At 47.4% G+C, this 53,094-nt stretch overlaps 3 pseudogenes; 1 reads left to right on the forward strand and 2 right to left on the reverse strand.

Annotated features, from left to right (window-relative positions):
• Positions 1-23,924: 23,924 nt before the first annotated feature.
• Positions 23,925-24,044, reverse strand: LOC134952985 (5S ribosomal RNA; annotated as a pseudogene).
• A 162-nt stretch (positions 24,045-24,206) lies between these two features.
• On the reverse strand, positions 24,207-24,326 carry LOC134951030 (5S ribosomal RNA; annotated as a pseudogene).
• Positions 24,327-24,660: 334 nt separating this feature from the next.
• Positions 24,661-24,780, forward strand: LOC134953891 (5S ribosomal RNA; annotated as a pseudogene).
• The last annotated feature ends 28,314 nt before the right edge of the window (positions 24,781-53,094 follow it).

Below are 53,094 nucleotides of genomic sequence, written 5' to 3' on the forward strand. Positions count from 1 at the left end.
ACTATCTCTTTATCAACCAGTCTATATATTAGCAGCAGACACAGTACAGTGCGGTAGTTCACGGCTGTGGCTACCTCTGTGTCGGCACTCGGCAGGCAGTCCGTCCATAATTGTATACCACCTAACCGTGGTTTTTTTTTCTTTCTTCTTTATACATACATAGTTACATAGACATCTCTTTATCAACCAGTCTATATTAGCAGCAGACACAGTACAGTACGGTAGTTCACGGCTGTGGCTACCTCTGTGTCTGCACTCGGCAGGCAGTCCATAATTGTATACTAGTATCCATCTCCATTGTTTACCTGAGGTGCCTTTTAGTTGTGCCTATTAAAATATGGAGAACAAAAATGTTGAGGTTCCAAAATTAGGGAAAGATCAAGATCCACTTCCACCTCGTGCTGAAGCTGCTGCCACTAGTCATGGCCGAGACGATGAAATGCCAGCAACGTCGTCTGCCAAGGCCGATGCCCAATGTCATAGTACAGAGCATGTCAAATCCAAAACACCAAATATCAGAAAAAAAAGGACTCCAAAACCTAAAATAAAATTGTCGGAGGAGAAGCGTAAACTTGCCAATATGCCATTTACGACACGGAGTGGCAAGGAACGGCTGAGGCCCTGGCCTATGTTCATGGCTAGTGGTTCAGCTTCACATGAGGATGGAAGCACTCAGCCTCTCGCTAGAAAAATGAAAAGACTGAAGCTGGCAAAAGCAGCACAGCAAAGAACTGTGCATTCTTCGAAATCCCAAATCCACAAGGAGAGTCCAATTGTGTCGGTTGCGATGCCTGACCTTCCCAACACTGGACGTGAAGAGCATGCGCCTTCCACCATTTGCACGCCCCCTGCAAGTGCTGGAAGGAGCACCCGCAGTCCAGTTCCTGATAGTCAGATTGAAGATGTCAGTGTTGAAGTACACCAGGATGAGGAGGATATGGGTGTTGCTGGCGCTGGGGAGGAAATTGACCAGGAGGATTCTGATGGTGAGGTGGTTTGTTTAAGTCAGGCACCCGGGGAGACACCTGTTGTCCGTGGGAGGAATATGGCCGTTGACATGCCAGGTGAAAATACCAAAAAAATCAGCTCTTCGGTGTGGAGGTATTTCACCAGAAATGCGGACAACAGGTGTCAAGCCGTGTGTTCCCTTTGTCAAGCTGTAATAAGTAGGGGTAAGGACGTTAACCACCTCGGAACATCCTCCCTTATACGTCACCTGCAGCGCATTCATAATAAGTCAGTGACAAGTTCAAAAACTTTGGGTGACAGCGGAAGCAGTCCACTGACCAGTAAATCCCTTCCTCTTGTAACCAAGCTCACGCAAACCACCCCACCAACTCCCTCAGTGTCAATTTCCTCCTTCCCCAGGAATGCCAATAGTCCTGCAGGCCATGTCACTGGCAATTCTGACGAGTCCTCTCCTGCCTGGGATTCCTCCGATGCATCCTTGCGTGTAACGCCTACTGCTGCTGGCGCTGCTGTTGTTGCCGCTGGGAGTCGATGGTCATCCCAGAGGGGAAGTCGTAAGCCCACTTGTACTACTTCCAGTAAGCAATTGACTGTTCAACAGTCCTTTGCGAGGAAGATGAAATATCACAGCAGTCATCCTACTGCAAAGCGGATAACTGAGGCCTTGGCATCCTGGGTGGTGAGAAACGTGGTTCCGGTATCCATCATTACTGCAGAGCCAACTAGAGACTTGTTGGAGGTACTGTGTCCCCGGTACCAAATACCATCTAGGTTCCATTTCTCTAGGCAGGCGATACCGAAAATGTACACAGACCTCAGAAAAAGAGTCACCAGTGTCCTAAAAAATGCAGCTGTACCCAATGTCCACTTAACCACGGACATGTGGACAAGTGGAGCAGGGCAGGGTCAGGACTATATGACTGTGACAGCCCACTGGGTAGATGTATGGACTCCCGCCGCAAGAACAGCAGCGGCGGCACCAGTAGCAGCATCTCGCAAACGCCAACTCTTTCCTAGGCAGGCTACGCTTTGTATCACCGGTTTCCAGAATACGCACACAGCTGAAAACCTCTTACGGCAACTGAGGAAGATCATCGCGGAATGGCTTACCCCAATTGGACTCTCCTGTGGATTTGTGGCATCGGACAACGCCAGCAATATTGTGTGTGCATTAAATATGGGCAAATTCCAGCACGTCCCATGTTTTGCACATACCTTGAATTTGGTGGTGCAGAATTTTTTAAAAAACGACAGGGGCGTGCAAGAGATGCTGTCGGTGGCCAGAAGAATTGCGGGACACTTTCGGCGTACAGGCACCACGTACAGAAGACTGGAGCACCACCAAAAACTACTGAACCTGCCCTGCCATCATCTGAAGCAAGAAGTGGTAACGAGGTGGAATTCAACCCTCTATATGCTTCAGAGGTTGGAGGAGCAGCAAAAGGCCATTCAAGCCTATACAATTGAGCACGATATAGTAGGTGGAATGCACCTGTCTCAAGCGCAGTGGAGAATGATTTCAACGTTGTGCAAGGTTCTGATGCCCTTTGAACTTGCCACACGTGAAGTCAGTTCAGACACTGCCAGCCTGAGTCAGGTCATTCCCCTCATCAGGCTTTTGCAGAAGAAGCTGGAGACATTGAAGGAGGAGCTAACACGGAGCGATTCCGCTAGGCATGTGGGACTTGTGGATGGAGCCCTTAATTCGCTTAACAAGGATTCACGGGTGGTCAATCTGTTGAAATCAGAGCACTACATTTTGGCCACCGTGCTCGATCCTAGATTTAAAGCCTACCTTGGATCTCTCTTTCCGGCAGACACAAGTCTGCTGGGGTTGAAAGACCTGCTGGTGACAAAATTGTCAAGTCAAGCGGAACGCGACCTGTCAACATCTCCTCCTTCACATTCTCCCGCAACTGGGGGTGCGAGGAAAAGGCTCAGAATTCCGAGCCCACCCGCTGGCGGTGATGCAGGGCAGTCTGGAGCGACTGCTGATGCTGACATCTGGTCCGGACTGAAGGACCTGACAACGATTACGGACATGTCGTCTACTGTCACTGCATATGATTCTCTCAACATTGATAGAATGGTGGAGGATTATATGAGTGACCGCATCCAAGTAGGCACGTCACACAGTCCGTACTTATACTGGCAGGAAAAAGAGGCAATTTGGAGGCCCTTGCACAAACTGGCTTTATTCTACCTAAGTTGCCCTCCCACAAGTGTGTACTCCGAAAGAGTGTTTAGTGCCGCCGCTCACCTTGTCAGCAATCGGCGTACGAGGTTACATCCAGAAAATGTGGAGAAGATGATGTTCATTAAAATGAATTATAATCAATTCCTCCGCGGAGACATTGACCAGCAGCAATTGCCTCCACAAAGTACACAGGGAGCTGAGATGGTGGATTCCAGTGGGGACGAATTGATAATCTGTGAGGAGGGGGATGTACACGGTGATATATCGGAGGGTGATGATGAGGTGGACATCTTGCCTCTGTAGAGCCAGTTTGTGCAAGGAGAGATTAATTGCTTCTTTTTTGGGGGGGGTCCAAACCAACCCGTCATATCAGTCACAGTCGTGTGGCAGACCCTGTCACTGAAATGATGGGTTGGTTAAAGTGTGCATGTCCTGTTTTGTTTATACAACATAAGGGTGGGTGGGAGGGCCCAAGGACAATTCCATCTTGCACCTCTTTTTTCTTTTCTTTTTCTTTGCATCATGTGCTGATTGGGGAGGGTTTTTTGGAAGGGACATCCTGCGTGACACTGCAGTGCCACTCCTAAATGGGCCCGGTGTTTGTGTCGGCCACTAGGGTCGCTAATCTTACTCACACAGTCAGCTACCTCATTGCGCCTCTTTTTTTCTTTGCGTCATGTGCTGTTTGGGGAGGGTTTTTTGGAAGGGACATCCTGCGTGACACTGCAGTGCCACTCCTAGATGGGCCCGGTGTTTGTGTCGGCCACTAGGGTCGCTAATCTTACTCACACAGCTACCTCATTGCGCCTCTTTTTTTCTTTGCGTCATGTGCTGTTTGGGGAGGGTTTTTTGGAAGGGACATCCTGCGTGACACTGCAGTGCCACTCCTAGATGGGCCCGGTGTTTGTGTCGGCCACTAGGGTCGCTAATCTTACTCACACAGCTACCTCATTGCGCCTCTTTTTTTCTTTGCGTCATGTGCTGTTTGGGGAGGGTTTTTTGGAAGGGCCATCCTGCGTGACACTGCAGTGACACTCCTAGATGGGCCCGGTGTTTGTGTCGGCCACTAGGGTCGCTAATCTTACTCACACAGCTACCTCATTGCGCCTCTTTTTTTCTTTGCGTCATGTGCTGTTTGGGGAGGGTTTTTTGGAAGGGCCATCCTGCGTGACACTGCAGTGCCACTCCTAGATGGGCCCGGTGTTTGTGTCGGCCACTAGGGTCGCTTATCTTACTCACACAGCGACCTCGGTGCAAATTTTAGGACTAAAAATAATATTGTGAGGTGTGAGGTATTCAGAATAGACTGAAAATGAGTGTAAATTATGGTTTTTGAGGTTAATAATACTTTGGGATCAAAATGACCCCCAAATTCTATGATTTAAGCTGTTTTTTAGTGTTTTTTGAAAAAAACACCCGAATCCAAAACACACCCGAATCCGACAAAAAAAATTCGGTGAGGTTTTGCCAAAACGCGTTCGAACCCAAAACACGGCCGCGGAACCGAACCCAAAACCAAAACACAAAACCCGAAAAATTTCAGGCGCTCATCTCTAGTATCAGAGCCAGATTTACACACGCATATATGAGCCCAATAGAGGAGTACTGTACCCTAACCCTAAACCCTCTTCTGACGGCTAAACCTAACCCCCCTTTTCCCCCTCCCACGTGATCGCATCCCACTGAAAGAAGGATCAGGATTACGGGCATCGGTATTTAGATGCCGGGATCCCAAGTCCTGTCTGGATGCATTGTCAACGCCGGTGTTCTAGCTGCGGATGGGATTCCGGCGTCAGTATTTCCAGCGCCGGGATCCCATCTGTCGGTATCCTCATTGCATCCCTTTTACCAAGCATGTTGTGTATGTATTACAGTCAATGTAACATTTTGGAGAGTTTGTCTGTCACTTAACTTGCAAGCTGGTGCCGCTGTATGGTCTGAACCGAAACCTCAGGATGATTTACAGAATTAAAAAGTCTTGGTAGCAATAAATATGTAAACTCTGTCCTGCCTGTGAAGTTTACTATAAATCATTACTGTATTTATCAGGTTACCAGTCTGACACACGTACAACTTTTTCACATAAAACAACTGCAGCATACCTAAATGAACACACAAAACTAGATGTGACCTTTTTGCAGGCTTTGTAAGAGAAGAGTATAGAGGAACCTGCGCTCACTTTGGAATCTGGAGAAGTGATCATTAGACAGCAATATTAATAACCCCTGAAACACCCAGTGAGTGTACAGCCCAGCAGCAGCTGATCATCTCACAGCCAGCATGCAGTAATACCTACGCTAGTATAATACCCCTTTCAGACAGAAAATGAAATTTCCGGGTGAAGCAGTTCCACCCGGTAATTTCATGAAACACACGGGTCCTTTTTCTGTGTGACAGGGTCGACCCGGGTTGTAATTCTAGGGACTTCGACCCTGGAATCTACCAGGGTCAGAGACACTGGAATTTCAACACGGGTTGACCCTTTCACACAGACAAAATACCCGTGTTGATCTGCAAATTACCGGGTCGAAATTCTCCAACCGGTAATATGCACGTCTGTGTGAAGGGGGGGTTGGGGGGGGGGGGGGGTCCGGCAGGTCCCGGCAAAGCGACCCGGCATTGAAGAGAGAAGGAGGGAAGAAGGGAGCATACAAAGTAAAGTTACAGTACTTTTTATTCCAGTACTGCTGTGTAGATTAAAAAAAAGTACATGTTGGCAATTATGTGATAAAACCTCACACAAAACTAAAAATAATACCAAAAAATAAGATTTTAAACCTACCGGTAAATCTTTTTCTCCTAGTCCATAGAGGATGCTGGGGACTCCGTAAGGACCATGGGGTATAGACGGGCTCCGCAGGAGACATGGGCACCTAAAAGAACTTTCTAGTATGGTGTGCACTGGCTCCTCCCTCTATGCCCCTCCTCCAGACCTCAGTTAGAGAACTGTGCCCAGAGGAGATGGACAACACGAGGAAAGGATTTTGTTAATCTAAGGGCAAGATTCACACCAGCCAGACTAATCACACCGTATAACCTGGAATACACATAACCAGTTAACAGTATGAACAAACAACAGTACCGGTCCAAGACCGAGTCTAACTGTAACATAACCCTTATGTAAGCAACAACTATATACAAGTCTTGCAGATTTTCCGCACTGGGACGGGCGCCCAGCATCCTCTACGGACTAGGAGAAAAAGATTTACCGGTAGGTTTCAAATCTTATTTTCTCTTATGTCCTAGAGGATGCTGGGGACTTCGTAAGGACCATGGAGTTTATACCAAAGCTCCCAATCGGGTGGGAGAGTGCAGATGACTCTGCAGCACCGACTGAGCAAACGCTAGGTCCTCATCAGCCAGGATATCAAACTTGTAGAATTTAGCAAAAGTGTTTGACCCCGACCAAGTTGCTGCTCGGCAAAGCTGTAATGCCGAGACGCCCCGGGCAGCCGTCCAAGAAGAGCCTACCTTCCTAGTGGAATGGGCCTTTACTGAATGCGGTAACGGCAATCCAGCCGTAACATAAGCCTGCTGAATCGTGTTACAGATCCAGCGAGCCATAGTCTGCTTCGAAGCAGGCGCGCCAATCTTGTTGGCAGCATACAGGACAAACAATGCTTCTGTTTTCCTAATTCTAGCCGTCCTGGCTACATAAATTTTTAAGGCCCTGACTACATCCAGGGACATGGAATCCTCCAAGTCACTCGTAGCCACAGGCACCACAATAGGTTGGTTCATATGAAAAGAAGATACCACCTTGGGTAAAAATTGAGGACGAGTCCTCAATTCTGCTCTATCTACGTGAAAAATCAAGTAAGGGCTCTAGTAAGACAAGGCCGCCAATTCTGACACACGCCTCGCAGATGCCAAGGCTAACAACATGACCACCTTCCAGGTGAGAAATTTCAACTCCACCGTTTTAAGGCGTTCAAACCAGTGTGATTTAAGGAACTGTAACACCACTTTCAGGTCCCATGGTGCCACCGGGGGCACAAAAGGAGGCTGGATGTGTAGTACTCCTTTTACAAACGTCTGGACTTCTGGGAGAGAGGCCAATTCCTTCTGAAAGAATATTGACAAGGCCGAAATCTGTACTTTAACAGACCCTAACTTTAGGCCCATATCCACTCCTGTCTGTAGGAAGTGGAGAAAACGACCCAGATGGAAATCTTACGTAGGAGCATTCTTGGTTTCACACCAAGAGACATATTTCCGCCAGATACGGTGATAATGTTTTACCGTCACCTCCTTCCTAGCCTTTATTAGAGTAGGTATGACCTCCTCCGGAATACCCTTCTCCGCTAGGATCCGGCGTTCAACCGCTTGCCGTCAAACGTAACCGCGGTAAGTCTTGGAACATGCAGGGCCCCTGCTGTAACAGGTCTTCCCTTAAAGGAAGAGGCCAGGGATCTTCCGTGAGCATCTCTTGAAGATCTGAGTACCAGGCCCTTCGAGGCCAGTCTGGAACAATGAGTATTGTTTGTACTCTTTTTCGATTTATGATCCTCAACACTTTTGTGACGAGAGGAAGAGGAGGAAACACGTAGACCGACTGGAATACCCATGGTGTTACCAGAGCGTCTACTGCTATTGCCTGAGGGTCCCGGGACCTGGCACAATACCTCCGAAGCTTCTTGTTGAGGCGTGACGCCATCATGTCTGTTTGAGGAACTCCCCAGAGATCCGTTATCTCTGCAAAGACTTCTTGATGAAGTCCCCACTCTCCTGGATGGAGATCGTGTCTGCTGAGGAAGTCTGCTTCCCAGTTGTCCACTCCCGGAATGAAGACAGCTGACAGAGCGCTTACGTGATTTTCCGCCCAGCGAAGAATCCTGGTGGCTTCTGCCATCGCGACTCTGCTTCTTGTCCCGCCTTGGCGGTTCACATGAGCTACTGCTGTGACATTGTCTGATTGAATCAGAACCGGTAGGTTGCGAAGAAGAATATCTGCTTGTCGAAGGCCGTTGTATATGGCCCTTAGCTCCAACACGTTGATGTGTAGACAGGACTCCTGGTCTGACCATAGTCCCTGAAAATTTCTTCCTTGGGTGACTGCTCCCCATCCTCGGAGGCTCGCGTCCGTGGTTACCAGGATCCAGTCCTGAATGCCGAACCTGCGACCCTCTAGAAGGTGAGCACTTTGCAGCCACCATAGAAGAGACACCCTGGCCCTGGGGGACAGTGTTATTTTTTGATGTAATTGTAGATGGGACCCGGACCATTTGTCCAGAAGATCCCATTGAAACGTCCTTGCATGGAACCTGCCGAAGGGAATGGCCTCGTAAGTTGCCACCATTTTCCCCAGAACCCGAGTGCATTGATGAGCTGACACTCTTTTCGGCTTCAGTAGTTCTCGGACCATCTTCTGGAGGTCCTGGACTTTTTCAAACGGGAAGAAAACTTTCTTTTGTTCCGTGTCCAGTATCATGCCAAGGAAGGCTAGTCGAGTTGTCGGAACCAACTGTGACTTTGGTAGATTGAGAATCCACCCATGTTGCTGAAGCACTCTCTTCTCCAGTAATTGCTCTCTTGATCTCGCTTTTATCAGGAGATCGTCCAAGTATGGGATAATTGTGACTCCTCGCTTGCGCAGGATCACCATCATTTCCGCCATTATCTTGGTGAAAATCCTCGGGCCGTGGACAGCCCAAACGGCAACGTCTGAAACTGGTAATGACAATCCTGTACCGCGAATCTCAGGTACTCCTGATGAGAGGGCTATATGGGGACATGAAGGTAAGCATCCTTTATGTCCAGTCACACAAAAATATCCCCCACTTCCAGGCAGGCTATCACCGCTCGGAGCGATTCCATCTTGAATTTGAATCTTTTCAGGTACAGGTTCAGGGATTTTAGGTTTAAAATGGGCCTGACCGAACCATCCGGCTTCGGGACCACAAATAGGGTTGAATAATACCCATTTCCCTGCTGGCTCAGGGGAACCCTGATAATCACTCGCTGTTGACACAGCGTTTGAATTGCAGCTAGCACTACTTCCCGCTCTGGAGTAGAAGCTGGTAAGGCCGACTTGAAAAATCAGCGTGGGGGCACCTCTTCGAATTCCAGCTTGTAGCCCTGGGAGACTATTTCTATCACCCAAGGGTCCACGTCTGACTGAACCCAGACTTGGCTGAATAGTCAAAGGCATGCCCCCACCTAAGCGGACTCCCGCAGGGGAGCCCCAGCGTCATGCGGTGGACTTAGCGGAAGCCAGGGAGGACTTCTGCTCTTGGGAACCAGCCGCAGCAGGTGTCCTCTTGCCTCTACCCTTACCTCTGGCGAGGAAAGAGGAGCCCCGACCTCTTCTGGATCTATGCGACCGAAAGGACTGCATCTGATATTGTGGGGGTTTCTTTTGCTGTTGGGGAACAAAAGGTAAAAAGGTCGACTTACCCGCGGTAGCTGTAGAGATCAGGTCCGCGAGGCCGTCCCCAAACAATACATCACCTTTGTAAGGTAAAACCTCCATATGCCTTTTTGAGTCTGCATCCCCCGTCCATTGGCAGATCCACAAGGCTCTTCTTGCCGAAATAGCCATAGCATTGGCTCTTGAACCCAGTAAACCAATGTCTCTTTGAGCGTCCTCATATATAAGACTGCGTCCTTAATATGAGCTAATGTTAACAAAATTGTATCAAGGTCAGCTGACAGTATATCTGTCCAAGCTGCTACTGCACTACATACCCATGCCGACGCAATTGCCGGTCTAAGCAAAGTACCAGTATGAGTGTAGATAGACTTTAGTGTAGTCTCTTGCCTGCGGTCCGCAGGGTCCTTGAGGGCTGCTGTGTCAGGGGACGGTAGCGCCACCTTCTTGGAAAGGCGTGTTAAGGCTTTGTCCACTGTGGGAGAGGATTCCCAACGTACCCTGTCCTGTGTAGGGAAAGAGTACGCCATAAGAACCCTTTTGGGAATCTGCAGTTTCTTATCTGGAGTTTCCTAAGCTGTTTCACATAACTCATTAATTTCATGGGAAGGAGGAAAGTTTATAACCTGTTTCTTTCCCTTAAACATGTGTATCCTCGTGTCGGGCACCGAGGGCTCATCAGTGATATGTAACACATCTTTTATTGCAATAATCATGCACTGAATACTTTTTGTCACCCTGGGGTGCAACCTTACTTCATCATAGTCGACACTGGAATCAGAGTCCGTGTCGGTATCTGTGTCCCTTATTTGTGAGAAGGGACGTTTCTGAGACCCCGACGGGTCCTGTGAGTCGGCACAATCTGTAGATTGATTACCTGCCGACGCTCTGGACTCTGCTTTGTCCAGTCTTTCATGCAGTGAAACTACACTAGCATTTAACATATGCCACATATTCATCCAATCCTGAGTCGGCACCGCCGACTGAGACACACCACTCATCTGTTCCACCTCCTCTTTGGATAAGCCTTACGTTTCAGACATGCCGACACACGTACCGACACCCCACACACACAATGGGATGTAACTATAAGGGGACAATTTCCCAAAGAAGGCCCTTTGGAGAGACAGAGAGAGAGTATGCCAGCACACACCAGCGCCAACTGACCCAGGGGAAAAAAACCCAGATAGCGCTTTTACATATAAATGTATACAGAATTCCCCACTCACTGCGCTTTAAATATGGGCCCCCCTCTCTTATTTTCAGCCCTCTGATGTTCAGCAGGAGAGAGTCCGGGGAGCCAGCGTTCTCTGCAGCCTCTGTGGAGAAAATGGCGCTGGTTAGTGCTGAGGGATCAATCTCCGCCGACTCGCGCGGCGGGCTTCGGTCCCGCTCAAGATTTTGAAAAAAAATGGGGGGATTCACCGCGCAGCCTAACAACATGCTTCTTGCCTAAAAACGAGGTTAATTGCTGCCCAGGGCGCCCCCCCGCGCCCAGCACCCATCAGTGCCATGTGTGCGTGTAAATGTGGGAGCAATTGCGCAAAGCTACCTGCGGCGCGTTTACCTCATGAAGATCTGAAGTCTTCTGCCGCCTGACGTCCTCTTATGATCTGTCATACTCACCCGGCTTCTTTTTTCCGGCATCTGTGAGGAGGATGGCGACGCGGCTCCGGGACGAACCCCAGGGTGAGATCTGTGTTCCGACTCCCTCTGGAGCTAATGGTGTCCAGTAGCCTAAGAAGCAGAGCCCTTAACTCTTAAGAAGTGGGTCTGCTTCTCTCCCCCTCAGTCCCACGATGCAAGGAGTCTGTTGCCAGCAGAGCTCCCTGAAAATAAAAAACCTAACAAAATTATTTTTACAGAAAACTCAGGAGAGCTCCTGTAATGCACCCAGTCTCCTCTGGGCACAAGATTTAACTGAGGTCTGGAGGAGGGGCATAGAGGGAGGAGCCAGTGCACACCATACTAGAAAGTTCTTTTAGGTGCCCATGTCTCCTGAGGAGCCCGTCTATACCCCATGGTCCTTACGGAGTCCCCAGCATCCTCTAGGACGTAAGAGAAATTGCAGTTAATGTTATTCCAGTTTCAGAGGGCAACACTACAAAACAACACCTTAAAGTGTTCTATACACACATTAACTGCATTCTATATTAAATACACATACTGTAGCTAAAGGTCCCACCTGGGCAATTCAGATTGGTCACTGCCACTAATCATCACGTACAGTATAAATGTGCAGCGTATGCTACATGTAGTACTGTATATACCAGATTACAGTCAGGGCAGCTCCTGACGTGCAGATTTTTATCAAAATAACAAGATGGGTGAGTATGATATGTCTATGGGAAAGTTACACGATTGCAGATTAGCAGTGTGCAACATTAATAGCCCTAGAGCAGCATGAATGGTGCACTGTCCTGCAGAGCCAATGTCCTGTGGTTCCCCTGTGCAAAGCTCCCAGCCAGCAGCTTCACAGAGACTGCTGCATGCTGTGCACAGGGGTGGGCTGTCAGTACCGATGAGCCTTGACCGCTGCACCAGTTTAGAGCAGCAGGCAGACTCATGTCACAGAGGAGAGAATGATTGATCAGCTGTGTGCTAACAGTGCACAGCATACTCACTCACTTTGGGGAACTGTGAGTATACAGAGTTGAGGCACACAAAATGTGTTACAGGACCTTACCTAACCAGGGCACAGGAGGCTTAGCAGCACGATGTTAGCAGCGGGTGTGGTATGGTATGCCGTCGGTCGGGCTCCCGGTGACCAGCATACCGGCGCCGGGAGCCCGACCGCCGGCTTACCGACAGTGTGGCTATTTTATTCTCCCTCCAGGGGGGTCCTGGACCCCCACGAGGGAGAATAAGTATCGGTATGCCGGCTGTCGGGATTCCGCCGCCGGTACACTTTGCGCTGGGATCCCGACAGCCGGCATACTGAAGCCCACCCGTTGGCAGCAGTGCTCTGGCTCTGAAGTGCAAGTGAGCTGTCTGAACTTCCTGATTATGTCCTGGACAGGTCACCTGATCATCATTGAGGCAGATGTAGTAGCTGCCTCTAGTGGTCCGTTTTCTCTGCGGGATTATTGGCTGCTGCGGAGCCCCGCCCCCCCTGCACCAGGCAGTTCTTATTATCACAGGGAAGGCTCCGCTGGATGCTGCCTCGCGACTCTCGGTGTCTTCCTGGAGCAGTGCAACATTTGTGAGTTTACACTATAAAAATGATTTGAAGAATACAAAGATTATATATGATTATATTTATATGTTAGAAATAAATACTTTGTATTTTCCAGATTATTTTTATAATAAAAACTGTGTAGTATGACAGGTGAGGCTCTGCCTCCCCTGACTGCACATCCCTTGTTTATATAGCAAGGAACAGGTGGCACTCCATGGTCTTTACAAGCAGTGAAAGGGTTATTGCTGCATATCAACGTTTCAAGACTAAGCTGGTCTTTTCATCAGATGAGAGATACAATTCTTCTAAAATACTGATACAACTGATACTTAATTGTTAGTTCCCAGTGCTGCCCACCGCAGAGACTGACAGCGGTGGGAGGAGCAAGCCTAACTTAGAAAGATTCCTGAAGGAATTTAAGTTCAATTACACGATAATCCTTTACTCTGGAATTATCACTTACTGAGTTCTTTCTGGTGAGCCAAATGTACTGTAACTCCTTGAATTGTTGCGTTAAACAGGTCCTTTGTAAGTTACTTAGGGAACTAACAATTAAGTATCAGTTGAATCAGTATTTTATTATATGTATTTAATATACAGTTCACAATAGCAGCACTCAGTGATGACTTCTCCAAGAATTAACACACCATTACTCTGGGTTACTTCAACGTTTCGGATCATTTATTGAGACCCTTATGTCAGGATACAAAAATTACAAAATGACACCAACAATTCTTAAAAACCCTTCCTCATCCAAAAGTTAACGCCCCACATCCTGCCCTCAGGCAAGTGTGGAAAATTAATCACAAATGTGAGACAATCTAACACCACTTAATGAGCAGGTGTATAGGAGAAAACAACATCATATCCAGGGTTGGACTGGCCCACAGTCCTCTAGAGATAAGGTTCCAGACTATGTTCTTAAATTATACCATATACACACATACTGTATGTATATGGTATAATTTAAGAACATACCTAATACTGCACAGGACTATGGTTTATTGTCTACAGGCCCTCATTCCGAGTTGTTCGCTCGCAAGCTGCTTTTAGCAGCTTTGCACACGCTAAGCCGCCGCCTACTGGGAGTGAATCTTAGCATAGTAAAATTGCGAACGAAAGATTCTCAAAATTGCGATTACACACCTCTTAGCAGTTTCTGAGTAGCTTCAAACTTACTCGGCATCTGCGATCAGTTCAGTGCTTGTCGTTCCTGGTTTGACGTCACAAACACACCCAGCGTTCACCCAGACACTCCTCCGTTTCTTCAGCCACTCCCGCGTTTTTCCCAGAAACGGTAGCGTTTTTTCGCATACACCCATAAAACGGCCTGTTTCCGCCCAGAAACACCCACTTCCTGTCAATCACATTACGATCACCAGAACGAAGAAAAAAACGTGAGTAAAATTCCTAACTGCATAGCAAATTTACTTGGCGCAGTCGCACTGCGGACATTGCGCATGCGCATTCGCGACTAATCGCTCCGTTGCGAAAAAAAATAACGAGCGAACAACTCGGAATGACCCCCACAGTGCATTGCTGTTATTTATCTGCTACATTATCATGTATGCACTAACAGTATTAACTAAATATATTTATCAAAGGGCCCAGCCCATTCTTTGTCTAATGGTTAGGAAAATAAATATAGAGACTGGCCACACTCCTAAATATTGGCCCCTACCACTGTGTTCCCCCGGTGGGCCCTTCATGCCCCAGTCCGACACTGATCATATACATCATTTTTATTTAAAAATGAAACCACAAGAATGTTAATTGCAATACAATGCCACATATTCTAGGCAAACACCAAAAAAATGCTCAACCTATTAAAATGAATTAATTTTTATTTATTTTATTTTGACGTGTCCAAATATTGATGTGGTTCTAACTTGCACCCTAACATGGACACATTATAGTGACCATATCAAAAATAAGACATTATAATAAACATTATAGAGCCAGTATCTCCTATATAACAGCCCAGATCTGTCACTCTGTGACTGTGTGGCTAACGCTGGGCGTGGCTAGGAGCTCTCATTGGTTAAGCAGCAGGTCCATCACACCCAGTCCACAGCTGATTGGTCGAGAAACGCCCTCCCACACAGGTTACATCCAATGAGAGGCTCTGCCCTTTGGCTGCTGTGTGTTGTGTTCCCAGGGTAGGATTAACAATGGGGCTGATGGAGCTGCAGCTCCAAGTCGACACCCCAAAATAGTCCCACTGCATCTGCAGCAACATACCCTCCAACAATTTACACATAAAAATCACTGCGAAATTGAAAAGGGGGCGTGGTCACGGGTAAAGGGGCGTGGTCATGCCCATTTTCCTATACTTTCATTGGAAGTTTAGAGAGCCAAAAATCAGTACAGACCATAAAACATAAAAAAAAGTTCCTGTACCTGCCAAAAAGGTCCAGCTGGAGGGTATGCCACTGCATCTGCAGCAATTTTCTGTGCTGGAGATAGGGAAAACAAAAAATCCTTTTACTGCAGAATCCTATGTCCTGCTGCCAGTCCTCCTGCCCCCAACAGCATCAACAATCCCCACTCCCTAGCCGCGGCACAGGTGGAACAAAAGCTGCAGCGGCCACCGGCATAGATGTGTATGAAAGCGGCGCAGTGGAAAGCTTTCATAGCCCTCACTGTGCCGCATACTCTCTGAGCCCCGGAGCCTCCTCTGTGCGTGATGTCACAGAAGTGCCTCCCCGCCACAGCCGCGTCCAGATCCCCAGAGGCCCTGACTCCGCAACACAGCACCTGGCCTGCCGGCCTGGAAGCCCCGAGATGGCTAATGTAACGGATAGAGTGGGTGATATCGCGGAGGGTAATGTCTGGACGCTGAATCAATGGGGGTCATTCTGACCTGATCACACGCTGCCGTTCATCGCAGCGCAGCGATCAGGTCAGAAGTGCGTATGCACCGGCGCCGCAGTGCGTCTGCGCATGGCTGACAGCCGATGGCTGTCGTTGCCTACCGATCACCTCTGCCTCATTGACACGCAGAGGCATTCACTGGGCTGGAGGGGGTGGCACGCCGGCTTTTGACGGGCTGCAGCGGCTGTGTGACGTCAAACACAGCCGCTGCGAGCCGGGCAGCGACGAGTAGCTCCCGGCCAGCATGCAAAAGCTGTGCTGGCCAGGAGCTACTCCTGAAGTGCAAAAGCATCGCCGCTGTGCAACTAGCCCTGTGCTGGGTGTCCCCCCGCATGTCAGTGTGCCTGATCATAGCTCTGCAAAATTTTGTCAGGCAACGATCAGGTCTGAATTAGGCCCAATGTAAAAGGTGACAGTGCTATGCAGTGCAGTGGGTATGCAATGTCTCTGACATTGCACAGCACTCTCACCTTTTACATTGATTCAGCGAGTCAGACAGTTCTGCCAGCCAGTCACTATTGTTAGCGCCGGTGTCCCAACGCCCCGCATTAAAGGGAAGTAGACGCACTAAATAAACTACAGCTCCCAGCAGCTCATAGCACCAAAGCATTCTGGCCATTAGGGCTGCTGGGAGCTGTAGTTTATGGAGTGCATCTTCTTCCCGGCGCGTTGGGACACTGGCGCTCACAATAGTGACTGACTGCTTGGCTGCTGTGCAAGTCTCCGGGAGAGCCACTGCCAAAGGGAGGACAGTACGTGAAGCCTCTGCTAGGTGATATTGTATATATATATATTGTATATATATATTGTAACACTGTAAGGGAACAAGGTGCCGTTTCCTGGGGTAAATGGCAGCAAGCAGCAGCTGAGGAATCACACAAGTCCAGTTTGTGGTGCAACTGGCCACAACCAGTTTTACTAAACAGAAAATAAAACAAACATCAAAAGAAAATACCTTGCCTGTCCGACACTAACTAAACACAAGACGTTCCTAACTGTCTCTAAACAAAAACACAAAGTTTTCCAGTCAAGACTGTATGGCTCACTTGTATAAGGAAGCGTGTTTCTCTTTCAGAGATTCTCCAGTCTCAGGCAGTCTGCACACACTAATCAGGCCAGCAGCCCTATAACACTCTTACACAGCTGAAACCCTGATTAGCCTTCTGTGAGGCCAAAGATCCGAACTGGGCCCAACGTCTGGAACTTGCCCTGTCTCTCTTTCAGGGCCCTTATCCAGCTTTTCCAATAAACTGAAAAGGTTCTGACAAAACGACACATTTTCCTAGAAGTTTTCATTTTTCTAATACATGTAAGACAAGAACCTGGGACAAACATACCTGCCCTCAAACACTATTCCAGTGTTCTTGTCACATATCCCCCTCCCCTGTTTCAACCTAGGGGCTAGAACACTTGTAGCCCCCAAACAGAAGATGCGGGACAATGCATCTGCATTGGCCAATTGTGTACCCGGTCTATGTTCAACAGTAAACTTATACTCCTGCAATGCTAGAAACAATCTAGTTACCCGAGCATTCTGACCTCTATTTACATACATCCATTTTAAAGGGGCGTGATCTGTCACTAGTCTGAATTGTCTACCAAGAGGTAATATCTCTATCTAGTGCCCACTTAATGGCCAAAGCCTCCTTTTCCACAATGGCATACCTTTTTTCATGCTCATTGAGTTTCCTACTCAAATAAATGATAGGGTGTTCATCCCCATCTCTGGTTTGGGACAACACAGCCCCTATCCCTACCTCTGAGGCATCTGTCTGTACAACAAATTCTTTTGAAAAATCTGGTGTTATCAGTACAGGTTGTGAACACAAAGCCACTTTTAACGCTTAGAACGCTTTTTCTGCATCAGGGTTCCATTTCACCATATTTGACTGCTTCCCTTTGGTAAGGTCTGACAACGGCATTGCTGTGGTCGCAAAATTAGGAATAAACCGTCTATAGTACCCAGTTATTCCCAAAAAAGCCCTAACCTGTTTTTTATTCACTGGACGAGGCCAGTTTTGAATAGCATCAATTTTATTCAATTGGGGCCTAATCAGACCTCTGCCTATGGTAAAGCCCAAATATTTAACCTCCTCGATTGTGAGGCAGCACTTCTTTGGGTTAGCAGTTAACCCTGCTTCTCTGATTGAGTCCAGTACTGCTTGTACTTTAACCAAATGGGACCCCCAGTCCGTACTGTGAATTACCACATCATCCAAATAGGCAGCTGCATATTTTCTATGGGGCCTCAAAATTTTATCCATCGCCCGTTGAAAGGTTGCTGGAGCCCCATGCAACCCAAAGGGTAACATCTTATACTGGTATAGCCCCTCCGGAACCGAAAAGGCTGTTTTCTCTTTTGCGCTATCAGTTAAAGGTATTTGCCAGTAACCTTTGGTCAGGTCCAACTTGGTGAGAAACCTGGCTATTCCCAGCCTTTCTATTAGCTCATCCACACGGGGCATGGGGTATGCGTCAAATTTGGACACCTCATTTAACTTACGAAAGTAATTACAGAAGCGTATTCTACCGTCTGGCTTCGGGATGAGAACTATGGGACTGGACCACTCACTATTAGATTCCTCTATGACTCCAAGTTCTAACATGTTTTTAACTTCTTTAGAAACAGCTTCTCGCTGAGCTTCAGGAATCCTATATGGCTTTAAATGGACCCTGACCCCTGGTTCTGTGACAATGTCATGTTTTATTATGGTCGTTTGGCCAGGCAGCTCTGAAAATATCTCCCTATTTTGGATGAGAAATTCTTTAACCTGATTGTTCTGATCAGCTGATAATGTCTCTGACACCTTTACTGCGGGAAGCAACTGAGGTGAAGACACCGAAGGGCAAGGCTCCGCTAACAGAGACAACCTATCTTTCCAGGGTTTGATTAAGTTAACATGGTAGATTTGTTCGGGTTTTCTCTTTCCCAGTTGGTATACTTTGTAATTAACCTCATTCATTTTTTCCCTAATCTCAAATGGACCCTGCCATTTAGCTAGTAACTTGCTTTCCACAGTGGATACCAAAACAAGAACTCTATCTCCGGGAGCAAATTCCCTTATCTTGGCACTCCGGTTATATACCCTCTGTTGAGCACTTTGGGCCTGTTCCATGTGCTCTCTGACAATAGGTACCACGGCTGCAATCCTATCCTGCATTTGTGTTACATGTTCAATAACGCTTCTATAAGGAGTGGGCTGTCCTTCCCACATCTCTTTGGCAATGTCCAATAGCCCTCTGGGGTGTCTACCATACAACAAATCAAATGTAGAAAACCCCATAGAGGACTGAGGAACTTCTCTGATGGCCATTAACAAGTAAGACAACAAACAATCCCAGTTTTTCCCATCTCTATCAACAACCTTTTTAAACATACTTTTTAATGTTTTATTAAACCTTTCCACCAACCCATCAGTTTGGGGATGGTAGATGGACGTCCTGAGGTGAGTGACCTTAAATAATTTGCACAATTCTTTCACGAACCTTGACATAAATGGAGTACCTTGGTCAGTCAAAATTTCTTTTGGTATTCCCACTCTACTAAAAACCTGCACCAGCTCCCTAGCTATCGTCTTGGTTGTGATAGTGCGTAAAGGGACAGCCTCAGGATATCGAGTGGCATAGTCCATTATTACCAGGATATACTGATGGCCCCGAGCGGACTTTAACAAGGGCTCCACGAGATCCATGGGCTATTCTGTCAAACGGGACTTCTGTAATAGGCATGGGAACTAGTGGGCTCCTGAAATGGGGTCTAGGGGCATGATACTGGCATTCAGGACAGGAAGAACAATATTCAGACACTTCTTTATAAACCCCTGGCCAAAAGAACCTTTGTAAAACTCTTTCAGTGGTTTTTTCTGCCCCTAAATGTCCTGCTGTAACGTGACTGTGAGCTAAATCTAGTACCGTTCTCCGATAAGGCTGGGGAACTACCAGCTGTTCCACCACATCCTCACCCCTTTTGACAATGTGGTACAAGAGCTCATTACAGATGGCCATGTGGGGATACGTAACCCTGTCACCTGGTACCACAGGTTCCCCATTAACAATCTTAACATTCTCTCTAGCCTTTATTAAGGTAGGATCCTTTAACTGTTCAGACGCAAACAGATCCTTCTTTACCTCCAGGTCAGGCACGCTTTCAGTTCTAACTACTATGTCTCTGTTTCCAGCAAGAGGGCCCTCACTGGACTCCCCATCTGTCACTTCCCCAGCCAAACTAGCAAAAGGCAAAGGGTCAGAAAGTTCCGAAGACACATGTACATCCATAAAATCACCGTTATTATCAACTGGCTCTTTACTTCTCACATCTGTTGATAAACGTGATTCCCACAGTTTCCAAAAATGAGGAAAATCCCTCCCTATTATGGCCTCATGCACCAAGGTGGGGACCAGTCCTGCTTCAACAATTGCTGACCCACAAGTTTCTAGATTCACTTCAGCAGTGACATAATGTTGGGTATCCCCATGTATGCAAGTTACCCCAGTAGGTATTTGCTGGGCCTTTAAGGGGTTCACTAACCCAGCTTTCACAAGGGTAACTAAACTTCCTGAATCTAGCAAGGCCTCTACCCGGTTACCCTCTAAGAACACGTCACACATTTGTTTTTCCAGCTCAGGTGAAGGTACCACAGTACAGGCTAACCTAGCAAAGAAAGACATTCTGCGACATTCAAAGGCAGCATCACATTGCATGGGTTCTTGCATAACTCGGCAATTGGCAGCACGCAGCAGCTGAGGAATCACACAAGTCCAGTTTGTGGTGCAACTGGCCACAACCAGTTTTATTAAACAGAAAATAAAACAAACATCAAAAGAAAATACCTTGCCTGTCCGGCACTAACTAAACACAAGACGTTTCTAACGGTCTCTAAACAAAAACACAAAGTTTTCCAGTCAACACTGTATGGCTCACTTGTATAAGGAAGCGTGTTTCTCTCACAGAGATTCTGCAGTCTCAGGCAGTTTGCACACACTAATCAGGCCAGCAGCCCTATAACACTCTTACACAGCTGAAACCCTGATTAGCCTTCTGTGAGGCCAAAGACCCGAACTGGGCCCAACGTCTGGAACTTGCCCTGTCTCTCTTTCAGGGCCCTTATCCAGCTTTTCCAATAAACTGAAAAGGTTCTGACAAAACGAAACATTTTCCTAGAAGTTTTAATTTTTCTAATACATGTAAGACAAGAACCTGGGACAAACATACCTGCCCTCAAACACTATTCCAGTGTTCTTGTCACAATATACATATATATATATATATATATATATATACACATAGAGTGGTCGAAGTGGGGCGGTATACGGCGGTATGGTATACCGCCACTTCTTCCACTGACCCGGAAATGAGCCCAGAAAGTGCAGCAGGAGGCGAGGGAAGTGGCATCCTGCTGCACATGGTGCTCCCCGTGCCTGCGCGGCGGCCGGCGGCTGTGTAGAGCGCTGTAGCTCACAGCTCTCCCCGCCGCCAGCCACCCGCGCACACCGCTCACCAGCCGGCCGCCGGCCCCGCTCACCAGCCACCCGCCGCTTCCACTCACCAGCCGGCCGCCGGACCCGCTTCCACTCACCAGCCGCCCGGCGCCAGCTCACTGCTGCCAGCAACAACATCAGGTAATGTTTCCCTGCTGTCACCTCTCTACCTGCTGTTCCTGTCGCCACCCTCCCTGTCGTCACAGTTGTCACCCTCCCTGTCGTCACTCTCTCTGTCGTCACTGTCCCTCTGTCATTACTGTCCCTCTGTCGTCACTCTCTCCCTGTCGTCACTCTCGTCACTCTCTCCGTCGTCACTCTCTCCCTGTCGTCACTGTCGTCACTCTCTCCCTGTCGTCACTCTCTCCCTGTCGTCACTGTCGTCACTCTCTCCCTGTCGTCACTGTCGTCAGTCTCTCCCTGTCGTCACTCTCTCCCTGTCGTCACTGTCGTCACTCTCTCCCTGTTGTTACTCTCTCCCTGTCGTCACTCTCTCCGTCGTCACTCTCTCCCTGTCGTCACACTCTCTCCCTGTCGTCACACTCTCCCCGTCGCTCACTCTGTCGTCGCTCACTCTGTCGTCGCTCTCGTCACTCTCTCCCTGTCATCACTCTCTCCCTGTCATCACTCTCTCCCTGTCGTCAATCTCTCTCCCTGTCATCACACTCTCGTCACACTCTCTCACTGTCGTCACACTCTCTCCCTGTCGTCACTCTCTCCCTGTCGTCACTCTCTCCGTCGTCACTCTCTCCCTGTCGTCACTCTCTCCCTGTCGTCACTCTCTCCCTGTCGTCACTGTCGTCACTCTCTCCCTGTCTCTCTCGCTCCCCGTCGCTCTCTCTCCCCGTCGCTCTCTCTCCCCGTCGCGCTCTCTGTCGTCGCTCTCTCTGTCGTCGCTCTCTCTGTCGTCGCTCTCTCTGTCGTCGCTCTCTCTGTCGTCACTCTCTCTGTCGTCACTCTCGTCACTCTCTCTGTCGTCACTCTCGTCACTCTCATCACTCTCTCTATCGTCACTCTCGTCACTCTCTCTGTCGTCACTGTCCCTGTCGTCACTCTCTCCCCCTGTCGTCACTCTCCGTCGTCACTCTCTCTCCCTGTCTTCACTGTCTCTCTCCCTGTCTTCACTGTCTCTCTCCCTGTCGTCACTGTCTCTCTCCCTGTCGTCACTGTCTCTCTCCCTGTCGTCACTGTCTCTCTCCCTGCCATCACTGTCTCTCTCCCTGTCATCACTGTCTCTCTCCCTGTCGTCACTCTGGCTGTCCCTGCTGTCACAATTTCGGCTCATTCAGTGTGCTACAATGTGAATTTCGGCTCATTCAGTGTGCTACAAGGTGAATTTAGGCTCATTCAGTGTGCTACAAGGTGAATTTCGGCTCAGTCAGTGTGCTACAATGTGAGTTTCGGCTCAGTCAGTGTGCTAAAATGTGAATTTCGGCTCAGTCAGTGTGCTACAAGGGGAATTTCGGCTCATTCAGTGTGCTACAAGGGGAATTTCGGCTCATTCAGTGTGCTACAAGGTGAATTTCGGCTCATTCAGTGTGCTATAATGTGAATTTCGGCTCAGTCAGTGTGCTACAAGGGGAATTTCGGCTCATTCAGTGTGCTACAAGGGAATTTCGGCTCATTCAGTGTGCTACAAGGTGAATTTCGGCTCATTCAGTGTGCTACAGGGTGAATTTCGGCTCATTCAGTGTGCTACAGGGTGAATTTCGGCTCAGTCAGTGTGCTACAAGGTGAATTTCGGCTCATTCAGTGTGCTACAGGGTGAATTTCGGCTCATTCAGTGTTCTACAATGTGAAAGGGGCACCAGTACTAGATAGTATAAGGGGGTTCTACTACATGAGGCATGCCCCTTTTTGGGTGACCACGCCTCCTTTTTGGGTGACCACACCCCTTTTCTGGAGCGCGCGCGCCTTAGGCGCGCGCATAATTACATCCTTCACTTTTGCATACCCCCACTTCAAAATTTCTACTTCAACCACTGTATATATATATATATATATATATATATATATATATATATATACACTCACTTTTTCCACAGCTGAAAAAAGAATTAGACCAGCACTCACGTTTTAGTTGGTGAAAGAAAAAAGGGGTTTTATTCCTGATAAGCCATCTAGGATGCACCCCACTGTTACAGTTCGCCCGACAGCCGTTTCAACACTTAATGGTCTTCATCAGGGGCAGCTGTCACTCTGTCCGGAGTTGCCTTAAGTAGCAGAGAGGGCGCCAGAATGTCCGAACGGGACGGCCGGAAACAGCGCGTCATAGCTGCTATCCGATTGGCTCCTGCCCGCACGTGGGATGTGTTGCTATGGTACACAAACCCGGCTCCCTCCTTAGCAACCTGCTCCGGCAGCGCAACAATCGTGTAGCGTGGGATGATCTGTATTGTAAGTACAGCGGCATACAGGTAGAGTTGCTGCTGTCTGTGATCCCAGTCACAGGCACAAATGCAGAGTGCTTAGCCCCACAGTGCGCCGGCGACATGGAAACACTGACAGCTCAATTTCAAATAAAATACAAAAAGTGACATATAGGACAAGTGAACCAAACAGTGTCATCATGCACAGCAATGGTATCAAACCACTCAAAGGAATATTAATAACTAAATGTAACACGCCACCACATTAGCGTGATATAATCATAAACAGCAATGGTATCATGTCGCTAAGGGGTTATAAATATCCAAATTCTACACACCACCATATTGGTGTGATATAATCATGGCTAAATGCATCATGGATCAAGGGTGTCTAACAGGTGCAGAGTGCAACATGACAGTGTGGATGCCTTATAATATCAGGCAAATAACGGAGATACTGATAGATCACCTATGGGACATTCATGTCTCTTGGTACAGTACCCAGTATTCCCATGCCGTCTCCAAGTATGGTACTGACTGGGCCCAACGCTGCTTAATTGCCAAGATCGGACGGGATTTGATGATTTCCAGCGTGGTATGATTGTATCAGACAGACATGCCCATACATAAGTGTCTCCCGTAGTGTCAGTATCTTCACCCGTATCACAGCCAAGTCACATCATATCCTGTATAATGGTGTAAGCCTAACCACCATTAGTGATGCCAACAACCAAGCCATGGGGAGAACTGGAGAAACATCCACCGACTCTTTTGATACAACACCTAGTATTCCCACCTTGTCTCCAAACGTGGTACTAGCTAGGCCCATCACTGCTTAATTGCCAAGATCAGACGGGATCGGATGGGATCCAGTGTGGTATGGTAGTATCAATCTACACGGTGTGCAGGAATAATGAGTTGTAGAGTATGTCCAATATGCAATAGACAAGAGCCCGATGGGCCCTGTAGGTGAGAGACCAAACAGAAGAGCATTAGCAGGCAGTGATGGGCCTAGCTAGTACCACGTTTGGAGACAAGGTGGGAATACTAGGTGTTGTATCAAAAGAGTCGGTGGATGTTTCTCCAGTTCTCCCCATGGCTTGGTTGTTGGCATCACTAATGGTGGTTAGGCTTACACCATTATACAGGATATGATGTGACTTGGCTGTGATACGGGTGAAGATACTGACACTACGGGAGACACTTATGTATGGGCATGTCTGTCTGATACAATCATACAACGCTGGAAATCATCCAATCCCGTCCGATCTTGGCAATTAAGCAGCGTTGGGCCCAGTCAGTACCATACTTGGAGACGGCATGGGAATACTGGGTACTGTACCAAGAGACATGAATGTCCCATAGGTGATCTATCAGTATCTCCGTTATTTGCCTGATATTATAAGGCATCCACACTGTCATGTTGCACTCTGCACCTGTTAGACACCCTTGATCCATGATGCATTTAGCCATGATTATATCACACCAATATGGTGGTGTGTAGAATTTGGATATTTATAACCCCTTAGCGACATGATACCATTGCTGTTTATGATTATATCACGCTAATGTGGTGGCGTGTTACATTTAGTTATTAATATTCCTTTGAGTGGTTTGATACCATTGCTGTGCATGATGACACTGTTTGGTTCACTTGTCCTATATGTCACTTTTTGTATTTTATTTGAAATTGAGCTGTCAGTGTTTCCATGTCGCCGGCGCACTGTGGGGCTAAACACTCTGCATTTGTGCCTGTGACTGGGATCACAGACAGCAGCAACTCTACCTGTATGCCGCTGTACTTACAATACAGATCATCCCACGCTACACGATTGTTGCGCTGCCGGAGCAGGTTGCTAAGGAGGGAGCCGGGTTTGTGTACCATAGCAACACATCCCACGTGCGGGCAGGAGCCAATCGGATAGCAGCTATGACGCGCTGTTTCCGGCCGTCCCGTTCGGACATTCTGGCGCCCTCTCTGCTACTTAAGGCAACTCCGGACAGAGTGACAGCTGCCCCTGATGAAGACCATTAAGTGTTGAAACGGCTGTCGGGCGAACTGTAACAGTGGGGTGCATCCTAGATGGCTTATCAGGAATAAAACCCCTTTTTTCTTTCACCAACTAAAACGTGAGTGCTGGTCTAATTCTTTTTTCAGCTGTGGAAAAAGTGAGTGTATATACTAATTATCAGGACCTTGCACCAACAATTTATGATATAGGACATAGAGTGCTGTCATCTTGCTATATTTTATATATATATATATATATATATATATATATATATATATATATATATATATATATCTGTGTGTAAAATCAAAATGGTACCAAATTGCGCTCGGGAGTAATAGATAAGCAGCACCTCTAGATGAATCCTCTGTTAGCAAAGATTCAAAGAATATTGCATACAAAACAGATCTTAGGGCGCTAACAGAATTAAGAACTTTAAAATATTGCCAACAATTAATTGAACATAATTTAAAATTTATTCACAATACAATTCTTCTCCATTTCACAGTGTTTACAGATTTTTCACCATACAGATTTGATATTCAATCTGAATAGACGAACTCCAATATACACCAATTTTGGTTTGATCAGATGCAGAACCTAACGCGTTTCGTCCCTTAGGACTTCCTCAGGGGTATTGAGTCTGAACAATAAAGACATAGTAACTTAATCAATTCACAGTATATAGTACATAATTTCATATATCCATCCGGACCCATTGGTAAGATACAAAGTGTTTGAGGTAAATATCAGAAACATAAATTCTTAAATGGTGATTATGTGGGCTCTTAATTAATGATTAATAAGTGACTAAATTATATTATTATACTAATTGTGCCAGATTTTAGAGTGAAGATAAAGCAGGTGACATGAAAAGTAGTACATACCAATCAACGGAATCCCGGCGGTCGAAATACCAACGCCGGAATCCCGACCGGCACAATCCCGACATATTCTCCCTCCGTGGGTGTCCACGACACCCATAGAGGGAGAATATAATAGTGTGCCGAGCGTGGCGAGCGAAGCGAGCCCGCAAGGGGCTGCGTTCCGCTCGCGACCCCTGTCTGGATTATGTGGTCGAGATTCCGGCGTCGGTATTTCGACCACCGGGATCCTGTCCATGGGGATTTAGTACTGATCCCCAATCAATGGGGGTAATTCCAAGTTGATCGCAGCAGGAAATTTTTTAGCAGTTGGGCAAAACCATGTGCACTGCAGGGGAGGCAGATATAACATGTGCAGAGAGAGTTAGATTTGGGTGTGGTGTGTTCAATCTGCAAACTAAATTGCAGTGTAAAATTAAAGCAGCCAGTATTTACCCTGCACAGAAACAAAATAACCCACCCAAATCTAACTCTCTCTGCACATGTTATATCTGCCTCCCCTGCAGTGCACATGGTTTTGCCCAACTGCTAAAAAATTTCCTGCTGCGATCAACTTGGAATTACCCCCAATGTCTGAGACTGTTATCTCTAGATGGTAACTTTATTAAGGGTTAAAGGTTGAGATAAACTAGGTCTAAGTTTATCTCGACCTTTAACCCCTAATAAAGTTAAACATTGAAAACACCCTTTCTTAGTTATCAAAAACTGTTTCTGGGTTATATCAGTTTTTACAAGGAGATCCTTTAGATTCTTTCCCCTACTATAGCAATGCATAATAGATTTCTGATTAACGGTAGGTGGCTCTTTGGGGGTCATTCAGATCTGATCGCTGCTGTGCATTTTCGCACAGCGGGTGATCAGATCTGTGCATGCGTATGCACCGCAATGCGCAGGCGTGTCAGACAGCTACAATGGGCATCGGCGGTCAGTGACGGGATGGTGCGAAGGATCCATTCGCATGGGCATTCACAACGTGATTGACAGGAAGAGGCCATTTGTGGGTAGCAACTGACCGTTTTCAGGGAGGGTGTCTGATGTCAGCTCCGTCCCCAATCAGTAGGATTCAATCACACTGGAAGAGAAAGTTCTGGGCTGCGCAGAGACTACACAGGCAGCTCAGCTACACATGCGATCGCACACTTGCACAGCTAAAACACTCTATCCCATGGCGGCGACTATCTGATCGCAGGGCAGCAAAAAACGCAGCCCATTGATCAGATCTGAACTAGGCCCTTTGTCAGTAGAGATCAATTTACAATGATTCCTGGTTTGTTTTTGGATCATCCTGCTGTTGATATTGAAATGGTTTACCCAGGTGATTCTATCCTTCTTCGTCTCTTTAGTACTTGCTTGTAATAATTCTTGCCTAGATTTACTCAGAGCTCTTGCCTTCTGTTTTTGTAATGTGTCCTTATCATAGCCCCATAGCCCCTATGTATGAATTTTACTAGCACTGTCTCTAATTGATACTCCATTCCCTCTCTGGTGTTGTGTATACGACATATTCTCGACAACTGGGAATATGGTAAACTTGATTTTAAGCTATCTGGGTGGAAGCCTCGATTATGTAAAAGGCTATTACGATCAGTACTTATGGGATAAATGCTTGTCAGTAATCTGGACCCTTCTTTCACTATACACACATCCAGATAATTATTTGCCCTGTTACTTATTTCAAAGGTAAATCCCACCGGATGTAGTATTGCATTATGCTCAATAAAGATTTGTTTCAATGAATCATCTGATCCCTTCCACAAAATAATAAGATCATCTATAAAGCGACAGTACAATACCAAATTGTCCATTATAGAGGCGCTCGAGAAGAAAATATCTCGCTCAACCATGAACATGTAACTATTCGCAAGGGCAGGGGCCACGGCAGGTCCATGGCACACCCCGCCACTTGCAAATAGTACCGTCCATTAAAATAAAAATTGTTTCTAGTCAGCACGATTCTTAAGAGTTCAATAATCACATCCACATTTGATTCATAATGAGCACTATTTGTTAACAGCAGACGTACAGCTTGTAAATCAGCTTCATGCGGTATGCACATGTACAAGCTGTTCACGTCACTGTACACAACAGCCAATCTTCCCCTACTGGGGGCAATGTCTCAATCAAATTCAATAAAGCAGTTGTGTCTTTTAAGTATGAAAATTAATTTTGGACACACGGTTGTAAAACTTTGTCTAAATAAACCGCTATGGGCTGATAAAGTGAGCCCCTGGCTGAAATCACTGGTCTCCCTGGCGGGTTATTAAGAGACTTGTGCACTTTTGGTAATGTGTACATAACTGGAGTTACTGGGAACACAAGAGTTAACATATTCACCAAATCCTTTGAGATATCTCCTTCTAACACTTTCCTATTAAGAAACATATCTCATTATTTTTGAAAAGTTATTGTTGGGTCCCAAGTAAGATTTCTACATGGCCAATTGGCCATCAATTTCTCTAATATAATCCACTTTATTTTGTATGGTGATAGATCCTCCCTTATCTGATGGATGGATGACTATTGTATTATCAGATCTTAAAGAAGCAATAGCCATAGGTTCCTCCTGGGTTAAATTTGAAAATGTTTTTACTTTTTTTGTAGCTCATTAGACTGTACCAGCACAGTGTCTTTAAGTGACCTTGAAAAAGTTTTCAACGTTGCACTATTGTTAATGGGATCAAAAGTAGATCCAGGATGTAATTTTCTCAGTTTACTGTACTTATTAGACTTATCTGATTCCAAAGTATCACTTTTCAGCCAATTCTGATGTTGTTTGACATGTTACACGACCCCCTTTCCATTTGAAAAAACTGACTTAGATTCAAGATGACCGATTTCAAGATGGCGCCCATGTTCGGTACATACCCTAAAAGATAGCCCACCTCACCCATACCTTATGGAGTATTCAGATTTCCCATTTCCTGCACAGTTTTTGAAACAAAAGGGTGTACTGCAACTTTTTAATCACACTGTATAAGTGCACTACTGTGTGGTGGAATTTGAATAATTTTATTATTATTATCATTTATTTATATGGCGCCACATAGGATCCGCAGCACCCAATTACAGAGTAAACAAATAAGTAAAACGTGAAGACAGTGACTTACAGTTTAATATAAAATAGGACAAGTAGAGGGTATATAAACATACTGTAGCTGTATCAGTACACAGCACTTATCAGGGTGGCAGAAAACCAAAGGATTTAGTGCCATCAAAGGGAGTATTGAAAAGAAGATAGGTTAAGTAAGAGATGTAAAAGCACAGGAGGGAAGAGTGCCCTGCTTGTGAGAGCTTACATTCTAAAGGGGAGGGGCACACAAACAGGGGTGACACAGATGGGGCAGAAAGTGAGCGAGGGCCACAGAAGGTTTAGGATGAGAGACGGCTGGGTTTGATGAAGAAGTGTGTCTTGAGAGCCCGTTTGAAGTTTTGTAGAGAGGTGGAGAATCTGAGGGGGAGAGGTAGAGAATTCCAGAAAAAGGGAGCAGCACGTGCAAAATCTTGAAGGTAGGAGTGGGAGGAGGTAATCAGAAGGCAGGAGAGGCGGCGTGCGTTAGCAGAGTGAAGAGGACGGGCGGGAGTGTAAAGGGAGATAAAGTCAGAGACGTAACTGGGAGAGGAGTGGGTGAGGGCTTTGTAATTGAGTGTGAGAAGCTTGAAATGGATTCTGAAGGGGAAGGGGAGCCAGTGAAGGGCTAGTAAGAGAGTGGAGGTGGATGCAGTGCGTTTGGTGAGTAGGATGATCCGGGCAGCAGCACTGAGGACAGATTGGATTGGAGAGATGTATGTGTTAGGGATGCCAGTCGGGAGATTACAGTAGTCCAGTCTGGAGATGAACAGTGAGTGGATAAGGGTCTAAGAGGCATCCTGGGTGAGAAAGGGTCTGATCCCGGAAATATATTTGAGATGAAAATGACAGGTTTGTGATAGTTGCTGGATGTGTGGTTTGAAGGAGAGGGAGGAGTCAAGGATTACTCCAAGACAGCGCATTTGGGGGCTACAGGAGATAGTAGTGCCATCTATAGAAAACAAAATTGTGGGGGGTGAGGTTGTGCGAGAGGGTGGGAAGATGATCAGCTCAGTCTTAGACTAATGTTAAGTTTAAGAAAGCGCTGGGACATCCAAGAATGAATAGCAGAGAGACAGTTGGATACACGAGTGAGGAGGGCAGGAGAGAGGTCAGGGGAGGGAAGGTAGATTTGAGTATCATCAGCATAGAGATGATATTGTAAATCAAAAGAGCTAATGAGTTCTCGTCCAGAGGATGTATAGAGAGAGAAAAGGAGAGGACCAAGAACAGAGCCTTGGGGGATACCTTCAGTTAGTGGAAGTGCGGGGAGGTGGAGCCATGAGAGGAGACAGAGAAGGAACGGTCAGAGAGGTAGGAGGACAGCCAAGAGAGGGCAGTATCACGCAGATGAAGGGAGTGAAGGATTTGCAGAAGGAGAGGGTGGTCCACAGTGTAAAAAGTAGAAGAGAGGTCAAGGACAATAAGTAAAGGGTAGTGACCCTTGGATTTAGCAGATAGGAGGTCATGGCAGACTTTTGTGAGGGCAGTTTCAGTGGAGTGGAGAAGACGGAAGCCAGACTGGAATGAGTCAAGTAGGAGTGGGAGGAAAGAAAGGCAGTCAGGCGGTTAATAATGGAGACTTCTGTGCGGCGTAAAATGAATTGGTATTATTTTGTGACCATGAAGCCACACCCCTATATGTTTGCTGTGCGCCTTTGGCATGCACTGTCCCTATTTTAGTTATGGGGGGCACAAATTCTCTTTCTGGCACAGGGCACCAAAATGTCTAATTACAGCTCTGGTCACACCACACAACCCCTCTTGGTGCACCAGATCCCAAATTTCCTAGTACTGGGCTTGTTTTTCTCATCTCTTTAGCTGAAAAATCCATCTTAGTCGCAATGCGATCTAACTAGGGATGCACCAGGAGACTGATCTGATTAATTTGATCTGCAATACTTGTATATTTGTGTGTGATTGAATACGAATTGTACTGTATATGAACTGCTAAGATGCAGAGGCTGTGGCTTTTTTTTTCATGCCAAGTTCAATTGTGCTACGTGCAACGATTAAGCATCTACAATATGTTAGAAGGGTGGATCTCAGTAGACATCTCTTATATCTTCTGGGGTCCCTCGATTTCCATTTGCAAAAGAGAAATGGGAGATCATATGTGTTCACTTTACTTCTAATGGTGCTCATACTCTTGTGCGATGCCCCGCGACGTGACATCGCACCGGCAGTTCAGGTGCGATGAAATCGCACCTAAACTGCCAAAGTGATTACAATGCGACCATGCGATAGATCGCATGGTAATCACGTGATGGGCACGTCACCGCCGAGTGGGAACGACTTCAGGCCGCTCCCGGCGGGTGCCCATCACAGTGCGATATATTGCATGTGTTTAAAAAAAAACACATGCGATCACACTGCGATGCGTTAAATATTAAGGGCAGCACATACTATCATGAGACGCGATATTCGAGCGGCGTGCCTGTGCATCTTGTCGCATGGTACCTTAAATGTGCATACAATCCTTCGATTTCTCTCACAGATGCTGTCGAAATCGAAGGATTGTATGCCCTATCGCACAAGTGTATGGGCTACATTACTGTTTGCTAGGACGGGCTTTTATTAGAGTTCCTGACCTGACCACTGAGACATGATACATTGAGGTGAACAAAGATTCCTCTTTGACGCCAATCGCACTGTTCAAGAATCTTCATTTTCAGTCAACAATTATTAATAAATATTCCCCTATTAATGATGTAGTCACGAACAGCATGCCCGAAACCACAAAAATGTATATTGCTGCATCTGCAGCAGCTCGTACACAGATATCACTGTTACAGGGTAAGGGGAGCATTGTACAACAGGTGAGCACTATGCAGTGCAATCTATGAGTCAGTCTGGCACCTGCCCTCTGATTGGCTGCCAGTCTGCCTCTCACACACAGTCACTCGAAGGGAACTGTGGCATTAGCGTATCTTTTGTGAGATTAGGGGTTTTAGCCGTGTATGAATTGGATCCAAGGAAGAAGAATCCACTGCAGGCAGATAGAGAGAACCATGGCGCATAATCAGATAAGAGGGGATGGGTCAATATAGGGAAGAATGATATGGAGCAATATTTCAGGGCGGTGCGTGGCATGGGCAGTATCAATTCAGGGGGAGACATGACACTGGCCAATAGCAATACAGGCATGACATGGAGAAGTACACTTCAGGGAAGTACATGGCTTTGGGCTGTGACAATGCGGGGTTTGACATGATATGTGGCAGTAACAATACAAGGGTGACATGGCAAGGGGACTGTAGCAGTGATAATCATCAATGGGCCACCACTGTAACCAAAAAGTCTTCTGAGTAATGGAATCAGTGGGCATTCCCACCCGAATGATCGTGATCTAGGTTTTCTCATATAACTGTGGCACTGGCAAGCAGCAGTATCTGCAGTGTAATATCTGTGATGTCAGATGGGATACACTTCATTAATCAGTAATCTGCACAGTCCTTAATTATCTAAGCCATGAAAGCCTTTATTTTACACTCCTGTCTATTTATTATCTCAAGACACAGAGAGCTGCACAAAAATACCAAATGTATTCTGTATTCATAGAAGCTGATTATGGAACAATTATTTATAAATTCAGTTCCGCTACATTAAGGATCTCTCTGAATAAGCTGTAAGAATCTCAGTCTTAGTAACAAATTTGAAAACAATGGGACTGAGTGGTAATTAGATGCTAACATTCTTCATATTCAGCCCAAAAGTATTATATTTGTTGATGAGACATCTGGAACTATGGAGTTTATACACTAAGCACTGGGTTCTAAAACCCGGCACTTCCAATTATGTTTATGGCCAACATTTAACAGGGCAAAGCTTTTCCTAGTGATGTTTTGCTAGTAAAATCATTGTCCTTTAAATTTCAGTCACAAACACGAATAAAATCACTGGGTTTTAGAACCCAATGCTTAGTAAATTAGCCCCGTATTTACAGTAGAAATGTTGGTTTAAAAAATAAGCTTACTTGGCTGTTACATCTTACAGTATACTAGGTGATTCATCGTGCCCTACGGGCGCTCTTCACACCGTCACAAGGGGCTACGCCCCCTTAACCCTTTTACACCCTTCTGGCATGCAATATTTTTATTATATGGAGCATTACCTCCAATCATAATTTTGTGAGTGGTTAAATATTGCACGGACAAAGGGCGTGCAATGGTTAAGGGTCCGTAGCATCTTGCGACGGGGTGAACAGCACACGCAGGGCCCGATGAATCACACAGTAGGTGCTGTGGTTGCGGGGAGTGGCGGGTGCGGGAAAGATGCGGATAGGGGAGGGTGTCCAGGGGTGCCATGAGTGGGGGAGGGGCGGTTGCGGGGGTGCTGCAGGTGGGGGAGAGGCAGGTGTGTGGGTGCCGCAGATGAAGGAGGGGCGGGAGTGTGGGTGTCACGGGTGGGGAAGGAGCACGGGGGGGAGGGCAGGTGCGGTGGTGCAGCGGGTGGGGGAGGGGCAGGTGTGGGGGTACCATTGATGGGGGAGAAGGGCACGGAGGTACTGTGAGTGGGGGAGGGGCGGGTAATGCTTCTCCTCCTGGAAGCAGAGATAATACATAGGGAGGCGGCATTTAAACTGACTTTAATAAATTAATAATCCATACTGTGCTTACAGCAAATGTTTTCTAACATTTCTGAATTTTATTCCTTCTTCAGAAAACCTGAAGGAATAAAATTACGGAACGTTACAACACATTTAATGTAATCACAGTATGGATTAGCAATGTATTGAGGTCAGTTCTGCATATTACTATTAAATATATATAGCAGAGTGCCCATTTGACTACACACACACACACACACACACACACACACACACACACACATATTTATATGTATATATACTGTCCTACTTTTGGCAGTGGCTCTCCCGGAGACTTGCACAGCAGCCAAGCAGTCAGTCACTATTGTGAGCGCCAGTGTCCCAACGCGCCCAGGAGCGGATTAACAATGGGGCGGATGGAGCTGCAGCTCCAGGCCCCCTACTGAAAATAGGCCCACAGGATCCCCTGCAGTGCTGCCAGTGTTGACAGCGAAAAGTTTTTCCTGTCACCACCAGCAGCTCACTCCCTTCCCTCACCCCAGCCAGCCGACAAAAGTCCCACCTATCTCACAGTCAGACTCTGGGCCAGCCGAAACACCATCTCCGACCTGTAAGAAGCTCCGCCCCGTTATTACGAAACCTCCACCTCCCGTACCCATCAGAAACTCTGCCTCCCACACCAGACAGAAGCCCCGCCTCCCTCACCTGACAGAAACTCAGCCTCCAGCGGCTGTCAGAAGCCCCGCCTCCCTCACCTGACAGAAACTCCGTCACCCGCACCTGACAGAAGCTCCGCCTCCCGCAGTTGTCAGAAGCTCCGCCCCCGCTGCCTCCATAAGCTCCACCCCCACCAGAAGCTCCGCCCCATGCACCCAACAGAAGCTCCGCCTCCAGCAGCCGTCAGAAGCTCCACAGTCATCGGTAGCTCCGCCTCCTGCACCCATCAGAAACTCTCCATCACATAGCCCGCCTCCTGTACCAGCTGGAAGTTTAGAAGCTCTGCAGTCACGATGTCAGGGTAAGAACTTGAAGTTTAGAACTTTTGAAGCTAGATACACGTGATTAGAGCTGGGGGTCAGTGGGGATGACAGAGGGTGGTGGTGGTGAGTAATTGACCATTTAGGACAGAGGTCAACTACTTGGTTGCCAGGAATTTCACAATGTAGCAGTTATCACAGGGTTCACAGCTCTTCCTGTGGATATGCTCCGCCCCGTGACACCATTTTTGCTCCTACCCAGTTATCTGCTGCTCCTCCACCAGTATCTCTGTTCCCTCTCAACCTGTTCCTGCTCCCTCCCCACCTGTATCTCTGCTCCCTCTTCACCTGTATCTCTATCCTCTCCCCACCTGTATCTCTATCCCCTCCCCACCTGTCTCTCTATCCCCTCCCCACCTGTCTCTCTATCCCCTCCCCACCTGTCTCTCTATCCCCTCCCCACCTGTATCTCTATCCCCTCCCCACCTGTCTCTCTATCCCCTCCCCACCTGTCTCTCTATCCCCTCCCCACCTGTATCTCTATCCCCTCCCCACCTGTCTCTCTATCCCCTCCCCACCTGTCTCTCTATCCCCTCCCCACCTGCATCGTTGTTCTCTCTCCACCTGTATCTCTATCCCCTCCCCACCTGTATTGTTGCTCTCTCTCCACCTGTATCTCTGCTCCCTCTTCACCTGTATCTCTATCCTCTCCCCACCTGTATCTCTATCCCCTCCCCACCTGTCTCTCTATCCCCTCCCCACCTGTCTCTCTATCCCCTCCCCACCTGCATCGTTGTTCTCTCTCCACCTGTATCTCTATCCCCTCCCCACCTGTATTGTTGCTCTCTCTCCACCTGTATCTCTATCCCTTCTCCACCTGTATCTCTATCCCTTCTCCACCTGTATCTCTATCCCCGTGTCTGTGTGTCCCTCCCTACCTATATCTCTATCCCCTCCCCACCTGTATCTCTGTCTTCCTCCACACCAGTGTCTCTGCCTTCCTCCACACCTGTATCTCTGCCTTCCTCCACACCAGTGTCTCTGCCTTCCTCCACACCTGTATCTCTGCCTTCCTCCACACCAGTGTCTCTGCCTTCCTCCACACCTGTATCTCTGCCTTCCTCCACACCAGTGTCTCTGCCTTCCTCCACACCAGTGTCTCTGCCTTCCTCCACACCAGTGTCTCTGCCTTCCTCCACACCAGTGTCTCTGCCTTCCTCCACACCTGTGTCTCTGCCTTCCTCCACACCAGTGTCTCTGCCTTCCTCCACACCAGTGTCCCTGCCTTCCTCCACACCTGTATCTCTGCCTTCCTCCACACCAGTGTCTCTGCCTTCCTCCACACCTGTATCTCTGCCTTCCTCCACACCAGTGTCTCTGCCTTCCTCCACACCAGTGTCTCTGCCTTCCTCCACAACTGTGTCTCTGACCGTCTCCACCTGTATCTGTCTCCCTCTCCACCTGTATCTCTACCCCCTCCCCACCTGTGACTCTGCCCCCTCTCCACACGTTTCTGCCTTCTCTTAACCTGTGCTTCCGCCTACCTCTCACACTTGTGTCTCTGCCACCTTAACTGCCTGTGTGTCCACCCCTCTTGCCACCTGTGCCTTCCTACTTGTGCCTCTGCCTCGTTCCCCACTTGTGTCATTGCCCCCTCCCTACTTGTTTCTCTGCATTCTCCCCACTGTGTCCCTTCCCTCTTCACCACCTGTGCTTCTGGCCCCATTTACACATGTGACTCTGCCCCCTATCCAGCTGTATCTCTGCCTTCCACCCCACCTGTGGTTCTACCTTCTCTCTACCTGTGCTTCCACCTCCCTCTCCACCTCTCCAAATGCATCTCTGTCTCCCTTCTCACCTGTATCTTTGCCCCCCTCCCCCTCTCCACATGTATCTCTATCTTCCTCTCCACCTGTCCATCTTCTCTTCCGCCTCCTCCAAATGTATCTCTGCCTCCCTCCCCACCTGTGGCACTACTCCCTTCGACCCGTGCTTCCGCCCGTCTCACTGTAACCGGATTCGCAGGGACAGAGCTCTCTCACAAGCTCTGTCTCTGAATGTGATAATTGATACATCCTTGTGATGTATTCAGTCATCTCAATGAGATTTTGGTCGAATGTATCACATTCTATTCACATCTGAGATATGGAATGTAATAAATATGCCCCATAGTGCAGAGATGTAGTGTAGTAGTAGTGATTGTACTAAGCAGTGATAAGAGTGGAGAAGTGAGCCAGTAGAGAAGTTGCCCATGGCAACCAATCAGCATTGACGTAACATTTATAATTTGCATACTATAAAAGTATACAGAGCAGTTCCACTGGCTCGCTTCTCCACTTTTATCACTGCTTAATACATTTCCCCCATAGTAAAGAGGTGTAGTGTTGAGGAGGATTGCAGTGATGTAGTATGCCACCACATACCCCTACCCTCCCAGGGAGAAATTCTGTGACGCTAATCACACCCACTGCGTGGCGCGCAATAGGCCCTTCATAAATTTCAGCTCCAGGCCCATGTGGACCTTAATCTGGCACTGAACGCGCCGCATTACAGGGAAGAAGATGCACTCATTAAACTACAGCAGCCCTAAGATCCAGAATGCTTTGGTGCTAAGGGCTGCTGGGAGCTGTAGTTTATTTAGTGCGTCTACTTCCCTTTAATGCGGGGCGTTGGGACACCGGCACTAACAATAGTGACTGGCTGGCAGAACTGACTGACTTGCTGAATCAATGTAAAAGGTGAGAGTGCTGTGCAGTGTCAGAGACACTGCCAACCCACTGCACTGCATAGCACTGTCACCTTTTACATTGGGCCTAATTGAGACCTGATCGTTACCTGGCAAAATTTTGCAGGGCTACGATCAGGCACACTGACATGTGTGGGGACGCCCAGCACAGGGCTAGTCACACAGTGGCGATGCTTTTGCACTGCAGGAGTAGCTCCTGGCCAGCGCAGCTTTTGCATGCTGGCCGGGAGCTACTTGTCGCTGCCCGGCTCACAGCGGCTGTGTGTGACGTCACACAGCCGCTGCGGCCCGCCAAAAGCTGGCGTGCCACCCCCTCCCGCCCAGCAAACGCCTCTGCATGTCAATGAGGCAGAGGCAATCGTTAGGCAATGACAGCCATTGGCTGTCAGCCATGCACCGGAGCACTGCGGCGCTGGTGCATGCACACTTCTGACATGATCACTGCAATGAACGGCAGCATGTGATCAGATCAGAATGACCCCCATTGATTCAGCGTCCAGACATTACCCTCCGCGATATCACCCACTCTATCCGTTACATTAGCCATCTCGGGGGTTCCAGGCCGGCAGGACAGGTGCTGTGTTGCGGAGTCAGGGCCTCTGGGGATACTTATATGTATATGTTTACGTACAATGGCCCTCATTCCGAGTTTCTTCGCTCGCTAGCTGCTTTTAGCAGCAGTGCAAACGCTAAGCCGCCGCCCTCTGGGAGTGTATCTTAGCTTAGCAGAAGTGAGAACGAAAGATTAGCAGATTTGCTCGAAAATCTTTTCCTGCAGTTTCTGAGTAGCTCCAGACCTACTCCTAGATTACGATCACTGCAGACTGTTTAGTTCCTGGTTTGACATCACAAACACGCCCTGCGTTCGGCCAGCCACTCCCCCGTTTCTCCAGATACTCCTGCATTTTAGCCTGACATGCCTGCGTTTTTTAGCACACTCCCAGAAAATGATCAGTTTCCGCCCAGAAACACCCACTTCCTGTCAATCACTCACCGATCAGCAGAGCGACTGAAAAGCGTCACTCGCCCCTGTGTAAAATTGCATAGTTTTGTGTGAAATTATTTGGCGCGTGCTCCCTGCGGCCCATACGCATGTGCAGAACAGACGATTTTTAGCCTGATCGCTATGCTGCGAAAAACGGTAGCGAGCGATCAACTCGGAATGAGGGCCATTGGTGGCTGAATGGCTGCAGCACCAGTAAAATCCACCATCTCAGTGAGCCAGTTGCAGTACGTGATTGCACTTTCTACACTGTGACTGGCGGTGACTTTCCATTGGAATTGCTGACTGCCAACCACACGCAGGACAGGCAGTCCCATTGGGAGGTGCTTTCTTCCTCTAGGACTGCCCGTCAGGGCTGCAATTAGTAGAGAGCATGCTTCCACTTGGAAGCCACTCTGCCTTATTGTCAGCCCTACTCAGCTTCCATGGGCTGCAGCTGATGTAATCTGTAGAAGCCGGTGTTTTGCGCTTGCGCAGTCCCACCACCACTTGTGCGCATGCCCCAGTCCCAGCGCCTCTCAGATCTATTGCGCAGGTGCCGGGCCTACTGGAGCTATCTGCTCTAAGGACCAGGCAGCATGAGCAGCCCCCCCCCACCCCCCCTCCCTCCAAACAGGTAGGAGCCGCCGCTGTTTACGTATATGCACAATTTTGAATAGTCCACAATTCACACCCTGATAAAACTTACATACAAACTCCTCATTATAACCTAGTTACTTCTCTTAAGTCCAAAGTGGAAATGTGACCGATTTGCCCATAGTTGCGCACACTCTGTATCTGGTTTTCAGCCCCAATAAGAGACAGCTAATTTTAAAGAAAGGAGTCTATACTTTCTAGCGCATTACCTAACAAAGATACTAAAATGACTTGGGTTAATTTAAAATATATAATGTAATTAACAATAAAAAAATGTTTAACTTCTTTTACAAATCCTCATACACTTCTTCTGTTCCCCTCATATTTTAGAGCATGCCTGGCCCACCTGTTTAGCCCTCCAGTTGTTGTGAAACTACTAGTCCCAGCATGCCCTGCCATCGTTTTGCTATTACAGGATGCTAAATTTGAGGAAGGGCATGCTGGCATATGTAGTTTCACAACAGCTGGAGAGCCACAGGTTGGCCAGGCATGTTGTAGAAAAAGGTATGGTGGCTCAATAATATAATTTGCCCTGAACTCAGTGATGCCTTAAATTAGCACTGCCTTACAACAAGTTCAGGGAAGAAAACAAAACATATGTTTATATTCCAGGACTAAGTATATTTTGTGCATTTTACTGTTTGCAATTCCTGCAGCTAATTAATTCCATTGGGTAAGCTGTTTATAAAGATAAATTGCTGGGAGACTTCTTACATCCCCTGAGTACACTTCTTGGCTGCACCTGTAATAAGCTCAATAATACCTTTCAGTTTTTCTTTAAACACCTTATCAACTCGACAGGGCCTAGCGTCCCACATTTTTAGATTACCTGTATTACTTCCTTTTACCTGATGTACAGTATGTGACGTTAATCCGAAGATGGAAAAAAAAAAGCCTGTGAAAACTGACCTGATTGGAATCTAAAACCACGAGTAATTTTGCAGGTCAGGATAGGTCCGTGAGGGAGAACCATTGCAACAAAATAACAAAGTGAAATACTACAGCACAGCCAGTTCACAATAACGACTATGCAGTGGTGCCGAGAGGGGGAGGGGTGCAGGAGGTACTATTTACCTGCCCCTTCCCCCTTACCTGGCAGCAACACTTACAGCTTCCCTCCTCAGCCCAGTACACGCTGCTGTGTGCTGGGCTGCAGTGTGGCCAGGGAGGCACTTAAAGTACACATTTTCCTGTATTTATCTCTAAGTATGCAGGGCCACGCACCCATGATTAGGCCACACCTGCTGAAAAGTACCTGGGCCCGGCAAGAATCTCTACTGCCCCGCGACAACGTTACAAGATGCATGGGAGGCACAGTATTTACAAACATGTCGACAGAACCCTTCATTGTTTCCTAACAGTGACTATGTCATCAAGGTGGTTTATGGCAGAGAAGATTCTGGATGAATCATGAAGGATTGGCAACCTCTGCTTTAATGCTAACAAAGGCTAAAGAAAATAAGACCGAGTAACATAGGGCCTAATTCAGATCGGATCGCAGCAGCAAATTTGTTAGCTAATGGGCAAAACATGTGCCTCATTTCCGAGTTGATCGCACGCTGCCGATTTTCGCAGTGCAGCGATCAGGTTACTACTGCGCATGCGTATGCACTGCAATGCACAGGCGCATCATACGGGTACAAACAGCATTGTTGTACTGTGCAATGCTTCTAGCGACGATTCCATTCGCACAGCCGTTAGCAAGGAGATTGACAGAAAGTGGGCGTTTATGGGTGTCAACTGACCATTTTTTGGGAGTGGTAGGGAAAACGCAGGCGTGTCCAGGAGTTTGCAGGGCAGGTGTCTGATGTCAATTCCGGGACCGGACAGGCTGAAGTGATCGCAAGGGCTAAGTTCAGACCTACTCAGAAACTGCAAAAAACTTTTTTGTCCCGCTCGGCTGCACATGCGGTCGCACACTTGCAAATCGAATATACACTCCCCTGTGGACGGCGACTATGCGCTTGCACGGTTGCAAAAAGTAGCTAGCGAGCTATCAACTCGGAACGAGAGCCCATGTGCACTGCAGATGAGGCAGATGTAACCTGTGCAGAGAGAGTTAGATTTGGGTGGGGTGTGTTCAAACTGAAATCTAAATGGCAGTGTAAACATAAAGCAGCCAGTATTTATCCATACCTCCCAACTTTCGTCTTGATGAAGTCGGGATTCAAAAAGGGGACGCCTCACCAAACGGGGCATTTTCCCACCTTTTGGGGGCGTGCCCAGTGCTCCCCGAGCAGCTGGGCAGCCCCCGCTCCCCTCCTAGCACTGAATGCATGCAGTGGTCATGCGCACAGCATGCTTTCAGTGATCACCGGCTGTTCTGCAGAGCAGAGCAGGGGGTGATCAAAGGCTCTCCCAACTGCCCCCGCCCGCAGGACACTGCTGCCCGCGGGTGGGCCAGCGGGACAGGGTCCGAATAGCTGTGGGACAGTTGGGAGGTATGTTTATCCTGCACAGAAACAAAATAACCCACCCATATCTAACTGTCTCTGCAAATGTTACATCTGCCCCCCCAGCAGTGCACATGGGCCCTCATTCCGAGTTGTTCGCTCGCTAGCCGCTTTTCGCAGCAGTGCACACACTAAGCCGCCGCCCTCTGGGAGTGAATCTTAGCTTAGCAGAATTGCGAACGAAAGATTCGCAAAATTGCGAATAGAAATTTCTTAGCAGTTTCTGAGTAGCTCGAGACTTACTCTGCCAGTGCGATCAGTTCAGTCAGTTTCGTTCCTGGTTTGACGTCACAAACACACCCAGCGTTCGCCCATGCACTCCCCCGTTTCTCCAGCCACTCCCGCGTTTTTCCCAGAAACGGCAGCGTTTTTTCACACACATCCATAAAACGTCCAGTTTCCGCCCAGAAACACCCACTTCCTGTCAATCACATTCCGATCACCAGAACGAAGAAAAAACCTTGTAATGCCGTGAGTAAAATACCAAACTTCTTAGCAAATTTACTTGACGCAGCCGCAGTGCGACCATTGCGCATGCGCAGTTAGCGGAAAATCGCACCGATGCGAAGGAAAATAACGAGCGAACAACTCGGAATGAGGGCCATGGTTTTGCCCATTAGCTAACAAATTTGCTGCTGCAATCAGATCTGAATTACCCCCATATATGTAAAATCTAGAACCACCAGTAACAAACTTAGGATACTGACATTGTGTTACTGTGGCTACCAATACAAACACATATCGCACAGTTCATAGGATAACATTCTTGGCAATTAATATTAAGTGAGCTCGACATCCCATTATAGGAAGAACCTAATGTAATCCCAAGTGTCTTCTAAACAGATCATCATTATTGCATGCTGTCGTTGTCTATGCACGTTTTCTGGGTGTCATAGTAATCACTGTGCTAATCACTAGGTTAATGATGTTGGGTAGAAAACCCCAGGGAGAACAGGGATGGATGCCAAAATCATTATGTCCACACTATCTCTGCATGTTTTATCCTCCCATGAGTTTAACAGTCATGCAAACATGGCTATAAATAATAGTAAACAGCCAGAAAACTCCATGTCTGGAGAGGTTTTGCCATCTGCGTGCCTGACAACATGCTTAGCCCTTGTTATGCAACTGTTGCACACGAGCGTGTTTGTCCCTGATGATCCTGAAGGTCTTACTGCAGGCATTAGAATAAATTATATTTGGTTTCCGCAGCTAATTATCATTGCTTAAATGCTATCATTAAAGATCTTAGAGTTTATCTAATGCCTGATACTATGACAGTGACAAATGGATCCATAAGTAGGTGACAATGTTCTCATGTGCAAATAATGGTTAACCCTGTCATCATGGCTGTATTAACCCATGGACGGGTCCCTGCAGCACTTCAGTCTATCACCCCACTACAGCTGACGTTTGGGAAGCAGAGCATATGCCATAATTTATACTTTCAGTATTCACACAGTAAACAAAGTCTGTTGACCTCTTTTCTCACATCGCAATCGTTCTTTCTTTTCTTTTATCTATTGAAATAGAGCTAGTACACTATTGGTCCGCTGTCTCTCTCTCCCCTCTATTGTCTCAAAACAGACCTCAACTGATTACTAGTGATGAGCACCGGAAATTTTTCGGGTTTTGTGTTTTGGTTTTGGGTTCGGTTCCGCGGCCGTGTTTTGGGTTCGAACGCGTTTTGGCAAAACCTCACCGAATTTTTTTTGTCGGATTCGGGTGTGTTTTGGATTCGGGTGTTTTTTTCAAAAAACCCTAAAAAACAGCTTAAATCATAGAATTTGGGGGTCATTTTGATCCCAAAGTATTATTTACCTCAATAACCATAATTTCCACTCATTTTCAGTCTATTCTGAACACCTCACACCTCACAATATTATTTTTAGTCCTAAAATTTGCACCGAGGTCGCTGGATGACTAAGCTCAGCGACCCAAGTGGCCGACACAAACACCTGGCCCATCTAGGAGTGGCACTGCAGTGTCACGCAGGATGGCCCTTCAAAAAACTACTCCCCAAACAGCACATGACGCAAAGAAGAAAAAAAAGAGGCGCAATGAGGTAGCTGTGTGAGTAAGCTAAGCGACCCTAGTGGCCAACACAAACACCTGGCCCATCCAGGAGTGGCACTGCAGTGTCACGCAGGATGGCCCTTCCAAAAAACACCCCCAAACAGCACATGACGCAAAGAAAAAAAGAGGCGCAATGAGGTAGCTGTGTGACTAAGATAAGCGACCCAAGCGGCCGACACAAACACCTGGCCCATCTAGGAGTGGCACTGCAGTGTCACGCAGGATGGCCCTTCCAAAAACTACTCCCCAAACAGCACATGACGCAAAGAAGAAAAAAAAGAGGCGCAATGAGGTAGCTGTGTGAGTAAGCTAAGCGACCCTAGTGGCCGACACAAACACCTGGCCCATCTAGGAGTGGCACTGCAGTGTCACGCAGGATGGCCCTTCAAAAAACTACTCCCCAAACAGCACATGACGCAAAGAAGAAAAAAAAGATGCGCAATGAGGTAGCTGTGTGACTAAGATAAGCGACCCTAGTGGCCGACACAAACACCTGGCCCATCTAGGAGTGGGAAAAAAACAGAAGACTGCTTCTACAGCGCCTCAATTGCAGGAGGCTAATAATCAAATTACCCTGATACATGCGCGGCTGAAAAACACTATGTGGGTGTTTGGTTGGAGAATATAGAAACAGACAAAATCAGCTGCGCAAAGTATCAGGGAAAGGACAGTACAATTTTAGGAGAACCGATGTATGTATATAAATTGATTTATTAATGAAAAAGCATAAAATAGCAGTAAAAGATGACATAAAATTGTTGGATATAAAAAGGCACACCTTGACTAAGTTTATCCGTTTAAACAGACACCAAATAGTGTCGGTTCTCTATATGGAAGTCCACAAAAGGAAATAAAGTCCAGCTGTTTGTTGGAAAGCAATAGATGGTAATAGCCGTAATGTTAATACTGGAAGTGAATGATCAGTGCAGTAGAGACATCCCATAATAATAAATTGGGGGAGTGATCCAGTGTTATTTATTGTTCAATTACCTCTCCTTAGGTGGGCTGGTCCAAAGCCGAGCGTCCTCGGCGATGTGTCCTGCAATGCCCACTGTGCGAATGCCGCAGGGGAGAGGGAGCCGTGGATTCACTGTAAAGTGTATGCCGTGTGCTGGTTTATCCGGCTGACGGGGAGCCGTATGTTGATACGGGCGGCTCGAGAATTCCTTTGAGAAAGTCACGGGTCACGTGACGAAACTAGTTAGGCCACGCCTCCTGTCTGCACACCTGCCGAGGTATCCGATTTGAAAGCATTAGCGGGTTTGTTCTCCCCGCAAGCCGTCCTTCATCTCCACAGAGATCCCAGAATAGCCGCGGATCTGAATTCTCGAGCCGCCCGTATCAACATACGGCTCCCCGTCAGCCGGATAAACCAGCACACGGCATACACTTTACAGTGAATCCACGGCTCCCTCTCCCCTGCGGCATTCGCACAGTGGGCATTGCAGGACACATCGCCGAGGACGCTCGGCTTTGGACCAGCCCACCTAAGGAGAGGTAATTGAACAATAAATAACACTGGATCACTCCCCCAATTTATTATTATGGGATGTCTACTGCACTGATCATTCACTTCCAGTATTAACATTACGGCTATTACCATCTATTGCTTTCCAACAAACAGCTGGACTTTATTTCCTTTTGTGGACTTCCATATAGAGAACCGACACTATTTGGTGTCTGTTTAAACGGATAAACTTAGTCAAGGTGTGCCTTTTTATATCCAACAATTTTATGTCATCTTTTACTGCTATTTTATGCTTTTTCATTAATAAATCAATTTATATACATACATCGGTTCTCCTAAAATTGTACTGTCCTTTCCCTGATACTTTGCGCAGCTGATTTTGTCTGTTTCCATCTAGGAGTGGCACTGCAGTGGCACGCAGGATGGCCCTTCCAAAAAACACCCCCCAAACAGCACATGACGCAAAGAAAAAAAGAGGCGCAATGAGGTAGCTGTGTGACTAAGATAAGCGACCCAAGTGGCCGACACAAACACCTGGCCCATCTATGAGTGGCACTGCAGTGTCACGCAGGATGGCCCTTCCAAAAAACACCCCCCAAACAGCACATGACGCAAAGAAAAAAAGAGGCGCAATGAGGTAGCTGTGTGACTGAGATAAGCGACCCAAGTGGCCGACACAAACACCTGGCCCATCTAGGAGTGGCACTGCAGTGTCACGCAGGATGGCCCTTCAAAAAACTACTCCCCAAACAGCACATGACGCAAAGAAGAAAAAAAAGATGCGCAATGAGGTAGCTGTGTGACTAAGATAAGCGACCCTAGTGGCCGACACAAACACCTGGCCCATCTAGGAGTGGCACTGCAGTGTCACGCAGGATGGCCCTTCCAAAAAACACCCCCCAAACAGCACATGACGCAAAGAAAAAAAGAGGCGCAATGAGGTAGCTGTGTGACTAAGCTAAGCGACCCTAGTGGCCGACACAAACACCTGGCCCATCTAGGAGTGGCACTGCAGTGTCACGCAGGATGGCCCTTCAAAAAACTACTCCCCAAACAGCACATGACGCAAAGAAGAAAAAAAAGATGCGCAATGAGGTAGCTGTGTGACTAAGATAAGCGACCCTAGTGGCCGACACAAACACCTGGCCCATCTAGGAGTGGCACTGCAGTGTCACGCAGGATGGCCCTTCCAAAAAACACCCCCCAAACAGCACATGACGCAAAGAAAAAAAGAGGCGCAATGAGGTAGCTGTGTGACTAAGCTAAGCAACCCTAGTGGCCGACACAAACACCTGGCCCATCTAGGAGTGGCACTGCAGTGTCACGCAGGATGGCCCTTCAAAAAACTACTCCCCAAACAGCACATGACGCAAAGAAGAAAAAAAAGATGCGCAATGAGGTAGCTGTGTGACTAAGATAAGCGACCCAAGTGGCCGACACAAACACCTGGCCCATCTAGGAGTGGCACTGCAGTGTCACGCAGGATGGCCCTTCCAAAAACTACTCCCCAAACAGCACATGACGCAAAGAAAAATGAAAGAAAAAAGAGGTGCAAGATGGAATTGTCCTTGGGCCCTCCCACCCACCCTTATGTTGTATAAACAGGACATGCACACTTTAACCGACCCATCATTTCAGTGACAGGGTCTGCCACACGACTGTGACTGAAATGACGGGTTGGTTTGGACCCCCACCAAAAAAGAAGCAATTAATCTCTCCTTGCACAAACTGGCTCTACAGAGGCAAGATGTCCACCTCATCATCATCCTCCGATATATCACCGTGTACATCCCCCTCCTCACAGATTATCAATTCGTCCCCACTGGAATCCACCATCTCAGCTCCCTGTGTACTTTGTGGAGGCAATTGCTGCTGGTGAATGTCTCCACGGAGGAATTGATTATAATTCATTTTAATGAACATCATCTTCTCCACATTTTCTGGATGTAACCTCGTACGCCGATTGCTGACAAGGTGAGCGGCGGCACTAAACACTCTTTCGGAGTACACACTTGTGGGAGGGCAACTTAGGTAGAATAAAGCCAGTTTGTGCAAGGGCCTCCAAATTGCCTCTTTTTCCTGCCAGTATAAGTACGGACTGTCTGACGTGCCTACTTGGATGCGGTCACTCATATAATCCTCCACCATTCTTTCAATGGGGAGAGAATCATATGCAGTGACAGTAGACGACATGTCCGTAATCGTTGTCAGATCCTTCAGTCCGGACCAGATGTCAGCATCAGCAGTCGCTCCAGACTGCCCTGCATCACCGCCAGCGGGTGGGCTCGGAATTCTGGGCCTTTTCCTCGCACCCCCAGTTGCGGGAGAATGTGAAGGAGGAGATGTTGACAGGTCGCGTTCCGCTTGACTTGACAATTTTGTCACCAGCAGTTCTTTGAACCCCAGCAGACTTGTGTCTGCCGGAAAGAGAGATCCAAGGTAGGTTTTAAATCTAGGATCGAGCACGGTGGCCAAAATGTAGTGCTCTGATTTCAACAGATTGACCACCCGTGAATCCTTGTTAAGCGAATTAAGGGCTCCATCCACAAGTCCCACATGCCTAGCGGAATCGCTCTGTGTTAGCTCCTCCTTCAATGTCTCCAGCTTCTTCTGCAAAAGCCTGATGAGGGGAATGACCTGACTCAGGCTGGCAGTGTCTGAACTGACTTCACGTGTGGCAAGTTCAAAAGGTTGCAGAACCTTGCACAACGTTGAAATCATTCTCCACTGCGCTTGAGACAGGTGCATTCCACCTCCTATATCGTGCTCAGTTGTATAGGCTTGAATGGCCTTTTGCTGCTCCTCCAACCTCTGAAGCATATAGAGGGTTGAATTCCACCTCGTTACCACTTCTTGCTTCAGATGATGGCAGGGCAGGTTCAGGCGTTTTTGGTGGTGCTCCAGTCTTCTGTACGTGGTGCCTGTACGCGGAAAGTGTCCCGCAATTTTTCTGGCCACCGACAGCATCTCTTGCACGCCCCTCTCGTTTTTTAAATAATTCTGCACCACCAAATTCAAGGTATGTGCAAAACATGGGACGTGCTGGAATTTGCCCAGATTTAATGCACACACAATATTGCTGGCGTTGTCCGATGCCACAAATCCACAGGAGAGTCCAATTGGGGTAAGCCATTCCGCGATGATCTTCCTCAGTTGCCGTAAGAGGTTTTCAGCTGTGTGCGTATTCTGGAAAGCGGTGATACAAAGCGTAGCCTGCCTAGGAAAGAGTTGGCGTTTGCGAGATGCTGCTACTGGTGCCGCCGCTGCTGTTCTTGCGGCAGGAGTCCATACATCTACCCAGTGGGCTGTCACAGTCATATAGTCCTGAGCCTGCCCTGCTCCACTTGTCCACATGTCCGTGGTTAAGTGGACATTGGGTACAACTGCATTTTTTAGGACACTGGTGAGTCTTTTTCTGAGGTCTGTGTACATTTTCGGTATCGCCTGCCTAGAGAAATGGAACCTAGATGGTATTTGGTACCGGGGACACAGTACCTCCAACAAGTCTCTAGTTGGCTCTGCAGTAATGATGGATACCGGAACCACGTTTCTCACCGCCCAGGATGCCAAGGCCTCAGTTATCCGCTTTGCAGCAGGATGACTGCTGTGATAATTCATCTTCCTCGCAAAGGACTGTTGGACAGTCAATTGCTTGGTGGAAGTAGTAAAAGTGGTCTTACGACTTCCCCTCTGGGATGACCATCGACTCCCAGCAGCAACAACAGCAGCGCCAGCAGCAGTAGGCGTTACACGCAAGGATGCATCGGAGGAATCCCAGGCAGGAGAGGACTCGTCAGAATTGCCAGTGACATGGCCTGCAGGACTATTGGCATTCCTGGGGAAGGAGGAAATTGACACTGAGGGAGTTGGTGGGGTGGTTTGCGTGAGCTTGGTTACAAGAGGAAGGGGTTTACTGGTCAGTGGACTGCTTCCGCTGTCGCCCAAAGTTTTTGAACTTGTCACTGACTTATGATGAATGCGCTGCAGGTGACGTATAAGGGAGGATGTTCCGAGGTGGTTAACGTCCTTACCCCTACTTATTACAGCTTGACAAAGGCAACACACGGCTTGACAAATGTTGTCCGCATTTCTGTTGAAATACTTCCACACCGAAGAGCTGATTTTTTGGGTATTTTCACCAGGCATGTCAATGGCCCTATTCCTCCCACGGACAACAGGTGTCTCCCCGGGTGCCTGACTTAAACAAACCACCTCACCATCAGAATCCTCCTGGTCAATTTCCTCCCCAGCGCCAGCAACACCCATATCCTCCTCATCCTGGTGTACTTCAACACTGACATCTTCAATCTGACTATCAGGAACTGGACTGCGGGTGCTCCTTCCAGCACTTGCAGGGGGCGTGCAAATGGTGGAAGGCGCAAGCTCTTCACGTCCAGTGTTGGGAAGGTCAGGCATCGCAAACGATACAATTGGACTCTCCTTGTGGATTTGTGATTTCGAAGAACGCACAGTTCTTTGCTGTGCTTTTGCCAGCTTGAGTCTTTTCATTTTTCTAGCGAGAGGCTGAGTGCTTCCATCCTCATGTGAAGCTGAACCACTAGCCATGAACATAGGCCAGGGCCTCAGCCGTTCCTTGCCACTCCGTGTGGTAAATGGCATATTGGCAAGTTTACGCTTCTCCTCCGACAATTTTATTTTAGATTTTTGAGTCCTTTTTTTACTGATATTTGGTGTTTTGGATTTTACATGCTCTGTACTATGACATTGGGCATCGGCCTTGGCAGACGACGTTGATGGCATTTCATCATCTCAGCCATGACTAGTGGCAGCAGCTTCAGCACGAGGTGCAAGTCGATCTTGATCTTTCCCTATTTTTGGAACCTCAACATTTTTGTTCTCCATATTTTAATAGGCACAACTAAAAGGCACCTCAGGTAAACAATGGAGATGGATGGATACTAGTATACTTATGGATGGACGAGCGACTGCCGACACAGAGGTAGCTACAGCCGTGGACTACCGTACTGCGTCTGCTGCTAATATAGACTGGATGATAATGATATAAAAAATATATATATATCACTACTGCAGCCGGACAGGTATATATTATATAATGACGGACCTGCTGGACACTGTCAGCACTGCAGACTCCTAAAGTAAGCTACTAGTATCAAGAAGATAGAAAAAAAAACACAACAGGTAGGTGGTATACAATTATGAATGGACGAGCGACTGCCGACACAGAGGTAGCTACAGCCGTGGACTACCGTACCGCGTCTGCTGCTAATATAGACTGGATGATAATGATATAAAAAAATATATATATATCACTACTGCAGCCGGACAGGTATATATTATATAATGACGGACCTGCTGGACACTGTCAGCACTGCAGACTCCTAAAGTAAGCTACTAGTATCAAGAAGATAGAAAAAAAAAACACAACAGGTAGGTGGTATACAATTATGGATGGACGAGCGACTGCCGACACAGAGGTAGCTACAGCCGTGGACTACCGTACTGTGTCTGCTGCTAATATAGACGGGATGATAATGATATAAAAAAAATATATATATCACTACTGCAGCCGGACAGGTATATATTATATAATGATGGACCTGCTGGACACTGTCAGCACTGCAGACTCCTAAAGTAAGCTACTAGTATCAAGAAGATAGAAAAAAAAAAACACCACAGGTAGGTGGTATACAATTATGGATGGACGAGCGACTGCCGACACAGAGGTAGCTACAGCCGTGGACTACCGTACTGCGTCTGCTGCTAATATAGACTGGATGATAATGATATAAAAAATATATATATATCACTACTGCAGCCGGACAGGTATAAATTATATAATGACGGACCTGCTGGACACTGTCAGCACTGCAGACTCCTAAAGTAAGCTACTAGTATCAAGAAGATAGAAAAAAAAAAAAACACAACAGGTAGGTGGTGTACAATTATGGATGGACGAGCGACTGCCGACACAGAGGTAGCTACAGCCGTGGACTACCGCACTGCGTCTGCTGCTAATATAGACTGGATGATAATGATATAAAAAATATATATATATCACTACTGCAGCCGGACAGGTATATATTATATAATGACGGACCTGCTGGACACTGTCAGCACTGCAGACTCCTAAAGTAAGCTACTAGTATCAAGAAGATAGAAAAAAAAAAAACACCACAGGTAGGTGGTATACAATTATGGATGGACGAGCGACTGCCGACACAGAGGTAGCTACAGCCGTGGACTACCGTACTGCGTCTGCTGCTAATATAGACTGGATGATAATGATATAAAAAATATATATATATCACTACTGCAGGACAGGTATATATTATATAATGACGGACCTGCTGGACACTGTCAGCAGAATGCGTTTATAGAATAAAAACACCACACGACGAGTGTTTAACTTTTTCAGGCAGACAATCACAATATACTGGTGGTCAGTGGTCACTGGTCAGTCACACTGGCAGTGGCACTCTGGCAGCAAAAGTGTGCACTGTTAATGTACTCCTGCTATAACTGCTCCCCAGTCTCCCCCACAATTAAGCTGTGTGAGCAGTGAGCACTCAGCACAGTCAGATATACATAGATGATGCAGCACACTGAGGCTGAGCACAGATATGGTATACTGTGTCACTGTGTATCGTTTTTTTTCAGGCAGAGAACGGATTATATTAAATAATAATAAAACTGCACTGGTGGTCACTGGTCAGTCACTAGTAAACTCTGCACTCTCTGAGTACTCCTAAGCTCCAGTAAATCAAGTGTCTCACTCTCACTCTCTATCTATTTCTATTCTAAACGGAGAGGACGCCAGCCACGTCCTCTCCCTATCAATCTCAATGCACGTGTGAAAATGGCGGCGACGCGCGGCTCCTTATATAGAATCCGAGTCTCGCGATAGAATCCGAGCCTCGCGAGAATCCGACAGCGGGATGATGACGTTCGGGCGCGCTTGGGTTAACCGAGCAAGGCGGGAAGATCTGAGTCTGCCTCGGACCCGTGTAAAAAGGCTGAAGTTCGGGGGGGTTCGGATTCCGAGGAACCGAACCCGCTCATCACTACTGATTACTAGTGTGCCTTGCTATGCACAGAGTACAAAGTACCTTTAACCAGGGGCGTAACTCCCGCAGGCAATGGAGATGCCTGCCTCCGAGCTACAAGCCCTGAAGGGGCACCTGCATGTACATCAGCAGCTACAGATGTATCCACCGTTATCTTGAGTAGTTTTCTGTGCCTAGTCACAACATGATTTATTAGCATAAACCCTTCAGCTATTGTTCTCAACTGCAATACAATACAGAGAACAATACAGCAGGGGATTAAGTCATTACAGCAGGGGATTAAGTCTGACTGGCCAGTCACAGTTAATCCTATTAACCGTCAAGATAAATGTGGATACATCTGTATGTGTGGTTCACAGCAGGATCCAAGTGTGACCGCTGCTTTTCCAACACAGCTCGGCGGAACATCCAGTGCTGCAGCGAAGTTATTCGGCTCTGTCCCAGGAGCCCTGCTAACATTTGTAATAGGGTATGGGACCCACCGGTGAAAGCTATTTCTGCATACTGCAGATTGCATAAACTTGTGAGTCTGACCCTGACCCACCAGCCGTTGTCACACAGCATAGCTGGAGCCCTTTTCAATTCACCGATGGCTCCAGTCCCTGTAGACCAGGTGAGAGCGCTAGCTATATAATTTTATAAGTCGTGTGTGTTTTATATAAAGGTACACACACACATTTGTTTTCCAATTATTCTAAGCGGGGGGGGGGGGGGGCAGGCCCCTAGTCCCTTCAGCCAAGTC

This window comes from Pseudophryne corroboree, chromosome 8, assembly GCF_028390025.1.
Source record: "Pseudophryne corroboree isolate aPseCor3 chromosome 8, aPseCor3.hap2, whole genome shotgun sequence".
Classification (NCBI taxonomy): domain Eukaryota; kingdom Metazoa; phylum Chordata; class Amphibia; order Anura; family Myobatrachidae; genus Pseudophryne; species Pseudophryne corroboree.